The sequence below is a fragment of the Carcharodon carcharias genome, chromosome 14 (assembly GCF_017639515.1).
Source record: "Carcharodon carcharias isolate sCarCar2 chromosome 14, sCarCar2.pri, whole genome shotgun sequence".
NCBI lineage: Eukaryota > Metazoa > Chordata > Chondrichthyes > Lamniformes > Lamnidae > Carcharodon > Carcharodon carcharias.
This window is the reverse complement of record NC_054480.1, coordinates 91475574-91546626: the sequence shown is the minus strand read 5'-3', so window position 1 is coordinate 91546626 and position 71053 is coordinate 91475574.

Here is a 71053-nt window from a genome sequence, read left to right as displayed (position 1 = left end):
TTCTTTGGAATGCTGTATCCAGAAGGGTTATGGGTCCTTGGATTGCTGTATCCTGGAGCACGGTAGGTTTTGCAATGTTGTATCCTGGAGCGCTGTGTCTCTTTGGGATGCTGTTTCCTGGAGCAGTATGGGTCCTTCGAATGCGGTATCCTGGAACGCTGTGGCTCTTTGAAATGCTGTACCCTGGAGTGCTATGGGTCTTGAGAATCCTGTATCCTGGAGTGCTGTAGGTCTTTGGAATGTTGTATCCTGGAATGCTGTGGCTCTTAGGAATTCAGTACCCTGGAGCGCTATGGTTCTTTGCAATGCTGTATACTGGAGAGCAGTGGCCCTTTGGAATGCTGTATCCTGGCATGCTATAGGCCGTTGGAAGGCTGTATCCTGTAGCGCTGTGGGTCATTGGAATGCTGTATACTGGAGCACAATGGGTCGTTGGAATGCTATATCCTGGAAGGCTATGGCTCTATGGAATGCTGTATCCTGGAGTGCTGTGGCTCTTTGGATTGCTGTATCCTGGAGCATTGTGGCTCTTTGGAATGCTGTATCCGGGAGCGCTATGTGTCTTTGTAATGCTGCATCATGCAGCGCTGTGGCTCTTCGGAATGCTGTATCATCATGTGCTTTGGGTCTTTGGAATTCTGTATCCTGGAGTGCTGTGGCTTTTTGGAATGCTGTGACCTGCAGCACTGTAGTCTTTCGAATGCTGTATCATGGAACGCTGTGGCTTTTTGGAATGCTGTATCATGGAGCACTAGGGGTCTTTGGAATGCTGTATCCTGGAGTGCTGTGGCTCCTGGGAATGCTGTATCCTGGAGAGCTGAGTCATTTTTGAATGCTGTATCTTGGAGAGCTATGGGTCTTTTGGAATGCTCTATGCAGGAGCGCTATGGGTCTTTTGAATGCTGTCCCCTGGAGTGCTATGGGTTTTTGGAATGCTGTATCCTGGAGCGCTGTGGGTGTTAGAATGCTGTGTCCTGGAGCACTATGGGACTTTGGAATGCTGTATCCTGGAGGGCTATGGCTCTTTGGAATGCTGTATGCTGGAACACAGTGGCTCTTTCGAATGCTGAATCCTGGAGTGCAATGGGTCTTTGGAATGCTGTATCCTGGAGCTCTAAGGGTCTTTGAAATGTTGTATCCTGGAACATTATGGATCTTTGGAATGCTGTTTCCTGGAGCGCTGTGGCTCTTTGGAATGCTGTATCCTGGAACACAGTGGCTCTTTCGAATGCTGAATCCTGGAGCGCAATGGGTCTTTGGAATGCTGTTTCCTGGAGCTCTAAGGGTCTTTGGAATGTTGTATCCTGGAACATTATGGGTCTTTGGAATGCTGTTTCCTGGAGCGCTGTGGCTCTTTGGAATGCTGTATCCTGGAGTGCTATGGGTCTTTCGAATGATGTGTCCTGGAGCACTATGGGACTTTGGAATGCTGTATCCTGGAGTGCTATGGGTCTTTGGAATGCTGTATCCTGGAACGCTGTGGATCTTTGGAATGCTGTATGCTGCAGCGCTGTGGGTCTTTGGAATGATGAATCCAGGAGCACTGTGGGTCTTTGGAATGATGTGTCCTGGAGCACTATGGAACTTTGGAATGCTGTATCCTGGATCGCTATGGGTCTTGGGAATGCTGTATCCTGGAGCGCTATGGGTCTTTGCAATGCTGTATCCTGGAGCGCAATGTGTCTTTGGAATGCTGTGTCATGCAGGGCTATGCGACATTGGAATGCTGTATCCTGGAGCACTATGTGTCTTTGGAATGCTGTAGCCTGGAAGTCTATGCCTCTTTGGAATGCTGTAGCCTGGAGCGCAATGTGTCTTTGGAATGCTGTGTCATGCACGGCTATGCGACATTGGAATGCTGTATCCTGGAGCGCTATGTGTCTTTGGAATGCTGTAGCCTGGAAGTCTATGCCTCTTTGGAATGCTGTATCCTGAAGCGCAAAGGGTCATTGGAATGTTGTATCCTGGAGCGCTATGTGTCTTTGGAATGCTGTAGCCTGGAAGTCTATGGGTCTTTGGAATGCTATATTCTGGAGCACTATGGGTCTTAGGAATGCTGTGTCCTGGAGCGCTGTGGTTTTTTGCAATGCTGCGTCCTGGAGCACTATGGCTCTTCGGAATGCTTTATCCTGGAATGCTGTGGCTCTTTGGACTGCTGTATCCTGGAGTGCTATGGGTCCTTGAAATGCTGTATCCTGCAGCGCTGTAGGTCTTTGGAATGTTGTATCCTGGAGCGCTGTGGCTCTTTGGGATGCTGTTTCCTGGAGCGCTATGGGTGTTTTGGAATGCTGTATCCTGCAGCGCTATGGGTGTTTTGGAATGCTGTATCCTGCAGCGCTATGGGACTTTGGAATGCTATACCCTGGAGTGCTATGTCTCTTTGTAATGATGTATCCTGGAGTGCTGTGAGTCTTTGGAATGCATTATCCTGGAGCACTATGGGTCTTTGTAATGCTGTGTCCTGGAGCACTATGGGACTTTGGAATGCTGTATCCTGGAGCACAATGGGTCGTTGGAATGCTATATCCTGGAGGGCTGTGGCTCTTTGGAATGCTGTATCCTGGAGTGCTATGGGTCTTTAGAATGCTTTATCCTGGAGTGCCGTGGCTCTTTGGAATGCTGTATTCTTGTGTACTGTAGGTCTTAGGAATGCTGTGTCCTGGAGTGCTGTGGCTCTTAGGAATGCTGTATACTGAAGCGCTATGTTTCTTTGCAATAATTTATACTGGAGTGCTGTGGCTCTTCGGAATGCTGTATCCTGGAATGCTATAGGCCATTGGAATGCTGTATCCTGAAGCGCAGCGGGTCATTGGAATGCTGTATTGTGGAGCACAATGGGTCGTTGGAATGTTATATCCTGGAACGCTGTTGCTCTATGGAATGCTGTATCCTGGAGCGCTGTGGCTCTATTAATTACTGTATCCGGGAGCGTTGTGGCTCTTTGGAATGCTGTATCCGGGAGTGCCATGTGTCTTTGGAATTCTGTATCATGCAGCGCTGAGGCTTTTTGGAATGCTGTATCCTCAAGAGCTGTGGGTCTTTGGAATGCTGTGACCTGGAGAACTGTGGGTCTTTGGAATGCTGTATCATGGAACGCTGTGGCTTTTTGGAATGCTGTATCCTGGAGCACGATGGGTCTTTGGAATGCTGTATCCTGGAGCGCTGTGGCTCTTTGGAATGCTGTATCCTGGTGTGCTATGGGTCTTTAGAATGCAGTATCCTGGAGTGCTGTGGCTCTTTGGAATGCTGTCTCTTGTGCATTGTTGCTCTTTGGAATGCTGTATCTCGGAGCACTATGGTTCTTTTGGAATGCTGTAACGTCTGGCGCTATGGGTCTTTGGAAGGCTGTATCCTGGAGGGCTATGGTTCTTTGGAATGCTGTATCCTGAAGGTCTATGGGTCCTTGGAATGCTGTATCCTGGAGAACTGTAGGTTTTGCAATGTTGTACCCTGGAGCACTGTGGCTCTTTGGGATGCTGTTTCCTGGAGCAGTATGGGTCTTTGGAATGCAGTATCCTGGAACGCAGTGGCTCTTTGAAATGCTGTACCCTGGAGCGCTATGGTTTTTTGCAATGCTGTATCCTGTATGCTGTGGCTCTTTGGAATGCTGTATCCTGGAATGCTATAGGCCATTGGAAGGCTGTATCCTGAAGCGCTGTGGGTCATTGGAATGCTGTATCCTGGAGCACAATGGGTCGTTGGAATGCTATATCCTGGAGGGCAATGGCTCTTTGGAATGCTGTATCCTGTAGTGCTGTGGCTCTTTGGATTGCTGTATCCTGGAGCGTTGTGGCTCTTTGGAATGCTGTATCCGGGAGCACTATGTGTCTTTGTAATGCTGCATCATGCAGCGCTGTGGCTCTTTGGAATGCTGTATCATCAAGTGCTTTGGGTGTTTGGAATGCTGTATCATGGAACGCTGTGGCTTTTTGGAATGCTGTATCATGGAGCACTATGGGTCTTTGGAATGCTGTATACTGGAGTGCTGTGGCTCGTGGGAATGCTGTATCCTGGAGAGCTGAGTCTTTTTTGAATGCTGTATCTTGGAGATCTATGGGTCTTTTGGAATGCTCTATGCTGGAGCGCTATGTGTCTTTTGAATGCTGTCCCCTGGAGTGCTATGGGTTTTTGGAATGCTGTATCCTGGTGTGCTGTGAGTCTTTGGAAAGCTGTATCCTGGAGAGCTGTGGGTGTTAGAATGCTGTGTTCTGGAGCACTATGGTTCTTTGGAATGCTGTAACCTGGTGGGCTATGGCTCTTTGGAATGCTGTATCCTGGAACACAGTGGCTCTTTGGAATGCTGTATCCTGGAGCATTATGGGTCTTTGGAATGCTGTATCCTGGAGCGCTAAGGGTCTTTGGAATGCTGTATCCTGGAACTCTGTTGCTCTTTGGAATGCTGTATCCTGGAGCATTACGGGTCTTTGGAATGCTGTTTCCTGGAGCGCTGTGGCTCTTTGGAATGCTGTATCCTGGAGTGCTAAGGGTCTTCAGAATGCTGTATCCTTGAGTGCTGTGGCTCTTTGGAATGCTGTACCCTTGTGCACTTTGTCTCTTTAGAATGCTGTATCATGGAGCACTATGGGTCATTTGGGTTGCTTTATCGTGGAGCACCATGGGTCTTTGGAATGCAGTAACCTGGAGTGCTGTGGGTCTCTGGAATGCTGTATCCTGGAGCGCTGTGGGTCTTTGGAATGATGTGTCCTGGAGCACATTGGGTCTTTGGAATGATGTGTCCTGGAGCACTATGGGACTTTAGAATGCTGTATCCTGGAGCGCTATGGGTCTTGGGAATGCTGTATCCTGGAGCGCTATGGGTCTTTGGAATGCAGTACCCTGGAGCGCAATGTATCTTTGGAATGCTGTGTCACGCAGGGCTATGCGTCTTTGGAATGCTGTATCCTGAAGTGCTATGGGTCATTAGAATGCTGTATCCTCAAGCGCTATGTGTCTTTGGAATGCTGTATCCTGGAGCGCTATTGGTCTTTGGAATGCTGTATCCTGGCGCGCTATGGGCCTTTGGAATGCTGTAGCCTGGAAGTCTATGGGTCTTTGGAATGCTGTATTCTGGTGCGCTATGGGTCTTTGGAATGCTGTATCCTGGAGCGCTGTGGCTCTTTGCAATGCTGCGTCCTGGAGCACTATGGGTCTTCGGAATGCTTTATCCTGGAATGCTGTGTCTCTTTGGAATGCTGTATCCTGGAGTGCTATGGGTCCTTGAAATGCTGTATCCTGGAGCGATGTAGGTCTCTGGAATGTTCTATCCTGGAGTGATGTGGCTCTTTTCGAGGCTGTTTCCTGGAGCGCTATGGGTCCATGGAATGCTGTATCCTGGAGCGCTATGGGTCTTTTGGAATGCTATCCTGGAGGGCTATGGCTCTTTGGAATGCTGTACCCTGGTGCACAGTGGCTCTTTGAAATGCTGTATCCTGGAGCGCAATGGGTCTTTGGAATGCTGTATCCTGGAGCGCTATGGGTCTTTGGAATGCTGTATCCTGGAACACTGTTGCTCTTTGGAATACTGTATCCTGCAGCACTATGGGTCTTTGGAATTATGTTTCCTGGAGCGCTGTGGCTCTTTGGAATGCTGTATCCTGGAGTGCTATGGGTCTTTAGAATGCTGTATCCTAGAGTGCTGTGGCTCTTTGGAATGCTGTATCATTGTGCACAGTGTTTCTTTGGAATGCTGTATCTTGGAGCGCTATGGGACTTTTGGAATGCTGTATGGTGGAGAACTATGGGTCTTTGGAATGCAGTACCCTGGAGTGCTATGGGTCTTTGGAATGCTGTATCCTGGATTGCTGTGAGTCTTTGGAATGCTGTATCCTGCAGCGCTGAGGGTCATTGGAATGCTGAATCCTGGAGCGCTATGTGTCTTTGGACTGCTGTATCCTGGAGTGCTGTGGCTCTTTGGATTGCTGTAACCTGGAGCATTGTGGCTCTTTGGAATGCTGTATCCGGGAGCGCTATGTTTCTTTGTAATGCTGCATCATGCAGCGCTGTGGCTCTTTTGAATGCTGTATCATCAAGTGCTTTGGGTCTTTGGAATGCTGTATCATGGAACGCTGTGGCTTTTTGGAATGCTGTATCATGGAGCACTATGGGTCTTTGGAATGCTGTATACTGGAATGCTGTGGCTCCTGGGAATGCTGTATCCTGGAGAGCTGTTTCTTTTTTGAATGCTGTTTCTTGGAGAGCTATGGGTCTTTTGGAATGCTCTATGCAGGAGCGCTATGGTTCTTTTGAATGCTGTCCCCTGGAGTGCTATGGGTTTTTGGAATGCTGTATCCTGGAGTGCTGTGAGTATTTGGAAAGCTGTATCCTGGAGCGCTGTGGGTGTTAGAATGCTGTGTCCTGGAGCACTATGGGACTTTGGAATGCTGTATACTGGAGGGCTATGGCTCTTTGCAATGCTGTATCCTGGAACACAGTGGCTCTCTGGAATGCTGTATCCTGGAGCGCAATGGGTCTTTGGAATGCTGTATCCTGGAGCGCTAAGGGTCTTTTTAATGCTGTATCCTGGAACACTGTTGCTCTCTGGAATGCTGTATCCTGGAGCATTATGGGTCTTTGGATGCTGTTTCCTGGAGCGCTGTGGCTCTTTGGAATGCTGTATCCTGAAATGCTACTGGTCTTTAGAATGCTGTATCCTTGTGCACTTTACCTCTTTAGAATGCTGTATCATGGAGCGCTATGGGTCAATTGGGTTGCTTTATCGTGGAGCACCATGGGTCTTTGGAATGCAGTAACCTGGAGTGCTGTGGGCCTTTGGAAAGCTGTATCCTGGAGCGCTGTGGGTCTTTGGAATGATGTGTCCTGGAGCACTATGGGTCTTTGGAATGCAGTATCATGGAGCATATGGGTCTTTGGAATGCTGTATCCTGGAGTGCTGTGGCTCCTGGGAATGCTGTATCCTGGAGAGCTGAGTCTTCTTTGAATGCTGTATCTTGGAGAGCTATGGGTCTTTTGGAATGCTCTATGCTGGCGCGCTATGTGTCTTTTGAATGCTGTCCCCTGGAGTGCTATGGGTTTTTGGAATGCTGTATCCTGGTGTGCTTTGAGTCTTTGGAAAGCTGTATCCTGGAGCGCTGTGGGTGTTAGAATGCTGTGTTCTGGAGCACTATGGTTCTTTGGAATGCTGTATCCTGGTGGGCTATGGCTTTTTGGAATGCTGTATCCTGGAACACAGTGGCTCTTTGGAATTATGGGTCTTTGGAATGCTGTTTCCTGGAGCGCTGTGGCTCTTTGGAATGCTGTTTCCTGGAGTGCTAAGGGTCTTCAGAATGCTGTATCCTTGAGTGCTGTGGCTCTTTAGAATGCTGTATCATGGAGCGCTATTGGTCATTTGGGTTGCTTTATCGTGGAGCACCATGGGTCTTTGGAATGCAGTAACCTGGAGTGTTGTGGGTCTCTGGAATGCTGTATCCTGGAGCGCTGTGGGTCTTTGGAATGATGTGTCCTGGAGCACTATGGGACTTTAGAATGTTGTATCCTGGAGCGCTATGGGTCTTGGGAATGCTGTATCCTGGAGCGCTATGGGTCTTTGGAATGCAGTACCCTGGAGCGCAATGTATCTTTGGAATGCTGTGTCACGCAGGGCTATGCGTCTTTGGAATGCTGTATCCTGAAGTTCTATGGGTCATTAGAATGCTGTATCCTCAAGCGCTATGTGTCTTTGGAATGCTGTATCCTTAGTGCTATTGGTCTTTGGAATGCTGTATCCTGGCGCGCTATGGGCCTTTGGAATGCTGTAGCCTGGAAGTCTATGGGTCTTTGGAATGCTGTATTCTGGTGCGGTATGGGTCTTTGGAATGCTGTATTCTGGAGCGCTGTGGTTCTTTGCAATGCTGAGTCCTGGAGCACTATGGGTCTTCGGAATGCTTTATCTGGAATGCTGTGGCTCTTTGGAATGCTGTATCCTGGAGTGCTATGGGTCCTTGAAATGCTGTATCCTGGAGCGCTGTAGGTCTCTGGAATGTTGTATCCTGGCGCGCTGTGGCTCTTTGGGATGCTGTTTCCTGGAGCGCTATGGGTCCTTGGAATTCTGTATCCTGGAGCACTATGGGTCTTTTGGAATGCTGTATCCTGGAGGGCTATGGCTCTTTGGAATGCAGTACCCTGGTGCACAGTGGCTCTTTGAAATGCTGTATCCTGGAGCGCAATGGGTCTTTGGAATGCTGTATCCTGGAGTGCTATGGGTCTTTGGAATGCTGTATCCTGGAACACTGTTGCTCTTTGGAATGATGTATCCTGCAGCACTATGGGTCTTTGGAATGCTGTTTCCTGGAGCGCTGTGGCTCTTTGGAATGCTGTATCCTGGAGTGCTATGCGTCTTTAGAATGCTGTATCCTAGAGTGCTGTGGCTCTTTGGAATGCTGTATCCTTGTGCACAGTGATTCTTTGGAATGCTGTATCTTGGAGCGCTATGGGACTTTTGGAATGCTGTATGGTGGAGAACTATGGGTCTTTGGAATGCAGTACCCTGGAGTGCTATGGGTCTTTGGAATGCTGTATCCTGGATTGCTGTGAGTCTTTGGAATGCTGTATCCTGCAGCGCTGAGGGTCATTGGAATGCTGAGTCCTGGAGCGCTATGGGTCTTTGGAATGCTGTATCCTGGAGCGCTATGGGTCTTGGGAATTCTGCATCCTGGAGCGCTGTGGTTCTTTGGAATGCTGTATCCTGAAGCGTTAAGGGTCTTTGGAATGCTGTATCCTGGAAAGCTATGAGTCTTTGGCGTGCTGTATCCTGGAGTGCTATGGGTCTTTGAAAAGCCGTATCCTGAAGCGCTATGGGTAATTGGAATGCTGTATCCTGGAGCGCTATGGGTCTTGGGAATGCTGCATCCTGGAGCGCTATGGTTCTTTGTAATGCTGTATCATGGAGCGCTGTGTTTCTTTGGAATGCTGCGTCCTGGAGCACTATGGGTCGTTGCAATGCTGTATCCAGGAAAGCTGTGGCTCTTTGGAATGCTGTATCCTGGAGTGCTATGGGTCCTTGGAATGTTCTATCCTGGAGCGCTATTGGTCTTTGGAATGCTGTATCCTGGCGCGCTATGGGCCTTTGGAATGCTGTAGCCTGGTAGTCTAAGGGTCTTTGGAATGCTGTATTTTGGAGCGCGATGGCTCTTTGGAATGCTGTGTCCTGGAGCGCTGTGGTTCTTTGCAATGCTGCGTCCTGGAGCACTATGGGTCTTCAGAATGCTTTATCCTGGAATGCTGTGGCTCTTTGGAATGCTGTATCCTGGAGTGTTATGGGTCCTTGAAATGCTGTATCCTGGAGCGCTGTAGGTCTTTGGAATGATGTATCCTGGAGCGCTGTGGCTCTTTGGAATGCTGTTTCCTGGAGCGCTCTGGGTCCATGGAATGCTGTATCCTGGAGCGCTATGGGTTTTTTGGAATGCTGTATTCTGCAGCGCTATCGGACTTTGGAATGCTATACCCTGGAGTGCCTTGGGTCTTTGTAATGATGTATCCTGGAGTGCTGTGAGTCTTTGGAATGCATTATCCTGGAGCACTATGGGTCTTTGGAATGCTGTGTCCTGGAGCACTATGGGACTTTGGGATGCTGTATCCTGGAGCACAATGGGTCGTTTGAATGCTATATCCTGGAGGGCTGTGGCTCTTTGGAATGCAGTATCCTGGAGTGCTATGGATCTTTTGAATGCTTTATCCTGGAGTGCTGTGGCTCTTTGGAATGCTGTATGCTTGTGTACTGTAGGTCTTAGGAATGTTGAATCCTGGAGTGCTGTGGCTCTTAGGAATGCTGTATACTGGAGCGCTTTGGTTCTTTGCAATAATGTATACTGGAGTGCTGTGGCTCTTTGGAATGCTGTTTCCTGGAATGCTATAGGCCATTGGAATGCTGTATCCTGAAGCGCTACGGGTCATTGGAATGCTGTATTGTGGAGCACAATGGGTCGTTGGAATGCTATATCCTGGAGCGCTGTGGCTCTTTGGAATGCTGTATCCTGGAGCGCTGTGGCTCTTTTAATTGCTGTATCCTGGAGCGTTGTGGCTCTTTGGAATGCTGTATCCGGGAGTGCTATGTGTCTTTGGAATTCTGTATCATGCAGCGCTGTGGCTTTTTGGAATGCTGTATCCTCAAGTGCTGTGACTCTTTGGAATGCTGTATCCTGGAGCGCTGTGGCTCTTTGGAATGCTGTGACCTGGAGAACTGTGGGTCTTTGGAATGCTGTATCATGGAACGCTGTGGCTTTTTGGAATGCTGTATCCTGGAGCACGATGGGTCTTTGGAATGCTGTGTCCTGGAGTGCAGTGGCTCCTTGGAATGCTGTATCCTGGAGCGCTGTTGCTCTTTGGAATGCTGTATCCTGGAGTGCAATGGGTCTTTTGGAATGCTGTATCCTGGAGCGCTATGGGTCTTTGGATTGCTAAATACTGTAACACTGTTGCTCTTTGGAATGCTGTATCCTGGAGCATTTGGGTCTTTGGAATGCTGTTTCCTGGAGCGCTGTGGCTCTTTTGAATTCTGTATCCTGGCGTGCTACGGGTCTTTAGAATGCTGTATCCTGGAGTGCTGTGGCTCTTTGGAATGCAGTATCTTGTGCATTGTTGCTCTTTGGAATGCTGTATCTTGGAGCACTATGGCTCTTTTGGAATGCTGTAACGTCTGGCGCTATGGGTCTTTGGAAGGCTGTATCCTGAAGGGCTATGGGTTTTTGGAATGCTGTATCCTGGAGCAATGTAAGTTTTCGAATGTTGTATCCTGAAGCACTGTGGCTCTTTGGGATGCTGTTTCCTGGAGCTGTATGGGTCTTTGGAAGGCAGTATCCTGGAATGCTGTGGCTCTTTGAAATGCTGTACCCTGGAGCACTATGGTTCTTTTCAATGCTGTATCCTAGAGTGCTGTGGCTGTTTGGAATGCTGTATCCTGGAATGCGATAGGCCGTTGGAAGGCTGCATCCTGAAGCGCTGTGGGTCATTGGAATGCTGTATCCTGGAGCACAATGCGTCGTTGGAATGCTATATCTTGGAAGGCTATGGCTCTTTGGAATGCTGTATCCTGGAGGGCTATGGCTCTTTGGAATGCTGTATCCTGGAGTGCTATAGGCCCTTGGAAGGCTGTATCCTGAAGCGCTGTGTTTCTTTGGAATGCTGCGTCCTGGAGCACTATGGGTCTTTGCAATGCTGTATCCTGGAAAGCTGTGGCTCTTTGGAATGCTGTATCCTGGAGTGCTATGGCTCCTTGGAATGTTCTATCCTGGAGCGCTATGGGTCTTGGGAATGCTGTATCCTGGAACGCTATGGGTCTTTGGAATGCTGTATCCTGGAGCGCTATGGGTATTTGGAAAGCTGTATCCTGGAGCGCAACGAGTCTTTGGAATGCTGTGTCATGCAGGACTATGCGTCTTTGCAATGCTGTATCCTGAAGCACAATGGGTCATTGGAATGCTGTATCCTTGAGCGCTATGTGTCTTTGGAATGCTGCATCCTGGAGGGCTATGGGTCTTTGGAATGCTGTACCCTTGAGCGCTGTTGATCTTTGGAATGCTGCGTCCTGGAGCACTATGGGTCTTTGGAATGCTTTATCCTGGAACGCTGTGGATCCTTGGAATGCTGTATCCTGGAGTGCTGTGGCTCTTTGGATTGCTGCATCCTGGAGCGTTGTGGCTTTTTGGAATGCTGTATCATGGAGCACTATGGGTCTTTGGAATGTTGTATCCTGGAGTGATTTGGCTCCTGGGAATGCTGTATCCTGGAGAGCTGAGTCTTTTTTGAATGCTGTATCTTGGAGAGCTATGGGTCTTTAGGAATGCTCTATGCTGGAGCGCTATGGGTCTTTTGAATGCTGTCCCCTGGAATGCTATGGGTTTTTGGAATGCTGTATCCTGGAGTGCTGTGAGTCTATGGAAAGCTGTATCCTGGAGCGCTGTGGGTGTTAGAATGCTGTGTACAGGAGCACTATGGGACTTTGGAATGCTGTATTCTGGTGGGCTATGGCTCTTTGGAATGCTGTATCCTGGAACACAGTGGCTATTTGGAATGCTGTATCCTGGAGCACAATGGGTCTTTGGAATGCTGTATCCTGGAGCTCTAAGGGTCTTTGGAATGCAGTATCCTGGAACACTGTTGCTCTTTGGAATGCTGTATCCTGGAGCATTATGGGTCTTTGGAATGCTGTTTCCTGGAGCGCTGTGGGTCTTTGGAATGATGTGTCCTGGAGCACTATGGGTCTTTGGAATGCTGTATCATGGAGCACTATGGGTCTTTGGAATGCTGTATCCTGGAGTGCTCAGGCTCCTGGGAATGCTGTATCCTGGAGAGCTGAGTCTTTTTTGAATGCTGTATCTTGGAGAGCTATGGGTCTTTTCGAATGCTCTATGCTGGAGCGCTACGGGTCTTTTGAATGCTGTCCCCTGGAGTGCTATAGGTTTTTGGAATGCTGTATCCTGGAGTGCTGTGAGTCTTTGGAAAGCTGTATCCTGGAGCGCAGTGGGTGTTAGAATGCTGTGTCCTGGAGCACTATGGGACTTTGGAATGCTGTATCCTGGTGGGCTATGGCTCTTTGGAGTGCTTTATCCTGGAACACAGTGGCTCTTTGGAATGCTGTAACCTGGAGTGCAATGGGTCTTTGGAATGCTGTATCCTGGAGTGCTAAGGGTCTTTGGAATGCTGTATCCTGGAACACTGTTGCTCTTTGGAATGCTGTATCCTGGAGCATTATGGGTCTTTGGAATGCTGTTTCCTGGAGCGCTGTGGCTCTTTGGAATGCTGTATCCTGGAGTGCTATGGGTCTTTAGAATGCTGTATCCTTTTGCACTTTGCCTCTTTAGAATGCTGTATCATGGAGCGCTATGGGTCATTTGGGTTGCCTTATCGTGGAGCACCATGGGTCTTTGGAATGCAGTAACCTGGAGTGCTTTGGGTCTCTGGAATGCTGTATCCTGGAGCGCTGTGGGTCTTTGGAATGATGTGTCCTGGAGCACTGTGGGTCATTGGAATGATGTGTCCTGGAGCACTATGGGACTTTAGAATGCTGTATCCTGGAGCGCTATGGGTCTTGGGAATGCTGTATCCTGGAGCGCTATGGGTCTTTGGAATGCTGTATCCTGGAGCGCAATGTGTCTTTGGAATGCTGTGTCATGCAGTTCTATGCGACTTTGGAATGCTGTATCCTGAAGTGCTATGGGTCATTGGAATGCTTTATCCTCAAGCGCTATGTGTCTTTGGAATGCTGTATCCTGGAGCGCTGTAGGTCTTTGATATTTTGTATCCTGGAGCACTGTGGCTTTTTGTGATGCTGTTTCCTGGAGCGCTATGGGTCCTTGGAAAGCTGTATCCTGTAGCGCTATGGGTGTTTTGGAATGCTGTATCCTGCAGCGCTATGGGACTTTGGAATGCTATACCCTGGAGTGCTATGGGTCTTGGAAACTATGTATCCTGGAGTTCTGTAAGTCTTCGGAATGCTTTAACCTGGAGCACTATGGGCCTTTGGAATGCTGTGTCCTGGAGCACTATGGTACTTTGGAATGCTGTATCCTGGAGCGCTATGGCTCTTTGGAATGCTGTATCCTGGAGCGCTGTGGCTCTTTGGAATGCTGTATCCTGGAGTTCTATGGCTCTTTGGAATGCTGTATCCTGCAGCTCTGTGGGTCTTCGGAATGCTGATTCCTGGAGCGTTATGGGTCTTTGGAATGTTGAATCCTGGAGCACTATGGGTCTGGGAATGCTGTATCCTGGAGCGCTATGGGTCTTTGGAATGCTGTATCCTGGAGTGTTATGGGTCTTTGGAATGCTGTATCCTGGAGCGCTATGGGTCTTTGGAATGCTGCATCCAGGAGCACTTTGGGACTTTGGAATGCTCTATCCGGAAGCACTATGGGACTTTGGAATGCTGTATCCTGGAGGGCTATGGGTTTTTTGGAATGCTGTATCCTGCAGCGCTATGGGACTTTGCAATGCTATACCCTGGAGTGCCTTGGGTCTTTGTAATGATGTATCCTGGAGTGCTGTGAGTCTTTGGAATGCATTATCCTGGAGCACGATGGGTCTTTGGAATGCTGTGTCCTGGAGCACTATGGGACTTTGGGATGCTGTATCCTGGAGGGCTGTGGCTCTTTGGAATGCTGTATCCTGGAGTGCTATGGGTCTTTTGAATGCTTTATCCTGGAGTGCTGTGGCTCTTTGGAATGCTGTATCCTTGTGTACTGTAGGGCTTAGGAATGTTGAATCCTGGAGTGCTGTGGCTCTTAGGAATGCTGTATACTGGAGCGCTATGGTTCTTTGCAATAATGTATACTGGAGTGCTGTGGCTCTTTGGAATGCTGTTTCCTGGAATGCTATAGGCCATTGGAATGCTGTATCCTGAAGCGCTGCGGGTCATTGGAATGCTGTATTGTGGAGCACAATGGGTCGTTGGAATGCTATATCATGGAGCGCTGTGGCTCTTTGGAATGCCGTATCCTCGAGCGCTGTGGCTCTTTTAATTTCTGTATCCTGGAGCGTTGTGGCTCTTTGGAATGCTGTATCCGGGAGTGCTATGTGTCTTTGGAATTCTGTATCATGCAGCGCTGTGGCTTTTTGAAATGCTGTATCCCCAAGTGCTGTGGCTCTTTGGAATGCTGTGACCTGGAGAACTGAGGGGCTTTGGAATGCTGTATCCTGGAGCACGATGGGTCTTTGGAATGCTGTGTCCTGGAATGCTGTGGCTCTTTGGAATGCTTTATCCTGGAGTGCAATGGGTCTTTTGGAATGCTGTATCTTGGAGTGCTAGGGGTCTTTGGATTGCTAAATCCTTTAACACTGTTGCTCTTTGGAATGCTGTATCCTGGAGCATTTGGGTCTTTGGAATGCTGTTTCCTGGAGCGCTGTGGCTCTTTGGAATGCTGTATCTTGTGCATTGTTGCTCTTTGGAATGCTGTATCTTAGAGCACTATTGCTCTTTTGGAATGCTGTAACGTCTGGCGCTATGGGTCTTTGGAACGCTGTATCCTGAAGGGCTATGGGTCCTTGGAATGCTGTATCCTGGAGCAATGTAGGTTTTCGAATGATGTATCCTGGAGCGCTGTGGCTCTTTGGGATGCTGTTTCCTGGAGCTGTATGGGTCTTTGGAAGGCAGTATCCTGGAATGCTGTGGTTCTTTGAAATGCTGTACCCTGGAGCACTATGGTTCTTATCAATGCTGTATCCTGGAGTGCTGTGGCTCTTTGGAATGCTGTATCCTGGAATGCGATAGGCCGTTGGAAGGCTGTATCCTGGAGCGCTGTGTTTCTTTGGAATGCTGCGTCCTGGAGCACTATGGGTCTTTGCAATGCTGTATCCTGGAAAGCTGTGGCTCTTTGGAATGCTGTATCCTGAAGTGCTATGGCTCCTTGGAATGTTTTATCCTGGAGCGCTATGGGTCTTGGGAATGCTGTATCCTGGAACGCTATGGGTCTTTGGAATGCTGTATCCTGGAGCGCTATGGGTGTTTGGAATGCTGTATCCTGGAACGCAACGAGTCTTTTTAATGCTGTGTCATGCAGGGCTATGCGTCTTTGCAATGCTTTATCCTGAAGCGCTATTGGTCATTGGAATGCTGTATCCTTGATCGCTATGTGTCTTTGGAATGCTGTATCCTGGAGCGCTATGGGTCTTTGGAATGCTGTACCATGGAGTGCTGTTGATCTTTGGAATGCTGCGTCCTGGATCACTATGGGTGTTTGGAATGCTTTATCCTGGAACGCTGTGGATCCTTGGAATGCTGTATCCTGGAGTGCTGTGGCTCTTTGGATTGCTGCATCCTGGAGCGTTGTGGCTTATTGGAATGCTGTATCATGGAGCACTATGGGTCTTTGGAATGCTGTATCCTGGAGTGCTGTGGCTCCTGGGAATGCTGTATCCTGGAGAGCTGAGTCTTTTTTGAATGCTGTATCTTGGAGAGCTATGGGTCTTTTGGAATGCTCTAAGCTGGAGCGCTTTAGGTCTTTTGAATGCTGTCCCCCGGAGTGCTATGGGTTTTTGGAATGCTGTATCCTGGAGTGCTGTGATTCTTTGGAAAGCTGTATCCTGGAGCGCTGTGGGTGTTAGAATGCTGTGTCCTGGAGCACTATGGGACTTTGGAATGCTGTATCCTGGTGGGCTATGGCTCTTTGGAAAGCTGTATCCTGGAACACAGTGGCTCTTTGGAATGCTGTATCCTGGAGCGCAATGGGTCTTTGAAATGCTGTATCCTGGAGCGCTAAGGGTCTTTGGAATGCTGTATCCTGGAACACTGTTGCTCTTTGGAATGCTGTATCCTGGAGCATTATGGGTCTTTGGAATGCTGTTTCCAGGAGCGCTGTTGCTCTTTGGAATGCTGTATCCTGAAGTGCTATGGGTCTTTAGAATGCTGTATCCATGAGTGCTGTGGCTATTTGGAATGCTGTATCCTTTTGCACTTTGTCTCTTTAGAATGCTGTATTTTGGAGCGCTATGGGTCATTTGGGTTGCTTTATCGTTGAGCACCATGGGTCTTTGGAATGCAGTAACCTGGAGTGCTGTGGGTCTTTGGAATGCTGTATCCTGGAGTGCTGTGAGTCTTTGGAAAGCTGTAGCCTGGAGCGCAGTGGGAGTTAGAATGCTGTGTCCTGGAGCACTATGGGACTTTGGAATGCTGTATACTGGAGGGCTATGGCTCTTTGGAATGCTGTATCCTGGAACACAGTGGCTCTTTGGAATGCTGTATCCTGGAGCGCAATGGGTCTTTGGAATGCTGTATCCTGGAGCGCTAAGGGTCTTTGGAATGCTGTATCCTGGAACACTGTTGCTCTTTGGAATTCTGTATCCTGGAGCATTATGGGTCTTTGGAATGCTCTTTCCTGGAGCGCTGTTGCTCTTTGGAATGCTGTATCCTGGAGTGCTATGTGTCTTTAGAATGCTGTATCCTTGTTCACTTTGTCTCTTTAGAATGCTGTATCATGGAGCGCTATGGGTCATTTGGGTTGCTTTATCGTGGAGCACCATGGGTCTTTGGAATGCAGTCACCTGGAGTGCTGTGGGTCTCTGGAATACTGTATCCTGGAGTGCTGTGGGTCTTTGGAATGATGTGTCCTGGAGCACTGTGGGTCTTTGGAATGATGTGTCCTGGAGCACTATGGGACTTTAGAATGCTGTATCCTGGAGCGCTATGGGTCTTAGGAATGCTGTATACTGGAGCGCTATGGGTCTTTGGAATGCTGTATCCTGGATCGCTATGGCCCTTTGGAATGCTGTATGCTGGAGCGCTGTGGCTCTTTGGAATGCTGTATCCTGGAGTGCTATGGCTCTTTGGAATGCTGTATGCTGCAGCGCTGTGGGTCTTCAGAATGCTGATTCCTGGAGCGCTATGGGTCTTTGGAATGTTGAATCCTGGAGCACTATGGGTCTGGGAATGCTGTTTCCTGGAGCGCTATGGGTCTTTGGAATGCTGTATCCTGGAGTGCTACGGGTCTTTGGAATGCTGTATCCTGAAGCACTATGGGTCATTGGAATGCTGTATCCTTTTGCACTGTGGCTCTTTGTAATGCTGTATCTTGGAGCGCTATGGGTCTTTTGGAATGCTGTATCCTGGAGTGCTGTGAGTCTTTGGAATGCTGTATCCTGGATCGCTGTGGCTCTTTGGGATGCTGTTTCCTGGAGAGCTATGGGTTTTTGGAATGCTGTATCCTGGAGCGCTATGGGTGTTTTGGAATGCTGTGTCCTGCAGCGCTATGGGTGTTTTGGAATGCTGTATCCTGCAGCGCTATGGGACTTTGGAATGCTATACCCTGGAGTGCTATGTCTCTTTGTAATGATGTATCCTGTAGTGCTGTAAGTCTTTGGAATGCATTATCCTGGAGCACTATGGGTCTTTGTAATGCTGTGTCCTGGAGCACTATGGGACTTTGGAATGCTGTATCCTGGAGCACAATGGGTCGTTGGAATGCTATATCCTGGAGGGCTGTGGCTCTTTGGAATGCTGTATCCTGGAGTGCTATGGGTCTTTAGAATGCTTTATCCTGGAGTGCCGTGGCTCTTTGGAATGCTGTATCCTGGAGTTCTATGGCTCTTTGGAATGCTGTATCCTGCAGCGCTGTGGGTCTTCGGAATGCTGATTCCTGGAGCGTTATGGGTCTTTGGAATGTTGAATCCTGGAGCACTATGGGTCTGGGAATGCTGTATCATGGAGCACTATGGGTCTTTGGAATGCTGTATCCTGGAGTGCTGTGGCTCCTGGGAATGCTGTATCCTGGAGAGCTGAGTCTTTTTTGAATGCTGTATCTTGGAGAGCTATGGGTCTTTTGGAATGCTCTAAGCTGGAGCGCTTTGGGTCTTTTGAATGCTGTCCCCCGGAGTGCTATGGGTTTTTGGAATGCTGTATCCTGGAGTGCTGTGATTCTTTGGAAAGCTGTATCCTGGAGCGCTGTGGGTGTTAGAATGCTGTGTCCTGGAGCACTATGGGACTTTGGAATGCTGTATCCTGGTGGGCTATGGCTCTTTGGAAAGCTGTATCCTGGAACACAGTGGCTCTTTGGAATGCTGTATCCTGGAGCGCAATGGGTCTTTGAAATGCTGTATCCTGGAGCGCTAAGGGTCTTTGGAATGCTGTATCCTGGAACACTGTTGCTCTTTGGAATGCTGTATCCTGGAGCATTATGGGTCTTTGGAATGCTGTTTCCAGGAGCGCTGTTGCTCTTTGGAATGCTGTATCCTGAAGTGCTATGGGTCTTTAGAATGCTGTATCCATGAGTGCTGTGGCTATTTGGAATGCTGTATCCTTTTGCACTTTGTCTCTTTAGAATGCTGTATCTTGGAGCGCTATGGGTCATTTGGGTTGCTTTATCGTTGAGCACCATGGGTCTTTGGAATGCAGTAACCTGGAGTGCTGTGGGTCTTTGGAATGCTGTATCCTGGAGTGCTGTGAGTCTTTGGAAAGCTGTAGCCTGGAGCGCAGTGGGAGTTAGAATGCTGTGTCCTGGAGCACTATGGGACTTTGGAATGCTGTATACTGGAGGGCTATGGCTCTTTGGAATGCTGTATCCTGGAACACAGTGGCTCTTTGGAATGCTGTATCCTGGAGCGCAATGGGTCTTTGGAATGCTGTATCCTGGAGCGCTAAGGGTCTTTGGAATGCTGTATCCTGGAACACTGTTGCTCTTTGGAATTCTGTATCCTGGAGCATTATGGGTCTTTGGAATGCTCTTTCCTGGAGCGCTGTTGCTCTTTGGAATGCTGTATCCTGGAGTGCTATGTGTCTTTAGAATGCTGTATCCTTGTTCACTTTGTCTCTTTAGAATGCTGTTTCATGGAGCGCTATGGGTCATTTGGGTTGCTTTATCGTGGAGCACCATGGGTCTTTGGAATGCAGTCACCTGGAGTGCTGTGGGTCTCTGGAATACTGTATCCTGGAGTGCTGTGGGTCTTTGGAATGATGTGTCCTGGAGCACTGTGGGTCTTTGGAATGATGTTTCCTGGAGCACTATGGGACTTTAGAATGCTGTATCCTGGAGCGCTATGGGTCTTAGGAATGCTGTATACTGGAGCGCTATGGGTCTTTGGAATGCTGTATCCTGGATCGCTATGGCCCTTTGGAATGCTGTATGCTGGAGCGCTGTGGCTCTTTGGAATGCTGTATCCTGGAGTGCTATGGCTCTTTGGAATGCTGTATGCTGCAGCGCTGTGGGTCTTCAGAATGCTGATTCCTGGAGCGCTATGGGTCTTTGGAATGTTGAATCCTGGAGCACTATGGATCTGGGAATGCTGTTTCCTGGAGCGCTATGGGTCTTTGGAATGCTGTATCCTGGAGTGCTACGGGTCTTTGGAATGCTGTATCCTGAAGCACTATGGGTCATTGGAATGCTGTATCCTTTTGCACTGTGGCTCTTTGTAATGCTGTATCTTGGAGCGCTATGGGTCTTTTGGAATGCTGTATCCTGGAGTGCTGTGAGTCTTTGGAATGCTGTATCCTGGAGTGCTGTGGGTCTCTGGAATGCTGTATCCTGGAGTGCTGTGGGTCTTTGGAATGATGTGTCCTGGAGCACTATGGGAATTTAGAATGCTGTATCCTGGAGCGCAATGGGTCTTGGGAATGGTGTATACTGGAGCGCTATGGGTCTTTGGAATGCTGTATCCTGGAGTGCTATGGGTCTTTGGAATGCTGTGTCATGCAGGGCTATGCGACTTTGGAATGCTGTATCCTGAAGTGCTATGGGTCATTGGAATGCTTTATCCTCAAGCGCTATGAGTCTTTGGAATGCTGTATCCTGGAGCGCTATTGGTGTTTGGAATGCTGTATCCTGGAAGTCTATGGGTCTTTGGAATGCTGTATTCTGGAGCGCTATGGGTCTTTGGAATGCTGTGTCCTGGAGCGCTGTGGTTCTTTGCAATGCTGCGTCCTGGAGCACTATGGCTCTTCGGAATGCTTTAACCTGGAATGCTGTGGCTCTTTGGAATGCTGTATCCTGGAGTGCTATGGGTCCTTGAAATGCTGTATCCTGGAGCGCTGTAGGTCTTTGGAATGTTGTATCCTGGAGCGCTGTGGCTCTTTGGAATGCTGTATCCTGGAGTGCTATGGGTCTTTGGAATGATGTGTCCTGGAGCACTATGGGACTTTGGAATGCTGTATCCTGGAGTGCTATGGGTCTTTGGAATGCTGTATCCTGGAACGCTGTGGATCTTTGGAATGCTGTATGCTGCAGCGCTGGGGTCTTTGGAATGATGAATCCAGGAGCACTGTGGGTCTTTGGAATGATGTGTCCTGGAGCACTATGGAACTTTGGAATGCTGTATCCTGGATCGCTATGGGTCTTGGGAATGCTGTATCCTGGAGCGCTATGGGTCCTTGGAATGCTGTATCCTGGAGCGCAATGTGTCTTTGGAATGCTGTGTCATGCAGGGCTATGCGACATTGGAATGCTGTATCCTGGAGCACTATGTGTCTTTGGAATGCTGTAGCCTGGAAGTCTATGCCTCTTTGGAATGCTGTAGCCTGGAGCGCAATGTGTCTTTGGAATGCTGTGTCATGCACGGCTATGCGACATTGGAATGCTGTATCCTGGAGTGCTATGTGTCTTTGGAATGCTGTAGCCTGGAAGTCTATGCCTCTTTGGAATGCTGTATCCTGAAGCGCAAAGGGTCATTGGAATGTTGTATCCTGGAGCGCTATGTGTCTTTGGAATGCTGTAGCCTGGAAGTCTATGGGTCTTTGGAATGCTATATTCTGGAGCACTATGGGTCTAAGGAATGCTGTGTCCTGGAGCGCTGTGGTTCTTTGCAATGCTGCGTCCTGGAGCACTATGGCTCTTCGGAATGCTTTATCCTGGAATGCTGTGGCTCTTTGGAGTGCTGTATCCTGGAGTGCTATGGGTCCTTGAAATGCTGTATCCTGCAGCGCTGTAGGTCTTTGGAATGTTGTATCCTGGAGCGCTGTGGCTCTTTGGGATGCTGTTTCCTGGAGAGCTATGGGTTTTTGGAATGCTGTATCCTGGAGCGCTATGGGTGTTTTGGAATGCTGTGTCCTGCAGCGCTATGAGTGTTTTGGAATGCTGTATCCTGCAGCGCTATGGGACTTTGGAATGCTATACCCTGGAGTGCTATGTCTCTTTGTAATGATGTATCCTGTAGTGCTGTAAGTCTTTGGAATGCATTATCCTGGAGCACTATGGGTCTTTGTAATGCTGTGTCCTGGAGCACTATGGGACTTTGGAATGCTGTATCCTGGAGCACAATGGGTCGTTGGAATGCTATATCCTGGAGGGCTGTGGCTCTTTGGAATGCTGTATCCTGGAGTGCTATGGGTCTTTAGAATGCTTTATCCTGGAGTGCCGTGGCTCTTTGGAATGCTGTATCCTGGAGTTCTATGGCTCTTTGGAATGCTGTATCCTGCAGCGCTGTGGGTCTTCGGAATGCTGATTCCTGGAGCGTTATGGGTCTTTGGAATGTTGAATCCTGGAGCACTATGGGTCTGGGAATGCTGTATCCTGGTGCGCTATGGGTCTTTGGAATGCTGTATCCTGGAGTGTTATGGGTCTTTGGAATGCTGTATCCTGGAGCGCTATGGGTCTTTGGAATGCTGCATCCAGGAGCACTTTGGGACTTTGGAATGCTCTATCTGGAAGCACTATGGGACTTTGGAATGCTGTATCCTGGAGGGCTATGGGTTTTTTGGAATGCTGTATCCTGCAGCGCTATGGGACTTTGCAATGCTATACCCTGGAGTGCCTTGGGTCTTTGTAATGATGTATCCTGGACTGCTATGAGTCTTTGGAATGCATTATCCTGGAGCACGATGGGTCTTTGGAATGCTGTGTCCTGGAGCACTATGGGACTTTGGGATGCTGTATCCTGGAGGGCTGTGGCTCTTTGGAATGCTGTATCCTGGAGTGCTATGGGTCTTTTGAATGCTTTATCCTGGAGTGCTGTGGCTCTTTGGAATGCTGTATCCTTGTGTACTGTAGGGCTTAGGAATGTTGAATCCTGGAGTGCTGTGGCTCTTAGGAATGCTGTATACTGGAGCGCTATGGTTCTTTGCAATAATGTATACTGGAGTGCTGTGGCTCTTTGGAATGCTGTTTCCTGGAATGCTATAGGCCATTGGAATGCTGTATCCTGAAGCGCTGCGGGTCATTGGAATGCTGTATTGTGGAGCACAATGGGTCGTTGGAATGCTATATCATGGAGCGCTGTGGCTCTTTGGAATGCCGTATCCTCGAGCGCTGTGGCTCTTTTAATTTCTGTATCCTGGAGCGTTGTGGCTCTTTGGAATGCTGTATCCGGGAGTGCTATGTGTCTTTGGAATTCTGTAGCATGCAGCGCTGTGGCTTTTTGAAATGCTGTATCCCCAAGTGCTGTGGCTCTTTGGAATGCTGTATACTGGAGCACTGTGGCTCTTTGGAATGCTGTGACCTGGAGAACTGAGGGGCTTTGGAATGCTGTATCCTGGAGCACGATGGGTCTTTGGAATGCTGTGTCCTGGAATGCTGTGGCTCTTTGGAATGCTTTATCCTGGAGTGCAATGGGTCTTTTGGAATGCTGTATCCTGGAGCGCTAGGGGTCTTTGGATAGCAAAATCCTTTAACACTGTTGCTCTTTGGAATGCTGTATCCTGGAGCATTTGGGTCTTTGGAATGCTGTTTCCTGGAGCGCTGTGGCTCTTTGGAATGCTGTATCTTGTGCATTGTTGCTCTTTGGAATGCTGTATCTTAGAGCACTATTGCTCTTTTGGAATGCTGTAACGTCTGGCGCTATGGGTCTTTGGAACGCTGTATCCTGAAGGGCTATGGGTCCTTGGAATGCTGTATCCTGGAGCAATGTAGGTTTTCGAATGATGTATCCTGGAGCGCTGTGGCTCTTTGGGATGCTGTTTCCTGGAGCTGTATGGGTCTTTGGAACGCAGTATCCTGGAATGCTGTGGTTCTTTGAAATGCTGTACCCTGGAGCACTATGGTTCTTATCAATGCTGTATCCTGGAGTGCTGTGGCTCTTTGGAATGCTGTATCCTGGAATGCGATAGACCGTTGGAAGGCTGTATCCTGAAGCGCTGTGGGTCATTGGAATGCTGTATTCTGGAGCACAATGGGTCGTTGGAATGCTATATCTTGGAGGGCTATGGCTCTTTGTAATGCTGTATCCTGGAGGGCTATAGGCCATTGGAAGGCTGTATCCTGGAGCGCTGTGTTTCTTTGGAATGCTGCGTCCTGGAGCACTATGGGTCTTTGCAATGCTGTATCCTGGAAAGCTGTGGCTCTTTGGAATGCTGTATCCTGAAGTGCTATGGCTCCTTGGAATGTTTTATCCTGGAGCGCTATGGGTCTTGGGAATGCTGTATCCTGGAACGCTATGGGTCTTTGGAATGCTGTATCCTGGAGCGCTATGGGTGTTTGGAATGCTGTATCCTGGAACGCAACGAGTCTTTTTAATGCTGTGTCATGCAGGGCTATGCGTCTTTGCAATGCTTTATCCTGAAGCGCTATTGGTCATTGGAATGCTGTATCCTTGATCGCTATGTGTCTTTGGAATGCTGTATCCTGGAGCGCTATGGGTCTTTGGAATGCTGTACCCTGGAGTGCTGTTGATCTTTGGAATGCTGCGTCCTGGAGCACTATGGGTGTTTGGAATGCTTTATCCTGGAACGCTGTGGATCCTTGGAATGCTGTATCCTGGAGTGCTGTGGCTCTTTGGATTGCTGCATCCTGGAGCGTTGTGGCTTTTTGGAATGCTGTATCATGGAGCACTATGGGTCTTTGGAATGCTGTATCCTGGAGTGCTGTGGCTCCTGGGAATGCTGTATCCTGGAGAGCTGAGTCTTTTTTGAATGCTGTATCTTGGAGAGCTATGGGTCTTTTGGAATGCTCTAAGCTGGAGCGCTTTGGGTCTTTTGAATGCTGTCCCCCGGAGTGCTATGGGTTTTTGGAATGCTGTATCCTGGAGTGCTGTGATTCTTTGGAAAGCTGTATCCTGGAGCGCTGTGGGTGTTAGAATGCTGTGTCCTGGAGCACTATGGGACTTTGGAATGCTGTATCCTGGTGGGCTATGGCTCTTTGGAAAGCTGTATCCTGGAACACAGTGGCTCTTTGGAATGCTGTATCCTGGAGCGCAATGGGTCTTTGAAATGCTGTATCCTGGAGCGCTAAGGGTCTTTGGAATGCTGTATCCTGGAACACTGTTGCTCTTTGGAATGCTGTATCCTGGAGCATTATGGGTCTTTGGAATGCTGTTTCCTGGAGCGCTGTTGCTCTTTGGAATGCTGTATCCTGAAGTGCTATGGGTCTTTAGAATGCTGTATCCATGAGTGCTGTGGCTATTTGGAATGCTGTATCCTTGTGCACTTTGTCTCTTTAGAATGCTGTATCTTGGAGCGCTATGGGTCATTTGGGTTGCTTTATCGTGGAGCACCATGGGTCTTTGGAATGCAGTAAACTGGAGTGCTGTGGGTCTTTGGAATTCTGTATCCTGGAGTGCTGTGAGTCTTTGGAAAGCTGTATCCTGGAGCGCAGTGGGAGTTAGAATGCTGTGTCCTGGAGCACTATGGGACTTTGGGATGCTGTATCCTGGAGGGCTGTGGCTCTTTGGAATGCTGTATCCTGGAGTGCTATGGGTCTTTTGAATGCTTTATCCTGGAGTGCTGTGGCTCTTTGGAATGCTGTATCCTTGTGTACTGTAGGGCTTAGGAATGTTGAATCCTGGAGTGCTGTGGCTCTTAGGAATGCTGTATACTGGAGCGCTATGGTTCTTTGCAATAATGTATACTGGAGTGCTGTGGCTCTTTGGAATGCTGTTTCCTGGAATGCTATAGGCCATTGGAATGCTGTATCCTGAAGCGCTGCGGGTCATTGGAATGCTGTATTGTGGAGCACAATGGGTCGTTGGAATGCTATATCATGGAGCGCTGTGGCTCTTTGGAATGCCGTATCCTCGAGCGCTGTGGCTCTTTTAATTTCTGTATCCTGGAGCGTTGTGGCTCTTTGGAATGCTGTATCCGGGAGTGCTATGTGTCTTTGGAATTCTGTATCATGCAGCGCTGTGGCTTTTTGAAATGCTGTATCCCCAAGTGCTGTGGCTCTTTGGAATGCTGTATACTGGAGCACTGTGGCTCTTTGGAATGCTGTGACCTGGAGAACTGAGGGGCTTTGGAATGCTGTATCCTGGAGCACGATGGGTCTTTGGAATGCTGTGTCCTGGAATGCTGTGGCTCTTTGGAATGCTTTATCCTGGAGTGCAATGGGTCTTTTGGAATGCTGTATCCTGGAGCGCTAGGGGTCTTTGGATAGCAAAATCCTTTAACACTGTTGCTCTTTGGAATGCTGTATCCTGGAGCATTTGGGTCTTTGGAATGCTGTTTCCTGGAGCGCTGTGGCTCTTTGGAATGCTGTATCTTGTGCATTGTTGCTCTTTGGAATGCTGTATCTTAGAGCACTATTGCTCTTTTGGAATGCTGTAACGTCTGGCGCTATGGGTCTTTGGAACGCTGTATCCTGAAGGGCTATGGGTCCTTGGAATGCTGTATCCTGGAGCAATGTAGGTTTTCGAATGATGTATCCTGGAGCGCTGTGGCTCTTTGGGATGCTGTTTCCTGGAGCTGTATGGGTCTTTGGAACGCAGTATCCTGGAATGCTGTGGTTCTTTGAAATGCTGTACCCTGGAGCACTATGGTTCTTATCAATGCTGTATCCTGGAGTGCTGTGGCTCTTTGGAATGCTGTATCCTGGAATGCGATAGACCGTTGGAAGGCTGTATCCTGAAGCGCTGTGGGTCATTGGAATGCTGTATTCTGGAGCACAATGGGTCGTTGGAATGCTATATCTTGGAGGGCTATGGCTCTTTGTAATGCTGTATCCTGGAGGGCTATAGGCCATTGGAAGGCTGTATCCTGGAGCGCTGTGTTTCTTTGGAATGCTGCGTCCTGGAGCACTATGGGTCTTTGCAATGCTGTATCCTGGAAAGCTGTGGCTCTTTGGAATGCTGTATCCTGAAGTGCTATGGCTCCTTGGAATGTTTTATCCTGGAGCGCTATGGGTCTTGGGAATGCTGTATCCTGGAACGCTATGGGTCTTTGGAATGCTGTATCCTGGAGCGCTATGGGTGTTTGGAATGCTGTATCCTGGAACGCAACGAGTCTTTTTAATGCTGTGTCATGCAGGGCTATGCGTCTTTGCAATGCTTTATCCTGAAGCGCTATTGGTCATTGGAATGCTGTATCCTTGATCGCTATGTGTCTTTGGAATGCTGTATCCTGGAGCGCTATGGGTCTTTGGAATGCTGTACCCTGGAGTGCTGTTGATCTTTGGAATGCTGCGTCCTGGAGCACTATGGGTGTTTGGAATGCTTTATCCTGGAACGCTGTGGATCCTAGGAATGCTGTATCCTGGAGTGCTGTGGCTCTTTGGATTGCTGCATCCTGGAGCGTTGTGGCTTTTTGGAATGCTGTATCATGGAGCACTATGGGTCTTTGGAATGCTGTATCCTGGAGTGCTGTGGCTCCTGGGAATGCTGTATCCTGGAGAGCTGAGTCTTTTTTGAATGCTGTATCTTGGAGAGCTATGGGTCTTTTGGAATGCTCTAAGCTGGAGTGCTTTGGGTCTTTTGAATGCTGTCCCCCGGAGTGCTATGGGTTTTTGGAATGCTGTATCCTGGAGTGCTGTGATTCTTTGGAAAGCTGTATCCTGGAGCGCTGTGGGTGTTAGAATGCTGTGTCCTGGAGCACTATGGGACTTTGGAATGCTGTATCCTGGTGGGCTATGGCTCTTTGGAAAGCTGTATCCTGGAACACAGTGGCTCTTTGGAATGCTGTATCCTGGAGCGCAATGGGTCTTTGAAATGCTGTATCCTGGAGCGCTAAGGGTCTTTGGAATGCTGTATCCTGGAACACTGTTGCTCTTTGGAATGCTGTATCCTGGAGCATTATGGGTCTTTGGAATGCTGTTTCCTGGAGCGCTGTTGCTCTTTGGAATGCTGTATCCTGAAGTGCTATGGGTCTTTAGAATGCTGTATCCATGAGTGCTGTGGCTATTTGGAATGCTGTATCCTTGTGCACTTTGTCTCTTTAGAATGCTGTATCTTGGAGCGCTATGGGTCATTTGGGTTGCTTTATCGTGGAGCACCATGGGTCTTTGGAATGCAGTAAACTGGAGTGCTGTGGGTCTTTGGAATTCTGTATCCTGGAGTGCTGTGAGTCTTTGGAAAGCTGTATCCTGGAGCGCAGTGGGAGTTAGAATGCTGTGTCCTGGAGCACTATGGGACTTTGGAATGCTGTATACTGGAGGGCTATGGCTCGTTGGAATGCTGTATCCTGGAACACAGTGGCTCTTTGGAATGCTGTATCCTGGAGCGCAATGGGTCTTTGGAATGCTGTATCCTGGAGCGCTAAGGGTCTTTGGAATGCTGTATCCTGGAACACTGTTGCTCTTTGGAATTCTGTATCCTGGAGCATTATGGGTCTTTGGAATGCTCTTTCCTGGAGCGCTGTTGCTCTTTGGAATGCTGTATCCTGGAGTGCTATGTGTCTTTAGAATGCTGTATCCTTGTTCACTTTGTCTCTTTAGAATGCTGTATCATGGAGCGCTATGGGTCATTTGGGTTGCTTTATCGTGGAGCACCATGGGTCTTTGGAATGCAGTAACCTGGAGTGCTGTGGGTCTCTGGAATACTGTATCCTGGAGTGCTGTGGGTCTTTGGAATGATGTGTCCTGGAGCACTGTGGGTCTTTGGAATGATGTGTCCTGGAGCACTATGGGACTTTAGAATGCTGTATCCTGGAGCGCTATGGGTCTTAGGAATGCTGTATACTGGAGCGCTATGGGTCTTTGGAATGCTGTATCCTGGATCGCTATGGCCCTTTGGAATGCTGTATGCTGGAGCGCTGTGGCTCTTTGGAATGCTGTATCCTGGAGTGCTATGGCTCTTTGGAATGCTGTATCCTGCAGCGCTGTGGGTCTTCAGAATGCTGATTCCTGGAGCGCTATGGGTCTTTGGAATGTTGAATCCTGGAGCACTATGGGTCTGGGAATGCTGTTTCCTGGAGCGCTATGGGTCTTTGGAATGCTGTATCCTGGAGTGCTACGGGTCTTTGGAATGCTGTATCCTGGTGTGCTATGGGTCTTTGGAATGCTGCATCCAGGAGCGTTTTGGGTCTTTGGAATGCTGTATCCTGAAGCACTATGGGTCATTGGAATGCTGTATCCTTTTGCACTGTGGCTCTTTGTAATGCTGTATCTTGGAGCGCTATGGGTCTTTTGGAATGCTGTATCCTGGAGTGCTGTGAGTCTTTGGAATGCTGTATCCTGGAGTGCTGTGGGTCTCTGGAATGCTGTATCCTGGAGTGCTGTGGGTCTTTGGAATGATGTGTCCTGGAGCACTATGGGAATTTAGAATGCTGTATCCTGGAGCGCAATGGGTCTTGGGAATGGTGTATACTGGAGCGCTATGGGTCTTTGGAATGCTGTATCCTGGAGTGCTATGGGTCTTTGGAATGCTGTGTCATGCAGGGCTATGCGACTTTGGAATGCTGTATCCTGAAGTGCTATGGGTCATTGGAATGCTTTATCCTCAAGCGCTATGAGTCTTTGGAATGCTGTATCCTGGAGCGCTATTGGTGTTTGGAATGCTGTATCCTGGAAGTCTATGGGTCTTTGGAATGCTGTATTCTGGAGCGCTATGGGTCTTTGGAATGCTGTGTCCTGGAGCGCTGTGGTTCTTTGCAATGCTGCGTCCTGGAGCACTATGGCTCTTCGGAATGCTTTAACCTGGAATGCTGTGGCTCTTTGGAATGCTGTATCCTGGAGTGCTATGGGTCCTTGAAATGCTGTATCCTGGAGCGCTGTAGGTCTTTGGAATGTTGTATCCTGGAGCGCTGTGGCTCTTTGGAATGCTGTATCCTGGAGTGCTATGGGTCTTTGGAATGATGTGTCCTGGAGCACTATGGGACTTTGGAATGCTGTATCCTGGAGTGCTATGGGTCTTTGGAATGCTGTATCCTGGAACGCTGTGGATCTTTGGAATGCTGTATGCTGGAGCGCTGTGGCTCTTTGGAATGCTGTATCCTGGAGTGCTATGGGTCTTTGGAATGCTGTATCCTGGAACGCTGTGGATCTTTGGAATGCTGTATGCTGCAGCGCTGTGGGTCTTTGGAATGATGAATCCAGGAGCACTGTGGGTCTTTGGAATGATGAGTCCTGGAGCACTATGGAACTTTGGAATGCTGTATCCTGGATCGCTATGGGTCTTGGGAATGCTGTATCCTGGAGCGCTATGGGTCTTTGGAATGCTGTATCCTGGAGCGCAATGTGTCTTTGGAATGCTGTTTCATGCAGGGCTATGCGACATTGGAATGCTGTATCCTGGAGCACTATGTGTCTTTGGAATGCTGTAGCCTGGAAGTCTATGCCTCTTTGGAATGCTGTAGCCTGGAGCGCAATGTGTCTTTGGAATGCTGTGTCATGCACGGCTATGCGACATTGGAATGCTGTATCCTGGAGCGCTATGTGTCTTTGGAATGCTGTAGCCTGGAAGTCTATGCCTCTTTGGAATGCTGTATCCTGAAGCGCAAAGGGTCATTGGAATGTTGTATCCTGGAGCGCTATGTGTCTTTGGAATGCTGTAGCCTGGAAGTCTATGGGTCTTTGGAATGCTATATTCTGGAGCACTATGGGTCTTAGGAATGCTGTGTCCTGGAGCGCTGTGGTTCTTTGCAATGCTGCGTCCTGGAGCACTATGGCTCTTCGGAATGCTTTATCCTGGAATGCTGTGGCTCTTTGGAGTGCTGTATCCTGGAGTGCTATGGGTCCTTGAAATGCTGTATCCTGCAGCGCTGTAGGTCTTTGGAATGTTGTATCCTGGAGCGCTGTGGCTCTTTGGGATGCTGTTTCCTGGAGAGCTATGGGTTTTTGGAATGCTGTATCCTGGAGCGCTATGGGTGTTTTGGAATGCTGTGTCCTGCAGCGCTATGGGTGTTTTGGAATGCTGTATCCTGCAGCGCTATGGGACTTTGGAATGCTATACCCTGGAGTGCTATGTCTCTTTGTAATGATGTATCCTGTAGTGCTGTAAGTCTTTGGAATGCATTATCCTGGAGCACTATGGGTCTTTGTAATGCTGTGTCCTGGAGCACTATGGGACTTTGGAATGCTGTATCCTGGAGCACAATGGGTCGTTGGAATGCTATATTCTGGAGGGCTGTGGCTCTTTGGAATGCCTTATCCTGGAGTGCTATGGGTCTATAGAATGCTTTATCCTGGAGTGCCGTGGCTCTTTGGAATGCTGTATTCTTGTGTACTGTAGGTCTTAGGAATGTTGTGTCCTGGAGTGCTGTGGCTCTTAGGAATGCTGTATACTGGAGCGCTATGGTTCTTTGCAATAATTTATACTGGAGTGCTGTGGCTCTTCGGAATGCTGTATCGTGGAATGCTATAGGCCATTGGAATGCTGTATCCTGAAGCGCAGCGGGTCATTGGAATGCTGTATTGTGGAGCACAATGGGTCGTTGGAATGTTATATCCTGGAACGCTGTTGCTCTATGGAATGCTGTATCCTGGAGCGCAGTGGCTCTATTAATTACTGTATCCGGGAGCGTTGTGGCTCTTTGGAATGCTGTATCCGGGAGTGCTATGTGTCTTTGGAATTCTGTATCATGCAGCGCTGAGGCTTTTTGGAATGCTGTATCCTCAAGAGCTGTGGGTCTTTGGAATGCTGTGACCTGGAGAACTGTGGGTCTTTGGAATGCTGTATCATGGAACGCTGTGGCTTTTTGGAATGCTGTATCCTGGAGCACGATGGGTCTTTGGAATGCTGTATCCTGGAGCGCTGTGGCTCTTTGGAATGCTGTATCCTGGTGTGCTATGGGTCTTTAGAATGCAGTATCCTGGAGTGCTGTGGCTCTTTGGAATGCTGTATCTTGTGTATTGTTGCTCTTTGGAATGCTGTATCTCGGAGCACTATGGTTCTTTTGGAATGCTGTAACGTCTGGCGCTATGGGTCTTTGGAAGGCTGTATCCTGGAGGGCTATGGTTCTTTGGAATGCTGTATCCTGAAGGGCTATGGGTCCTTGGAATGCTGTATCCTGGAGAACTGTAGGTTTTGCAATGTTATATCCTGGAGCACTGTGGCTCTTTGGGATGCTGTTTCCTGGAGCAGTATGGGTCTTTGGAATGCAGTATCCTGGAACGCAGTGGCTCTTTGAAATGCTGTACCCTGGAGCGCTATGGTTTTTTGCAATGCTGTATCCTGTATGCTGTGGCTCTTTGGAATGCTGTATCCTGGAATGCTATAGGCCATTGGAAGGCTGTATCCTGAAGCGCTGTGGGTCATTGGAATGCTGTATCCTGGAGCACAATGGGTCGTTGGAATGCTATATCCTGGAGGGCAATGGCTCTTTGGAATGCTGTATCCTGTAGTGCTGTGGCTCTTTGGATTGCTGTATCCTGGAGCGTTGTGGCTCTTTGGAATGCTGTATCCGGGAGCACTATGTGTCTTTGTAATGCTGCATCATGCAGCGCTGTGGCTCTTTGGAATGCTGTATCATCAAGTGCTTTGGGTGTTTGGAATGCTGTATCATGGGACGCTGTGGCTTTTTGGAATGCTGTATCATGGAGCACTATGGGTCTTTGGAATGCTGTATACTGGAGTGCTGTGGCTCCTGGGAATGCTGTATCCTGGAGAGCTGAGTCTTTTTTGAATGCTGTATCTTGGAGATCTATGGGTCTTTTGGAATGCTCTATGCTGGAGCGCTATGTGTCTTTTGAATGCTGTCCCCTGGAGTGCTATGGGTTTTTGGAATGCTTTATCCTGGTGTGCTGTGAGTCTTTGGAAAGCTGTATCCTGGAGAGCTGTGGGTGTTAGAATGCTGTGTTCTGGAGCACTATGGTACTTTGGAATGCTGTATCCTGGTGGGCTATGGCTCTTTGGAATGCTGTATCCTGGAACACAGTGGCTCTTTGGAATGCTGTATCCTGGAGCATTATGGGTCTTTGGAATGCTGTATCCTGGAGCGCTAAGGGTCTTTGGAATGCTGTATCCTGGAACACTGTTGCTCTTTGGAATGCTGTATCCTGGAGCATTACGGGTCTTTGGAATGCTGTTTCCTGGAGCGCTGTGGCTCTTTGGAATGCTGTATCCTGGAGTGCTAAGGGTCTTCAGAATGCTGTATCCTTGAGTGCTGTGGCTCTTTGGAATGCTGTACCCTTGTGCACTTTGTCTCTTTAGAATGCTGTATCATGGAGCACTATGGGTCATTTGGGTTGCTTTATCGTGGAGCACCATGGGTCTTTGGAATGCAGTAACCTGGAGTGCTGTGGGTCTCTGGAATGCTGTATCCTGGAGCGCTGTGGGTCTTTGGAATGATGTGTCCTGGAGCACTGTGGGTCTTTGGAATGATGTGTCCTGGAGCACTATGGGACTTTAGAATGCTGTATCCTGGAGCGCTATGGGTCTTGGGAATGCTGTATCCTGGAGCGCTATGGGTCTTTGGAATGCAGTACCCTGGAGCGCAATGTATCTTTGGAATGCTGTGTCACGCAGGGCTATGCGTCTTTGGAATGCTGTATCCTGAAGTGCTATGGGTCATTAGAATGCTGTATCCTCAATCGCTATGTGTCTTTGGAATGCTGTATCCTGGAGCGCTATTGGTCTTTGGAATGCTGTATCCTGGCGCGCTATGGGCCTTTGGAATGCTGTAGCCTGGAAGTCTATGGGTCTTTGGAATGCTGTATTCTGGTGCGCTATGGGTCTTTGGAATGCTGTATCCTGGAGCGCTGTGGTTCTTTGCAATGCTGCGTCCTGGAGCACTATGGGTCTTCGGAATGCTTTATCCTGGAATGCTGTGGCTCTTTGGAATGCTGTATCCTGGAGTGCTATGGGTCCTTGAAATGCTGTATCCTGGAGCGATGTAGGTCTCTGGAATGTTGTATCCTGGAGTGATGTGGCTCTTTGGGATGCTGTTTCCTGGAGCGCTATGGGTCCTTGGAATGCTGTATCCTGGAGCGCTATGGGTCTTTTGGAATGCTATCCTGGAGGGCTATGGCTCTTTGGAATGCTGTACCCTGGTGCACAGTGGCTCTTTGAAATGCTGTATCCTGGAGCGCAATGGGTCTTTGGAATGCTGTATCCTGGAGCGCTATGGGTCTTTGGAATGCTGTATCCTGGAACACTGTTGCTCTTTGGAATACTGTATCCTGCAGCACTATGGGTCTTTGGAATTATGTTTCCTGGAGCGCTGTGGCTCTTTGGAATGCTGTATCCTGGAGTGCTATGGGTCTTTAGAATGCTGTATCCTAGAGTGCTGTGGCTCTTTGGAATGCTGTATCCTTGTGCACAGTGTTTCTTTGGAATGCTGTATCTTGGAGCGCTATGGGACTTTTGGAATGCTGTATGGTGGAGAACTATGGGTCTTTGGAATGCAGTACCCTGGAGTGCTATGGGTCTTTGGAATGCTGTATCCTGGATTGCTGTGAGTCTTTGGAATGCTGTATCCTGCAGCGCTGAGGGTCATTGGAATGCTGAATCCTGGAGCGCTATGTGTCTTTGGACTGCTGTATCCTGGAGTGCTGTGGCTCTTTGGATTGCTGTATCCTGGAGCATTGTGGCTCTTTGGAATGCTGTATCCGGGAGCGCTATGTTTCTTTGTAATGCTGCATCATGCAGCGCTGTGGCTCTTTTGAATGCTGTATCATCAAGTGCTTTGGGTCTTTGGAATGCTGTATCATGGAACGCTGTGGCTTTTTGGAATGCTGTATCACGGAGCACTATGGGTCTTTGGAATGCTGTATACTGGAATGCTGTGGCTCCTGGGAATGCTGTATCCTGGAGAGCTGTTTCTTTTTTGATTGCTGTTTCTTGGAGATCTATGGGTCTTTTGGAATGCTCTATGCAGGAGCGCTATGGGTCTTTTGAATGCTGTCCCCTGGAGTGCTATGGGTTTTTGGAATGCTGTATCCTGGAGTGCTGTGAGTATTTGGAAAGCTGTATCCTGGAGCGCTGTGGGTGTTAGAATGCTGCGTCCTGGAGCACTATGGGACTTTGGAATGCTGTATACTGGAGGGCTATGGCTCTTTGCAATGCTGTATCCTGGAACACAGTGGCTCTCTGGAATGCTGTATCCTGGAAAGCAATGGGTCTTTGGAATGCTGTATCCTGGAGTGCTAAGGGTCTTTTTAATGCTGTATCCTGGAACACTGTTGCTCTCTGGAATGCTGTATCCTGGAGCATTATGGGTCTTTGGATGCTGTTTCCTGGAGCGCTGTGGCTCTTTGGAATGCTGTATCCTGAAATGCTATTGGTCTTTAGAATGCTGTATCCTTGTGCACTTTACCTCTTTAGAATGCTGTATCATGGAGCGCTATGGGTCAATTGGGTTGCTTTATCGCGGAGCACCATGGGTCTTTGGAATGCAGTAACCTGGAGTGCTGTGGGCCTTTGGAAAGCTGTATCCTGGAGCGCTGTGGGTCTTTGGAATGATGTGTCCTGGAGCACTATGGGTCTTTGGAATGCAGTATCATGGAGCATATGGGTCTTTGGAATGCTGTATCCTGGAGTGCTGTGGCTCCTGGGAATGCTGTATCCTGGAGAGCTGAGTCTTCTTTGAATGCTGTATCTTGGAGAGCTATGGGTCTTTTGGAATGCTCTATGCTGGAGCGCTATGTGTCTTTTGAATGCTGTCCCCTGGAGTGCTATGGGTTTTTGGAATGCTGTATCCTGGTGTGCTTTGAGTCTTTGGAAAGCTGTATCCTGGAGCGCTGTGGGTGTTAGAATGCTGTGTTCTGGAGCACTATGGTTCTTTGGAATGCTGTATCCTGGTTGGCTATGGCTTTTTGGAATGCTGTATCCTGGAACACAGTGGCTCTTTGGAATTATGGGTCTTTGGAATGCTGTTTCCTGGAGCGCTGTGGCTCTTTGGAATGCTGTTTCCTGGAGTGCTAAGGGTCTTCAGAAAGCTGTATCCTTGAGTGCTGTGGCTCTTTGGAATGCTGTACCCTTGTGCACTTTGTCTCTTTAGAATGCTGTATCATGGAGCGCTATGGGTCATTTGGGTTGCTTTATCGTGGAGCACCATGGGTCTTTGGAATGCAGTAACCTGGAGTGTTGTGGGTCTCTGGAATGCTGTATCCTGGAGCGCTGTGGGTCTTTGGAATGATGTGTCCTGGAGCACTATGGGACTTTAGAATGCTGTATCCTGGAGCGCTATGGGTCTTGGGAATGCTGTATCCTGGAGCGCTATGGGTCTTTGGAGTGCAGTACCCTGGAGCGCAATGTATCTTTGGAATGCTGTGTCACGCAGGGCTATGCGTCTTTGGAATGCTGTATCCTGAAGTGCTATGGGCATTAGAATGCTGTATCCTCAAGCGCTATGTGTCTTTGGAATGCTGTATCCTGGAGCGCTATTGGTCTTTGGAATGCTGTATCCTGGCGCGCTATGGGCCTTTGGAATGCTGTAGCCTGGAAGTCTATGGGTCTTTGGAATGCTGTATTCTGGTGCGCTATGGGTCTTTGGAGTGCTGTATCCTGGAGCGCTGTGGTTCTTTGCAATGCTGCGTCCTGGAGCACTATGGGTCTTCGGAATGCTTTATCTGGAATGCTGTGGCTCTTTGGAATGCTGTATCCTGGAGTGCTATGGGTCCTTGAAATGCTGTATCCTGGAGCGTTGTAGGTCTCTGGAATGTTGTATCCTGGCACGCTGTGGCTCTTTGGGATGCTGTTTCCTGGAGCGCTATGGGTCCTTGGAATTCTGTATCCTGGAGCACTATGGGTCTTTTGGAATGCTGTATCCTGGAGGGCTATGGCTCTTTGGAATGCTGTACCCTGGTGCACAGTGGCTCTTTGAAATGCTGTATCCTGGAGCGCAATGGGTCTTTGGAATGCTGTATCCTGGAGTGCTATGGGTCTTTGGAATGCTGTATCCTGGAACACTGTTGCTCTTTGGAATGATGTATCCTGCAGCACTATGGGTCTTTGGAATGCTGTTTCCTGGAGCGCTGTGGCTCTTTGGAATGCTGTATCCTGGAGTGCTATGCGTCTTTAGAATGCTGTATCCTAGAGTGCTGTGGCTCTTTGGAATGCTGTATCCTTGTGCACAGTGATTCTTTGGAATGCTGTATCTTGGAGCGCTATGGGACTTTTGGAATGCTGTATGGTGGAGAACTATGGGTCTTTGGAATGCAGTACCCTGGAGTGCTATGGGTCTTTGGAATGCTGTATCCTGGATTGCTGTGAGTCTTTGGAATGCTGTATCCTGCAGCGCTGTGGGTCATTGGAATGCTGAATCCTGGAGCGCTATGGGTCTTTGGAATGCTGTATAATGGAGCGCTATGGGTCTTGGGAATTCTGCAACCTGGAGCGCTGTGGTTCTTTGGAATGCTGTATCCTGAAGCGTTAAGGGTCTTTGGAATGCTGTATCCTGGAATGCTATGAGTCTTTGGAGTGCTGTATCCTGGAGTACTATGGGTCTTTGAAAAGCCGTATCCTGAAGCGCTATGGGTAATTGGAATGCTGTATCCTGGAGCGCTATGGGTCTTGGGAATGCTGCATCCTGGAGTGCTATGGTTCTTTGTAATGCTGTATCCAGGAAAGCTGTGGCTCTTTGGAATGCTGTATCCTGGAGTGCTATGGGTCCTCGGAATGTTCTATCCTGGAGCGCTATTGGTCTTTGGAATGCTGTATCCTGGCGCGCTATGGGCCTTTGGAATGCTGTAGCCTGGTAGTCTATGGGTCTTTGGAATGCTGTATTCTGGAGCGCGATGGGTCTTTGGAATGCTGTGTCCTGGAGCACTATGGGTCTTCAGAATGCTTTATCCTGGAATGCTGTGGCTCTTTGGAATGCTGTATCCTGGAGTGTTATGGGTCCTTGAAATGCTGTATCCTGGAGCGCTGTAGGTCTTTGGAATGATGTATCCTGGAGCGCTGTGGCTCTTTGGAATGCTGTTTCCTGGAGCGCTCTGGGTCCATGGAATGCTGTATCCTGGAGCGCTATGGGTTTTTTGGGATGTTGTATTCTGCAGCGCTATCGGACTTTGGAATGCTATACCCTGGAGTGCCTTGGGTCTTTGTAATGATGTATCCTGGAGTGCTGTGAGTCTTTGGAATGCATTATCCTGGAGCACTATGGGTCTTTGGAATGCTGTGTCCTGGAGCACTATGGGACTTTGGGATGCTGTATCCTGGAGCACAATGGGTCGTTTGAATGCTATATCCTGGAGGGCTGTGGCTCTTTGGAATGCAGTATCCTGGAGTGCTATGGGTCTTTTGAATGCTTTATCCTGGAGTGCTGTGGCTCTTTGGAATGCTGTATGCTTGTGTCCTGTAGGTCTTAGGAATGTTGAATCCTGGAGTGCTGTGGCTCTTAGGAATGCTGTATACTGGAGCGCTTTGGTTCTTTGCAATAATGTATACTGGAGTGCTGTGGCTCTTTGGAATGCTGTTTCCTGGAATGCTAAAGGCCATTGGAATGCTGTATCCTGAAGCGCTGCTGGTCATTGGAATGCTGTATTGTGGAGCACAATGGGTCGTTGGAATGCTATATCCTGGAGCGCTGTGGCTCTTTGGAATGCTGTATCCTGGAGCGCTGTGGCTCTTTTAATTGCTGTATCCTGGAGCGTTGTGGCTCTTTGGAATGCTGTATCCGGGAGTGCTATGTGTCTTTGGAATTCTGTATCATGCAGCGCTGTGGCTTTTTGGAATGCTGTATCCTCAAGTGCTGTGACTCTTTGGAATGCTGTATCCTGGAGCGCTGTGGCTCTTTGGAATGCTGTGACCTGGAGAACTGTGGGTCTTTGGAATGCTGTATCATGGAACGCTGTGGCTTTTTGGAATGCTGTATCCTGGAGCACGATGGGTCTTTGGAATGCTGTGTCCTGGAGTGCAGTGGCTCCTTGGAATGCTGTATCCTGGAGTGCTGTTGCTCTTTGGAATGCTGTATCCTGGAGTGCAATGGGTCTTTTGGAATGCTGTATCCTGGAGCGCTATGGGTCTTTGGATTGCTAAATACTGTAACACTGTTGCTCTTTGGAATGCTGTATCCTGGAGCATTTGGGTCTTTGGAATGCTGTTTCCTGGAGCGCTGTGGCTCTTTGGAATTCTGTATCCTGGAGTGCTACGGGTCTTTAAAATGCTGTATCCTGGAGTGCTGTGGCTCTTTGGAATGCAGTATCTTGTGCATTGTTGCTCTTTGGAATGCTGTATCTTGGAGAACTATGGCTCTTTTGGAATGCTGTAACGTCTGGCGCTATGGGTCTTTGGAAGGCTGTATCCTGAAGGGCTATGGGTTTTTGGAATGCTGTATCCTGGAGCAATGTAAGTTTTCGAATGTTGTATCCTGGAGCGCTGTGGCTCTTTGGGATGCTGTTTCCTGGAGCAGTATGGGTCTTTGGAAGGCAGTATCCTGGAATGCTGTGGCTCTTTGAAATGCTGTACCCTGGAGCACTATGGTTCTTTTCAATGCTGTATCCTAGAGTGCTGTGGCTGTTTGGAATGCTGTATCCTGGAATGCGATAGGCCGTTGGAAGGCTGCATCCTGAAGCGCTGTGGGTCATTGGAATGCTGTATCCTGGAGCACAATGCGTCGTTGGAATGCTATATCTTGGAAGGCTATGGCTCTTTGGAATGCTGTATCCTGGAGGGCTATGGCTCTTTGGAATGCTGTATCCTGGAGTGCTATAGGCCCTTGGAAGGCTGTATCCTGAAGCGCTGTGTTTCTTTGGAATGCTGCGTCCTGGAGCACTATGGGTCTTTGCAATGCTGTATCCTGGAAAGCTGTGGCTCTTTGGAATGCTGTATCCTGGAGTGCTATGGCTCCTTGGAATGTTCTATCCTGGAGCGCTATGGGTCTTGGGATTGCTGTATCCTGGAACGCTATGGGTCTTTGGAATGCTGTATCCTGGAGCGCTATGGGTATTTGGAAAGCTGTATCCTGGAGCGCAACGAGTCTTTGGAATGCTGTGTCATGCAGGGCTATGCGTCTTTGCAATGCTGTATCCTGAAGCACTATGGGTCATTGGAATGCTGTATCCTTGAGCGCTATGTGTCTTTGGAATGCTGTATCCTGGAGGGCTATGGGTCTTTGGAATGCTGTACCCTGGAGCGCTGTTGATCTTTGGAATGCTGCGTCCTGGAGCACTATGGGTCTTTGGAATGCTTTATCCTGGAACGCTGTGGATCCTTGGAATGCTGTATCCTGGAGTGCTGTGGCTCTTTGGATTGCTGCATCCTGGAGCGTTGTGGCTTTTTGGAATGCTGTATCATGGAGCACTATGGGTCTTTGGAATGTTGTATCCTGGAGTGCTGTGGCTCCTGGGAATGCTGTATCCTGGAGAGCTGAGTCTTTTTTGAATGCTGTATCTTGGAGAGCTATGGGTCTTTAGGAATGCTCTATGCTGGAGCGCTATGGGTCTTTTGAATGCTGTCCCCTGGAATGCTATGGGTTTTTGGAATGCTGTTTCCTGGAGTGCTGTGAGTCTATGGAAAGCTGTATCCTGGAGCGCTGTGGGAGTTAGAATGCTGTGTACAGGAGCACTATGGGACTTTGGAATGCTGTATTCTGGTGGGCTATGGCTCTTTGGAATGCTGTATCCTGGAACACAGTGGCTATTTGGAATGCTGTATCCTGGAGCACAATGGGTCTTTGGAATGCTGTATCCTGGAGCTCTAAGGGTCTTTGGAATGCAGTATCCTGGAACACTGTTGCTCTTTGGAATGCTGTATCCTGGAGCATTATGGGTCTTTGGAATGCTGTTTCCTGGAGCGCTGTTGCTCTTTGGAATGCTGTATCCTGGAGCGCTGTGGGTCTTTGGAATGATGTGTCCTGGAGCACTATGGGTCTTTGGAATGCTGTATCATGGAGCACTATGGGTCTTTGGAATGCTGTATCCTGGAGTGCTCAGGCTCCTGGGAATGCTGTATCCTGGAGAGCTGAGTCTTTTTTGAATGCTGTATCTTGGAGAGCTATGGGTCTTTTCGAATGCTCTATGCTGGAGCGCTACGGGTCTTTTGAATGCTGTCCCCTGGAGTGCTATGGGTTTTTGGAATGCTGTATCCTGGAGTGCTGTGAGTCTTTGGAAAGCTGTATCCTGGAGCGCAGTGGGTGTTAGAATGCTGTGTCCTGGAGCACTATGGGACTTTGGAATGCTGTATCCTGGTGGGCTATGGCTCTTTGGAGTGCTTTATCCTGGAACACAGTGGCTCTTTGGAATGCTGTAACCTGGAGTGCAATGGGTCTTTGGAATGCTGTATCCTGGAGTGCTAAGGGTCTTTGGAATGCTGTATCCTGGAACACTGTTGCTCTTTGGAATGCTGTATCCTGGAGCATTATGGGTCTTTGGAATGCTGTTTCCTGGAGCGCTGTGGCTCTTTGGAATGCTGTATCCTGGAGTGCTATGGGTCTTTAGAATGCTGTATCCTTTTGCACTTTGCCTCTTTAGAATGCTGTATCATGGAGCGCTATGGGTCATTTGGGTTGCCTTATCGTGGAGCACCATGGGTCTTTGGAATGCAGTAACCTGGAGTGCTGTGGGTCTCTGGAATGCTGTATCCTGGAGCGCTGTGGGTCTTTGGAATGATGTGTCCTGGAGCACTGTGGGTCATTGGAATGATGTGTCCTGGAGCACTATGGGACTTTAGAATGCTGTATCCTGGAGCGCTATGGGTCTTGGGAATGCTGTATCCTGGAGCGCTATGGGTCTTTGGAATGCTGTATCCTGGAGCGCAATGTGTCTTTGGAATGCTGTGTCATGCAGGGCTATGCGACTTTGGAATGCTGTATCCTGAAGTGCTATGGGTCATTGGAATGCTTTATCCTCAAGCGCTATGTGTCTTCGGAATGCTGTATCCTGGAGCGCTGTAGGTCTTTGGAATTTTGTATCCTGGAGCACTGTGGCTTTTTGTGATGCTGTTTCCTGGAGCGCTATGGGTCCTTGGAATGCTGTATCCTGTAGCGCTATGGGTGTTTTGGAATGCTGTATCCTGCAGCGCTATGGGACTTTGGAATGCTATACCCTGGAGTGCTATGGGTCTTGGAAACTATGTATCCTGGAGTTCTGTAAGTCTTCGGAATGCTTTAACCTGGAGCACTATGGGCCTTTGGAATGCTGTGTCCTGGAGCACTATGGTACTTTGGAATGCTGTATCCTGGAGCGCTATGGCTCTTTGGAATGCTGTATCCTGGAGCGCTGTGGCTCTTTGGAATGCTGTATCCTGGAGTTCTATGGCTGTTTGGAATGCTGTATCCTGCAGCGCTGTGGGTATTCGGAATGCTGATTCCTGGAGCGTTATGGGTCTTTGGAATGTTGAATCCTGGAGCACTATGGGTCTGGGAATGCTGTATCCTGGAGCGCTATGGGTCTTTGGAATGCTGTATCCTGGAGTGTTATGGGTCTTTCGAATGCTGTATCCTGGAGCGCTATGGGTCTTTGGAATGCTGCATCCAGGAGCACTTTGGGACTTTGGAATGCTCTATCCGGAAGCACTATGGGACTTTGGAATGCTGTATCCTGGAGGGCTATGGGTTTTTTTGGAATGCTGTATCCTGCAGCGCTATGGGACTTTGCAATGCTATACCCTGGAGTGCCTTGGGTCTTTGTAATGATGTATCCTGGAGTGCTGTGTGTCTTTGGAATGCATTATCCTGGAGCACGATGGGTCTTTGGAATGCTGTGTCCTGGAGCACTATGGGACTTTGGGATGCTGTATCCTGGAGGGCTGTGGCTCTTTGGAATGCTGTATCCTGGAGTGCTATGGGTCTTTTGAATGCTTTATCCTGGAGTGCTGTGGCTCTTTGGAATGCTGTATCGTTGTGTACTGTAGGTCTTAGGAATGTTGAATCCTGGAGTGCTGTGGCTCTTAGGAATGCTGTATACTGGAGCGCTATGGTTCTTTGCAATAATGTATACTGGAGTGCTGTGGCTCTTTGGAATGCTGTTTCCTGGAATGCTATAGGCCATTGGAATGCTGTATCCTGAAGCGCTGCGGGTCATTGGAATGCTGTATTGTGGAGCACAATGGGTCATTGGAATGCTATATCATGGAGCGCTGTGGCTCTTTGGAATGCCGTATCCTCGAGCGCTGTGGCTCTTTTAATTTCTGTATCCTGGAGCGTTGTGGCTCTTTGGAATGCTGTATCCGGGAGTGCTATGTGTCTTTGGAATTCTGTATCATGCAGCGCTGTGGCTTTTTGAAATGCTGTATCCCCAAGTGCTGTGGCTCTTTGGAATGCTGTATACTGGAGCACTGTGGCTCTTTGGAATGCTGTGACCTGGAGAACTGAGGGGCTTTGGAATGCTGTATTCTGGAGCACAATGGGTCGTTGGAATGCTATATCTTGGAGGGCTATGGCTCTTTGTAATGCTGTATCCTGGAGGGCTATAGGCCATTGGAAGGCTGTATCCTGGAGCGCTGTGTTTCTTTGGAATGCTGCGTCCTGGAGCACTATGGGTCTTTGCAATGCTGTATCCTGGAAAGCTGTGGCTCTTTGGAATGCTGTATCCTGAAGTGCTATGGCTCCTTGGAATGTTTTATCCTGGAGCGCTATGGGTCTTGGGAATGCTGTATCCTGGAACGCTATGGGTCTTTGGAATGCTGTATCCTGGAGCGCTATGGGTGTTTGGAATGCTGTATCCTGGAACGCAACAAGTCTTTTTAATGCTGTGTCATGCAGGGCTATGCGTCTTTGCAATGCTTTATCCTGAAGCGCTATTGGTCATTGGAATGCTGTATCCTTGATCGCTATGTGTCTTTGGAATGCTGTATCCTGGAGCGCTATGGGTCTTTGGAATGCTGTACCCTGGAGTGCTGTTGATCTTTGGAATGCTGCGTCCTGGAGCACTATGGGTGTTTGGATTGCTTTATCCTGGAACGCTGTGGATCCTTGGATTGCTGCATCCTGGAGCGTTGTGGCTTTTTGGATTGCTGTATCATGGAGCACTATGGGTCTTTGGAATGCTGTATCCTGGAGTGCTGTGGCTCCTGGGAATGCTGTATCCTGGAGAGCTGAGTCTTTTTTGAATGCTGTATCTTGGAGAGCTATGGGTCTTTTGGAATGCTCTAAGCTGGAGCGCTTTGGGTCTTTTGAATGCTGTCCCCCGGAGTGCTATGGGTTTTTGGAATGCTGTATCCTGGAGTGCTGTGATTCTTTGGAAAGCTGTATCCTGGAGCGCTGTGGGTGTTAGAATGCTGTGTCCTGGAACACTATGGGACTTTGGAATGCTGTATCCTGGTGGGCTATGGCTCTTTGGAAAGCTGTATCCTGGAACAGAGTGGCTCTTTGGAATGCTGTATCCTGGAGCGCAATGGGTCTTTGAAATGCTGTATCCTGGAGCGCTAAGGGTCTTTGGAATGCTGTATCCTGGAACACTGTTGCTCTTTGGAATGCTGTATCCTGGAGCATTATGGGTCTTTGGAATGCTGTTTCCTGGAGCGCTGTTGCTCTTTGGAATGCTGTATCCTGAAGTGCTATGGGTCTTTAGAATGCTGTATCCATGAGTGCTGTGGCTATTTGGAATGCTGTATCCTTGTGCACTTTGTCTCTTTAGAATGCTGTATCTTGGAGCGCTATGGGTCATTTGGGTTGCTTTATCGTTGAGCACCATGGGTCTTTGGAATGCAGTAACCTGGAGTGCTGTGGGTCTTTGGAATGCTGTATCCTGGAGTGCTGTGAGTCTTTGGAAAGCTGTATCCTGGAGCGCAGTGGGAGTTAGAATGCTGTGTCCTGGAGCACTATGGGACTTTGGAATGCTGTATACTGGAGGGCTATGGCTCTTTGGAATGCTGTATCCTGGAACACAGTGGCTCTTTGGAATGCTGTATCCTGGAGCACAATGGGTCTTTGGAATGCTGTATCCTGGAGCGCTAAGGGTCTTTGGAATGCTGTATCCTGGAACACTGTTGCTCTTTGGAATTCTGTATCCTGGAGCATTATGGGTCTTTGGAATGCTCTTTCCTGGAGCGCTGTTGCTCTTTGGAATGCTGTATCCTGGAGTGCTATGTGTCTTTAGAATGCTGTATCCTTGTTCACTTTGTCTCTTTAGAATGCTGTATCATGGAGCGCTATGGGTCATTTGGGTTGCTTTATCGTGGAGCACCATGGGTCTTTGGAATGCAGTAACCTGGAGTGCTGTGGGTCTCTGGAATACTGTATCCTGGAGTGCTGTGGGTCTTTGGAATGATGTGTCCTGGAGCACTGTGGGTCTTTGGAATGATGTGTCCTGGAGCACTATGGGACTTTAGAATGCTGTATCCTGGAGCGCTATGGGTCTTAGGAATGCTGTATACTGGAGCGCTATGGGTCTTTGGAATGCTGTATCCTGGATCGCTATGGCCCTTTGGAATGCTGTATGCTGGAGCGCTGTGGCTCTTTGGAATGCTGTATCCTGGAGTGCTATGGCTCTTTGGAATGCTGTATCCTGCAGCGCTGTGGGTCTTCAGAATGCTGATTCCTGGAGCGCTATGGGTCTTTGGAATGTTGAATCCTGGAGCACTATGGGTCTGGGAATGCTGTTTCCTGGAGCGCTATGGGTCTTTGGAATGCTGTATCCTGGAGTGCTACGGGTCTTTGGAATGCTGTATCCTGGATCGCTATGGGTCTTTGGAATGCTGCATCCAGGAGCGTTTTGGGTCTTTGGAATGCTGTATCCTGAAGCACTATGGGTCATTGGAATGCTGTATCCTTTTGCACTGTGGCTCTTTGTAATGCTGTATCTTGGAGCGCTATGGGTCTTTTGGAATGCTGTATCCTGGAGTGCTGTGAGTCTTTGGAATGCTGTATCCTGGAGTGCTCTGGGTCTCTGGAATGCTGTATCCTGGAGTGCTGTGGGTCTTTGGAATGATGTGTCCTGGAGCACTATGGGAATTTAGAATGCTGTATCCTGGAGCGCAATGGGTCTTGGGAATGGTGTATACTGGAGCGCTATGGGTCTTTGGAATGCTGTATCCTGGAGTGCTATGGGTCTTTGGAATGCTGTGTCATGCAGGGCTATGCGACTTTGGAATGCTGTATCCTGAAGTGCTATGGGTCATTGGAATGCTTTATCCTCAAGCGCTATGAGTCTTTGGAATGCTGTATCCTGGAGCGCTATTGGTGTTTGGAATGCTGTATCCTGGAAGTCTATGGGTCTTTGGAATGCTGTATTCTGGAGCGCTATGGGTCTTTGGAATGCTGTGTCCTGGAGCGCTGTGGTTCTTTGCAATGCTGCGTCCTGGAGCACTATGGCTCTTCGGAATGCTTTAACCTGGAATGCTGTGGCTCTTTGGAATGCTGTATCCTGGAGTGCTATGGGTCCTTGAAATGCTGTATCCTGGAGCGCTGTAGGTCTTTGGAATGTTGTATCCTGGAGCACTGTGGGTGTTTTGGAACGCTGTATCCTGCAGCGCTATGGGACTTTGGAATGCTATACCATGTAGTGCTATGGGTCTTGGAAATGATGTATCCTGGAGTGCTGTAAGTCTTCGGAATGCTTTATCCTGGAGCACTGTGGGTCTTTGGAATGCTGTGTCCTGGAGCACTATGGTACTTTGGAATGCTGTATCCTGGAGCTCTATGGCTCCTTGGAATGCTGTATCCTGGAGCGCTGTGGCTCTTTGGAATGCTGTATCCTGGAGCGCTGTGGCTCTTTGGAATGCTGTATCCTGGAGTGCTATGGCTCTTTGGAATGCTGTATCCTGCAGCGCTGTGGGTCTTCAGAATGCTGATTCCTGGAGTGCTATGGGTCTTTGGAATGCTGTATCCTGGAGTGCTATGGGTCTTTGGAATTCTGTATCCTGGAGCGCTATGGGTCTTTGGAATGCTGCATCCAGGAGCGCTTTGGGTCTTTGGAATGCTATATCCTGAAGCACTATGGGTCATTGGAATGCTGTATCCTTGTGCACTGTGGCTCTTTTTAATGCTGTATCTTGGAATGCTATGGGTCTTTTGGAATGCTGTATCCTGGAGTGCTGTGAGTCTTTGGAATGCTGTATCCTGGAGCGCTGTGTGTTTTGGAATGCTGTGTCCTGGAGCACTATGGGACTTTGGAATGCTGTATCCTGGAGGGCTAAGGGTCTTTGGAATGCTGTATCCTGGTGCACAGTGGCTCTTTGAAATGCTGTATCCTGGAGCGCAATTGGTCTTTGGAATGCTGTATCCTGGAGCGCTGTGGCTCTTTGGAATGCTGTATCCTGGAGTGCTATGGGTCTTTAGAATGCTGTATCCTAGAGTGCTATGGCTCTTTGGAATGCTGTATCCTTGTGCACAGTGCCTCTTTGGAATGCTGTATCTTGGAGCGCTATGGGTCTTTTGGAATGCTGTATCGTGGGGCACTATGGGTCTTTGGAATGCAGTACCCTGGAGTGCTATGGGTCTTTGGAATGCTGTGTCCTGGATTGCTGTGAGTCTTTGGAATGCTGATTCCTGCAGCGCTGAGGGTCATTGGAATGCTGAATCCTGGAGTGCTATGGGTCTTGAGAATTCTGCATCCTGGAGCGCTGTTGGTCTTTGGAATGCTGTATCCTGAAGCGTTATGGGTCATCGGAATGCTGTATCCTGGAATGCTATGAGACTTTGGAGTGCTGTATCCTGGAGTGCTATGGGTCTTTAGAATGCTTTATCCTGTAGTGCTGTGGCTCTTTGGAATGCTGTTTCTTGTGCATTGTTGCTCTTTGGAATGCTGTATCTTGGAGCACAATGTATCTTTTGGAATGCTGTAACGTCTGGCGCTATGGGTCTTTGGAAGGCTGTATCCTGGAGGGCTATGGGTCTTTGGAATGCTGTATCCTGAAGGGCTATGGGTCCTTGGAATGCTGTATCCTGGAGCACTGTAGGTTTTGGAATGTTGTATCCTGGAGCACTTTGGCTCTTTGGGATGCTGTTTCTTGGAGCAGTATGGGTCTTTGGAATGCAGTATCCTGCAACGCTGTGGCTCTTTGAAATGCTGTACCCTGGAGCGCTATGGTTCTTTGCAAAGCTGTATCCTGTATGCTGTGGCTCTTTGGAATGCTGTATCCTGGAATGCTATAGGCCGTTGGAAGGCTGTATCCTGAAGCGCTGTGGGTCATTGGAATGCTGTATCCTGGACCACAATGGGTCGCTGGAATGCTATATCCTGGAAAGCTCTGGCTCTTTGGAATGCTGTCTCCTGGAGTGCTGTGGCTCTTTGGAATGCTGTATCCTGGAGCGTTGTGGCTCTTTGGAATGCTGTATCCGGGAGCGCTATGTGTCTTTGTAATACTGCATCATGCAGAGCTGTGGCTCTTTGGAATGCTGTATCATCAAGTGCTTTGGGTCTTTGGATTGCTGTATCCTGGAGTGCTGTGGCTTTTTGGAATGCTGTGACCTGGAGCACTGTGGGTCTTTGGAATGCTGTATCATGGAACGCTGTGGCTTTTTGGAATGCTGTATCATGGAGCACTATGGGTCTTTGGAATGCTGTATACTGGAGTGCTGTGGCTCCTGGGAATGCTGTATCCTGGAGAGCTGAGTCTTTTTTGAATGCTGTATCTTGGAGAGCTATGGGTCTTTTGGAATGCTCTATGCTGGAGCGCTATGGGTCTTTTGACTGCTGTCCCCTGGAGTGCTATGGGTTTTTGGAAAGCTGTATCCTGGAGCGCTGTGGGTGTTAGAATGATGTGTCCTGGAGCACTATGGGACATTGGAATGCTGTATCCTGGTGGGCTATGGCTCTTTGGAATGCTGTATCCTGGAACACAGTGGCTCTTTGGAATGCTGTATCCTGGAGCGCAATGGGTCTTTGGAATGCTGTATCCTGGAGCGCTAAGGGTCTTTGGAATGCTGTATCCTGGAACACTGTTGCTCTTTGGAATGCTGTATCCTGGAGTACTATGGGTCTTTGGAATGCTGTTTCCTGGAGTGTTGTGGCTCTTTGGAATGATGTGTCCAGGAGTGCTATGGGTCTTTAGAATGCTGTATCATGGAGTGCTGTGGCTCTTTGGAATGCTGTATCATTGTGCACTGTGGCTCTTTGGAATGCTGTATCTTGGAGCACTATGGGTCTTTTGGAATGCTGTATCGTGGAGCGCTTTGGGTCTTTGGAATGCTGTATCCTGGTGGGCTATGGCTCTTTGTAATGATGTATCCTGGAGTGCTGTGAGTCTTTGGAATGCATTATCCTGGAGCACTATGGGTCTTTGGAATGCTGTGTCCTGGAGCACTATGGGACTTTGGAATGCTGTATCCTGGTGGGCTATGGCTCTTTGGAATGCTGTATCCTGGAACAGAGTGGCTCTTTGGAATGCTGTATCCTGGAGCGCAATGGGTCTTTGGAATGCTGTATCCTGGAGCGCTAAGGGTCTTTGGAATGCTGTATCCTGGAACACTGTTGCTCTTTGGAATGCTGTATCCTGTAGCATTATGGGTCTTTGGAATGCTGTTTCCTGGAGCGCTGTGGCTCTTTGGAATGCTGTATCCTGGAGTGCTGTGGCTCTTTGGAATGCTGTATCCTTGTGCACTTTGTCTCTTTAGAATGCTGTATCATGGAACGCTATGGGTCATTTGGGTTGCTTTATCGTGGAGCACCATGGGTCTTTGGAATGCAGTAACCTGGAGTGCTGTGGGTCTCTGGAATGCTGTATCCTGGAGCGCTGTGGGTCTTTGGAATGATGTGTCCTGGAGCACTGTGGGTCTTTGGAATGATGTGTCCTGGAGCACTATGGGACTTTAGAATGCTGTATCCTGGAGCGCTATGGGTCTTGGGAATGCTGTATCCTGGAGCGCTATGGGTCTTTGGAATGCAGTATCCTGGAGCGCAATGTGTCTTTGGAATGCTGTGTCCTGGAGCGCTGTGGTTCTTTGCATTGCTGCGTCCTGAGGCACTATGGGTCTTCGGAATGCTTTATCCTGGAATGCTGTGGCTCTTTGGGATGCTGTTTCCTGGAGCGCTATGGGTCCATGGAATGTTGTATCCTGGAGCGCTATGGGTTTTTTTGAATGCTGTAAACTGCAGCGCTGTGGGACTTTGGAATGCTATACCCTGGAGTGCCTTGGGTCTTTGTAATGATGTATCCTGGAGTGCTGTGAGTCTTTGAAATGCATTATCCTGGAGCACTATGTGTCTTTGGAATGCTGTGTCCTGGAGCACTATGGGACTTTGGGATGCTGTATCCTGGAGCACAATGGGTCGTTGGAATGCTATATCCTTAAGGGCTGTGGCTCTTTGGAATGCTGTATCCTGGAGTGCTATGGGTCTTTAGAATGCTTTATCCTGGAGTGCTGTGGCTCTTTGGAATGCTGTATCGTTGTGTACTGTAGGTCTTAGGAATGTTGAATCCTGGAGTGCTGTGGCTCTTAGGAATGCTGTATACTGGAGCGCTATGGTTCTTTGCAATAATGTATACTGGAGTGCTGTGTATCTTTGGAATGCTGTTTCCTGGAATGCTATAGGCCATTGGAATGCTGTATCCTGAAGCGCTGCGGGTCATTGGAATGCTGTATTGTGGAGCACAATGGGTCGTTGGAATGCTATATCCTCGAGCGCTGTGGCTCTTTGGAATGCCTGGAGCGCTGTGGCTCTTTTAATTGCTATATCCTGGAGCGCTGTGGCTCTTTGGAATGCCTGGAGAGCTGTGGCTCTTTTAATTGCTGTATCCTGGAGCGTTGTGGCTCTTTGGAATGCTGTTTCCGGGAGTGCTATGTGTCTTTGGAATTCTGTATCATGCAGCGCTGTGGCTTTTTTGAATGCTGTATCCTCAAGGGCTGTGGCTCTTTGGAATGCTGTATCCTGGTACGCTGTAGCTTTTTGGAATGCTGTATCCTGGAGCACGATGGTTCTTTGGAATGCTGTATCCTGGAGGGCTATGGCTCTTTGGAATGCTGTATCCTGGAACACAGTGGATCTCTGGGATGCTGTATCCTGGAGCGCAATGAGTCTTTGGAATGCTGTATCCTGGAGCGCTAAGGGTCTTTGGAATGCTATATCCTGGAACACTGTTGCTCTTTGGAATACTGTATCCTGGAGCATTATGGGTCTTTGGAATGCTGTTTCCTGGAGCGCTGTGGCTCTTTGGAATGCTGTATCCTGAAGTGCTATGGGTCTTTAGAATGCTGTATCCTTGAGTGCTGTGGCTCTTTGGAATGCTGTATCCTTGTGCACTTTGTCTCCTAAGAATGCTGTATCATGGAGCGCTATGGGTCATTTGGGTTGCTTTATCGTGGAGCACCATGGGTCTTTGGAATGCAGTAACCTGCAGTGCTGTGGGCCTTTGGAAAGCTGTATCCTGGAGCGCTGTGTGTCTTTGGAATGGTTTGTCCTGGAGTGCTATGGGTCTTTGGAATGCTGTATCATGCAGCACTATGGGTCTTTGGAATGCTGTATCCTGGAGAGCTGAGTCTTTTTTGAATGCTGTATCTTGGAGAGCTATGGGTCTTTTGGAATGCTCTATGCTGGAGCGCTATGGGTCTTTTGACTGCTGTCCCCTGGAGTGCTATGGGTTTTTGGAATGCTGTATCCTGGAGTGCTGTGAGTCTTTGGAAAGCTGTATCCTGGAGCGCTGTGCATGTTAGAATGCTGTGTCCTGGAGCACTATGGGACTTTGGAATGCTGTATCCTGGTGGGCTATGGCTCTTTGGAAAGCTGTATCCTGGAACACAGTGGCTCTTTGGAATACTGTATCCTGGAGCGCAATGGGTCTTTGGAATGCTGTATCCTGGAGCGCTAAGGGTCTTTGGAATGCTGTATCCTGGAACACTGCTGCTCTTTGGAATGCTGTATCCTGTAGCATTATGGGTCTTTGGAATGCTGTTTCCTGGAGCGCTGTGGCTCTTTGGAATGCTGTATCCTGTAGTGCTATGGGTCTTCAGAATGCTGTATCCTTGAGTGCTGTGGCTCTTTGGAATGCTGTATCATGGAGCGCTATGGGTCATTTGGAATGATGTGTCCTGGAGCACTGTGGGTCTTTGGAATGATGTGTCCTGGAGCACTATGGGACTTTAGAATGCTGTATCCTGGAGCGCTATGGGTCTTGGGAATGATGTGTCCTGGAGCACTATGGGACTTTAGAATGCTGTATCCTGGAGCGCTATGGGTCTTGGGAATGCTGTATCCTGGAGCGCTATGGGTCTTTGGAATGCAGTATCCTGGAGCGCAATGTGTCTTTGGAATGCTGTGTCATGCAGGGCAATGCGTCTTTGGAATGCTGTATCCTGAAGTGCTATGGGTCATTGGAATGCTGTATCCTCAAGCGCTATGTGTCTTTGGTATGCCGTATCCTGGAGCACTATTGGTCTTTGGAATGCTGTGTCCTGGAGCGCTGTGGTTCTTTGCATTGCTGCGTCCTGGAGCACTATGGGTCTTCGGAATGCTTTATCCTGGAATGCTGTGGCTCTTTGGGATGCTGTTTCCTGGAGCACTATGGGTCCATGGAATGTTGTATCCTCGAGCGCTATGGGTTTTTTGGAATGCTGTAAACTGCAGCGCTATGGGACTTTGGAATGCTATACCCTGGAGTGCCTTGGGTCTTTGTAATGATGTATCCTGGAGTGCTGTGAGTCTTTGGAATGCATTATCCTGGAGCACTATGTGTCTTTGGAATGCTGTGTCCTGGAGCACTATGGGACTTTGGGATGCTTTATCCTGGAGCACAATGGGTCGTTGGAATGCTATATCCTTAAGGGTTGTGGCTCTTTGGAATGCTGTATCCTGGAGTGCTATGGGTCTTTAGAATGCTTTATCCTGGAGTGCTGTGGCTCTTTGGAATGCTGTATCGTTGTGTACTGTAGGTCTTAGGAATGTTGAATCCTGGAGTGCTGTGGCTCTTAGGAATGCTGTATACTGGAGCGCTATGGTTCTTTGCAATAATGTATACTGGAGTGCTGTGGCTCTTTGGAATGCTGTTTCCTGGAATGCTATAGGCCATTGGAATGCTGTATCCTGAAGGGCTATGGGTCCTTGGAATGCTGTATCCTGGAGCACTGTAGGTTTTCGAATGTTGTATCCTGGAGAGCTTTGCCTCTTTGGGATGCTGTTTCCTGGAGCAGTATGGGTCTTTGGAAGGCAGTATCCTGGAATGCTGTGGCTCTTTGAAATGCTGTACCCTGGAGCGCTAAGGTTCTTTTCAATACTGTATCCTGGAGTGCTGTGGCTCTTTGGAATGCTGTATCCTGGAATGCGATAGGCCGTTGGAAGGCTGTATCTTGAAGTGCTGTGGGTCATTGGAATGCTGTATCCTGGAGCACAATGGGTCGTTGGAATGCTATATCTTGGAGGGCTATGGATCTTTGGAATGCTGTATGCTGGAGGGCTATGGCTCTTTGGAATGCTGTATCCTGGAGTGCTGTGGCTCTTTGGATTGCTGTATCCTGGATTGCTGTGGCTCTTTGGAATGCTGTATCCTGGAATGCTATAGGCCGTTGGAAGGCTGTATCCTGAAGCGCTGTGTTTCTTTGGAATGCTGCGTCCTGGAGCACTATGGGTCATTACAATGCTGTATCCTGGAAAGCTGTGGCTCTTTGGAAAGCTGTATCCTGGAGTGCTATGGCTCCTTGGAATGTTCTACCCTGGAACGCTATGGGTCTTGGGAATGCTGTATCCTGGAGCGCTATGGGTCTTTGGAATGCTGTATCCTGGAGCGCTGTGGCTCTTTGGAATGCTGTATCCTGAAGTGCTATGGGTCTTTAGAATGCTGTATCCTTGAGTGCTGTGGCTCTTTGGAATGCTGTATCCTTGTGCACTTTGTCTCTTTAGAATGCTGTATCATGGAGCGCTATGGGTCATTTGGTTTGCTTTATCGTGGAGCACCATGGGTCTTTGGAATGCAGTAACTTGCAGTGCTGTGGGCCTTTGGAAAGCTGTATCCTGGAGCGCTGTGGGTCTTTGGAATGATGTGTCCTGGAGCACTATGGGTCTTTGGAATGCTGTATCATGGAGCACTATGGGTCTTTGGAATGCTGTATCCTGGAGTGCTGTGGCTTTTTGGAATGCTGTGACCTGGAGCACTGTGGGTCTTTGGAATGCTGTATCATGGAACGCTTTGGCTTTTTGGAATGCTGTATCATGGAGCACTATGGGTCTTTGGAATGCTGTATACTGGAGTGCTGCGGCTCCTGGGAATGCTTTATCCTGGAGAGCTGAGTCTTTTTTGAATGCTGTATCTTGGACAGCTATGGGTCTTTTGGAATGCTCTATGCTGGAGCGCTATGGGTCTTTTGACTGCTGTCCCCTGGAGTGCTATGGGTTTTTGGAATGCTGTATCCTGGAGTGCTGTGAGTCTTTGGAAAGCTGTATCCTGGAGCGCTGTGGGAGTTAGAATGCTGTGTCCTGGAGCACTATGGGACTTTGGAATGCTGTATCCTGGTGGGCTATGGCTCTTTGGAATGCTGTATCCTGGAACACAGTGGCTCTTTGGAATGCTGTATCCTGGAGCGCAATGGGTCTTTGGAATGCTGTATCCTGGAGCGCTAAGGGTCTTTGGAATGCTGTATCCTGGAACACTGTTGCTCTTTGGAATGCTGTATCCTGGAGTACTATGGGTATTTGGAATGCTGTTTCCTGGAGTGTTGTGGCTCTTTGGAATGATGTGTCCAGGAGTGCTATGGGTCTTTGGAATGCTGTTTCCTGGAGCGCTGTGGCTCTTTGGAATGCTGTATCCTGGAGTGCTATGGGTCTTCAGAATGCTGTATCCTTGAGTGCTGTGGCTCTTTGGAATGCTGTATCCTTGTGCACTTTGTCTCTTTAGAATGCTGTATCATGGAGCGCTATGGGTCATTTGGGTTGCTTTATCGTGGAGCACCATGGGTCTTTGGAATGCAGTATCTTGGAGTGCTGTGGGTCTCTGGAATGCTGTATCCTGGAGCGCTGTGGGTCTTTGGAATGATGTGTCCTGGAGCACTGTGGGTCTTTGGAATGATGTGTCCTGGAGCACTATGGGACTTTAGAATGCTGTATCCTGGAGCGCTATGGGTCTTGGGAATGCTGTATCCTGGAGCGCTATGGGTCTTTGGAATGCAGTATCCTGGAGCGCAATGTGTCTTTGGAATGCTGTGTCATGCAGGGCTATGCGTCTTTGGAATGCTGTATCCTGAAGTGCTATGGGTCATTGGAATGCTGTATCCTCAAGCGCTGTGTGTCTTTCGTATGCCGTATCCTGGAGCACTATTGGTCTTTGGAATGCTGTATCCTGCAGCGCTGTGGTTCTTTGCATTGCTGCGTCCTGGAGCACTATGGGTCTTCAGAATGCTTTATTTTGGAAAGCTGTGGCTCTTTGGGATGCTGTTTCCTGGAGCACTATGGGTCCATGGAATGTTGTATCCTCGAGCGCTATGGGTTTTTTGGAATGCTGTAAACTGCAGCGCTATGGGACTTTGGAATGCTATACCCTGGAGTGCCTTGGGTCTTTGTAATGATGTATCCTGGAGTGCTGTGAGTCTTTGGAATGCATTATCCTGGAGCACTATGTGTCTTTGGAATGCTGTGTCCTGAAGCACTATGGGACTTTGGGATGCTGTATCCTGGAGCACAATGGGTCGTTGGAATGCTATATCCTTAAGGGCTGTGGCTCTTTGGAATGCTGTATCGTTGTGTACTGTAGGTCTTAGGAATGTTGAATCCTGGAGTGCTGTGGCTCTTAGGAATGCTGTATACTGGAGCGCTATGGTTCTTTGCAATAATGTATACTGGAGTGCTGTGGCTCTTTGGAATGCTGTTTCCTGGAATGCTATAGGCCATTGGAATGCTGTATCCTGAAGCGCTGCGGGTCATTGGAATGCTGTATTGTGGAGCACAATGGGTCGTTGGAATGCTATATCCTGGAGCGCTGTGGCTCTTTGGAATGACTGGAGCGCTGTGGCTCTTTTAATTGCTGTATCCTGGAGCGTTGTGGCTCTTTGGAATGCTGTATCCGGGAGTGCTATGTGTCTTTGGAATTCTGTATCATGCAGCGCTGTGGCTTTTTGGAATGCTGTATCCTCAAGTGCTGTGGCTCTTTGGAATGCTGTATCCTGGTACGCTGTAGCTTTTTGGAATGCTGTATCCTCAAGTGCTGTGGCTCTTTGGAATGCTGTATCCTGGTACGCTGTAGCTTTTTGGAATGCTGTATCCTGGAGCACGATGGGTCTTTGGAAGGCTGTGTCCTGGACTGCTGTGGCTCCTTGGAATGCTTATCCTGGAGCGCTGTGGCTCTTTGGAATGCTGTATCCTGGAGTGCAATGGGTCTTTTGGAATGCTGTATCCTGGAGCGCTATGGGTCTTTGGATTGCTAAATCCTGTAACACTGTTGGTCTTTGGAATGCTGTATCCTGGAGCATTTGGGTCTTTGGAATGCTGTTTCCTGGAGCGCTGTGGCTCTTTGGAATGCTGTATCCTGGAGTGCTATGGGTCTTTAGAATGCTGTATCCTGGAGTGCTGTGGCTCTTTGGAATGCTGTATCTTGTGCATTGTTGCTCTTTGGAATGCTGTATCTGGGAGCACTATGGGTCTTTTGGAATGCTGTAACGTCTGGTGCTATAGGTCTTTGGAATGCTGTATCCTGAAGGGCTATGGGTCCTTGGAATGCTGTATCCTGGAGCACTGTAGGTTTTCGAATGTTGTATCCTGGAGCGCTGTGGCTCTTTGGGATGCTGTTTCCTGGCGCAGTATGGCTCTTTGAAATGCTGTACCCTGGAGCGCTATGGTTCTTTTCAATGCTGTATCCTGGAGTGCTGTGGCTCTTTGGAATGCTGTATCCTGGAATGCGATAGGCCGTTGGAAGGCTGTATCCTGAAGCGCTTTGGGTCATTGGAATGCTGTATCCTGGAGCACAATGGGTCGTTGGAATGCTATATCTTGGAGGGCTATGGCTCTTTGGAATGCTGTATCCTGGAGGGCTATGGCTCTTTGGAATGCTGTATCCTGGAGTGCTGTGGCTCTTTGGAATGCTGTATCCTGGAATGCGATAGGCCGTTGGAAGGCTGTATCCTGAAGCGCTGTGGGTCATTGGAATGCTGTATCCTGGAGCACAATGGGTCGTTGGAATGCTATATCTTGGAGGGCTATGGCTCTTTGGAATGCTGTATCCTGGAGGGCTATGGCTCTTTGGAATGCTGTATCCTGGAGTGCTGTGGCTCTTTGGATTGCTGTATCCTGGAGTGCTGTGGCTCTTTGGAATGCTGTATCCTGGAATGCTATAGGCCGTTGGAAGGCTGTATCCTGAAGCGCTGTGTTTCTGTGGAATGCTGCGTCCTGGAGCACTATGGGTCATTACAATGCTGTATCCTGGAAAGCTGTGGCTCTTTGGAATGCTGTATCCTGGAGTGCTATGGCTCCTTGGAATGTTCTACCCTGGAGCGCTATGGGTCTTGGGAATGCTGTATCCTGTAGCGCTATGGGTCTTTGGAATGCTGTATCCTGGAGAGCTATGGATGTTTGGAATGCTGTATCCTGGAGCGCAACGAGTCTTTGGAATGCTGTGTCATGCAGGGCTATGCGTCTTTGCAATGCTGTATCCTGAAGCGCTATGGGTCATTGGAATACTGTATCCTTGCGCGCTATGTGTCTTTGGAATGCTGTATCCTGGAGCGCTATGGGTCTTTGGAATGCTGTACCCTGGAGTGCTGTTGATCTTTGGAATGCTGCGTCCTGGAGCACTATGGGTCTTTGGAATGCTTTATCCTGGAACGCTGTGGATCCTTGGAATGCTGTATCATGTAGTGCTGTGGCACGTTGGATTGCTGCATCCTGGAGCATTGTGTCTTTTTGGAATGCTGTATCATGGAGCACTTTGGGTCTTTGGAATTCTGTATCCTGGAGTGCTGTGGCTCCTGGGAATGCTGTATCCTGGAGAGCTGAGTCTTTTTTGAATGCTGTATCTTGGAGAGCTATGGGTCTTTTGGAATGCTCTATGCTGGAGCGCTTTGGGTCTTTTGAATGCTGTCCCCCGGAGTGCTATGGGTTTTTGGAATGCTGTATCCTGGAGTGCTTTGAGTCTTTGGAAAGCTGTATCCTGGAGCGCTGTGGGTGTTAGAATGCTGTGTCCTGGAGCACTATGGGAGTTTGGAATGCTGTATCCTGGTGGGCTATGGCTCTTTGGAATGCTGTATCCTGGAACACAGTGGCTCTTTGGAATGCTGTATCCTGGAGCGCAATGGGTCTTTGGAATGCTGTATCCTGGAGCGCTAAGGGTCTTTGGAATGCTGTATCCTGGAACACTGTTGCTCTTTGGAATGCTGTATCCTGGAGCATTATGGGTCTTTGGAATGCTGTTTCCTGGAGCGCTGTTGCTCTTTGGAATGCTGTATCCTGAAGTGCTATGGGTCTTTAGAATGCTGCATCCTTGAGTGCTGTGGCTCTTTGAATGCGGTATCCTTGTTCACTTTGTCTCTTTAGAATGCTGTATCATGGAGCGCTATGGGTCATTTGGGTTGCTTTATCGTGGAGCACCATGGGTCTTTGGAATGCAGTAACCTGGAGTGCTATGGGTCTTTGGAAAGCTGTATCCTGGAGCGCTGTGGGTCTTTGGAATGATGTGTCCTGGAGCACTGTGGGTCTTTGGAATGCTGTATCCTGGAGCACTATGGGTCTTTGGAATGCTGTATCCTGGAGTGCTGTGGCTCCTGGGAATGCTGTATCCTGGAGAGCTGAGTCTTTTTTGAATGCTGTATCTTGGAGAGCTATGGGTCTTTTGGAATGCTCTATGCTGGAGCTCTATGGGTCTTTTGAATGCTGTCCCCTGGAGTGCTATGGGTTTTTGGAATGCTGTATCCTGGAGTGCTGTGAGTCTTTGGAAAGCTGTATCCTGGAGAGCAGTGGGTGTTAGAATGCTGTGTCCTGGAGCACCATGGGACTTTGGAATGCTGTATCCTGGTGGGCTATGGCTCTTTGGAATGCTGTATCCTGGAACACAGTGGCTCTTTGGAATGCTGTATCCTGGAGCATTATGGGTCTTTGGAATGCTCTTTCCTGGAGCGCTGTGGCTCTTTGGAATGCTGTATCCTGGAGTGGTATGGGTCTTTATAAAGCTGTATCCTTGTGCATTTTGTCTCTTTAGAATGCTGTATCATGGAGCGCTATGGGTCATTTGGGTTGCTTTATCATGAAGCACCATGGGTCTTTGCAATGCAGTAACCTGGAGTGCTGTGGGTCTCTGGAATGCTGTATCCTGGAGTGCTGTTGGTCTTTGGAAATATGTGTCCTGGAGCACTGTGGGTCTTTGGAATGATGTGTCCTGGAGCACTATGGGACTTTAGAATGCTGTATCCTGGAGCGCTATGTGTCTTGGGAATGCTGTATACTGAAGCGCTATGGGTCTTTGGACTGCTGTATCCTGGAGCGCAATGTGTATTTGGAATGCGGTGTCATGCAGGGCTATGCGTCTTTGGAATGCTGTATCCTGAAGTGCTATGGGTCATTGGAATGCTGTATTCTCAAGCGCTATGTGTCTTTGGATTGCTGTATCCTGGAGCGCTATTGTTCTTTGGAATGCTGTATCCTGGAAGTCTATGGGTCTTTGGAATGCTGTATTCTGGAGCGCTATGAGTCTTCGGAATGCTTTATCCTGGAATGCTGTGGCTCTTTGGAATGCTGTATCCTGGAGTGTTATGGGTCCTTGAAATGCTTTATCCTGGAGCGCTGTAGATCTTTGGAATGTTGTATCCTGGAGTACTGTGCTTCTTTGGGTTGCTGTTTCCTGGAGCGCTATGGGTCCTTGGAATGCTGTATCCTGGAGCGCTATGGGTCTTTTGGAATGCTGTATCCTGCAGCGCTATGGGACTTTGGAATGCTATACCCTGGAGTGCTATGGGTCTTGGAAATGATGTATCCTGGAGTGCTGTAAGTCTTCAGAATGCATTATCCTGGAGCACTATGGGTCTTTGGAATGCTGTGTCCTGGAGCACTATTGTACTTTGGAATGCTATATCCTGGAGCGCTATGATCTTTGGAATGCTGTATCCTGGAGCACTGTGGCTCTTTGGAATGCTGTATCCTGGAATGCATTGGCTCTTTGGAATGCTGTATCCTGCAGCGCTGTGGGTCTTCGGAATGCTGATTCCTGGAGCGCTATGGGTCTTTGGAATGTTGAATCCTGGAGCACTATGGGTCTGGGAATGCTGTATCCTGGAGCGCTATGGGTCTTTGGAATGCTGTATCCTGGAGTGCTATGGGTCTTTGGAATGCTGTATCCTGGAGCGCTATGGGTCTTTGGAATGCTGCATCCAGGAGCGCTTTGGGTCTTTGGAATGCTGTATCCTGAAGGGCTATGGGTCCTTGGAATGCTGTATCCTGGAGCACTGTAGGTTTTGGAATGTTGTATCCTGGAGCAATGTGGCTCTTTGGGATGCTGTTTCCTGGAGCAGTATGAGTCTTTGGAAGGCAGTATATTGGAACGCAGTGGTTATTTGAAATGCTTTACCCTGGAGCGCTCTGGTTCTTTGCAATGCTGTATCCTGTATGCTGTGGCTCTTTGGAATGCTATATCCAGGAATGCTATAGGCCATTGGAAGGCTGTATCCTGAAGCGCTTGTGGGTCATTGGAATGCTGTATCCTGGACCACAATGGGTCGTTGGAATGCTATATCCTGGAGGGCCCTGGCTCTTTGGAATGCTGTATCCTGGAGTGCTGTTGGTCTTTGGAAAGATGTGTCCTGGAGCACTGTGGGTCTTTGGAATGATGTGTCCTGGAGCACTATGGGACTTTAGAATGCTGTATCCTGGAGCGCTATGGGTCTTGGGAATGCTGTATACTGAAGCGCTATGGGTCTTTGGAATGCTGTATCCTGGAGCGCAATGGGTCTTTGGAATGCGGTGTCTTGCAGGGCTATGCATCTTTGGAATGCTGTATCCTGAAGTGCTATGGGTCAATGGAATGCTGTATTCTCAAGCGCTATGTGTCTTTGGAATGCTGTATCCTGGAGCGCTATTGTTCTTTGGAATGCTGTATCCTGGAAGTCTATGGGTCTTTGGAATGCTGTATTCTGGAGCGCTATGAGTCTTCGGAATGCTGTGTCCTGGAGCGCTGTGGTTCTTTGCAATGCTGCGTCCTGGAGCACTATGGCTCTTCGGAATGCTTTATCCTGGAATGCTGTGGCTCTTTGGAATGCTGTATCCTGGAGTGCTATGGGTCGTTGAAATGCTGTATCCTGGAGCGCTGTAGGTCTTTGGAATGTTGTATCCTGGAGTACTGTGGTTCTTTGGGTTGCTGTTTCCTGGAGCGCTATGGGTCCTTGGAATGCTGTATCCTGGAGCGCTATGGGTCTTTTGGAATGCTGTATCCTGCAGCGCTATGGGACTTTGGAATGCTATACCCTGGAGTGCTATGGGTCTTGGAAATGATGTATCCTGGAGTGCTGTAAGTCTTCAGAATGCATTATCCTGGAGCACTATGGGTCTTTGGAATGCTGTGTCCTGGAGCACTATTGTACTTTGGAATTCTGTATCCTGGAGCGCTATGATCTTTGGAATGCTGTATCCGGGAGCACTGTGGCTCTTTGGAATGCTATATCCTGGAATGCTATAGGCCATTGGAAGGCTGTATCCTGAAGCGCTGTGGGTCATTGGAATGCTGTATCCTGGACCACAATGGGTCGTTGGAATGCTATATCCTGGAGGGCCCTGGCTCTTTGGAATGCTGTATCCTGGAGTGCTGTGGCTCTTTGGATTGCTGTATCCTGGAGCGCTGTGGCTCTTTGGAATGCTGTATCCGGGAGCGCTATGTGTCTTTGTAATGCTGCATCATGCAGCGCTGTGGCTCTTTGGAATGCTGTATCATCAAGTGCTTTGGGTCTTTGGAATGCTGTATCATGGAACGCTGTGGCTTTTTGGAATGCTGTATCATGGAGCACTATGGGTCTTTGGAATGCTGTATCCTGGAGAGCTGTTTCTTTTTTGAATGCTGTTTCTTCGTGAGCTATGGGTCTTTTGGAATGCTCTATGCAGGAGCGCTATGGGTCTTTTGAATGCTGTCCCCTGGATTGCTATGGGTTTTTGGAATGCTGTATCCTGGTGTGCTGTGAGTCTTTGGAAAGCTTTATCCTGGAGCGCTGTGGGTGTTAGAATGCTGTGTTCTGGAGCACTATGGTTCTTTGGAATGCTGTATCCTGGTGGGCTATGACACTTTGGAATGCTGTATCCTGGAACACAGTGGCTCTTTGGAATGCTGTAACCTGGAGCATTATGGGTCTTTGGAATGCTGTATCCTGGAGCGCTAAGGGTCTTTGGAATGCTGTATCCTGGAGTGCTAAGGGTCTTTTGAATGCTTTATCCTGGAGTGCTGTGGCTCTTTGGAATGCTGTATCCTTGTGTACTGTAGGTCTTAGGAATGTTGAATCCTGGAGTGCTGTGGCTCTTAGGAATGCTGTATACTGGAGCGCTATGGTTCTTTGCAATAATGTATACTGGAGTGCTGTGGCTCTTTGGAATGCTGTTTCCTGGAATGCTATAGGCCATTGGAATGCTGTATCCTGAAGCGCTGCGGGTCATTGGAATGCTGTATTGTGGAGCACAATGGGTCGTTGGAATGCTATATCCTGGAGCGCTGTGGCTCTTTGGAATGCTGTATCCTGGAGCGCTGTGGCTCTTTTAATTGCTGTATCCTGGAGCGTTATGGCTCTTTGGAATGCTGTTTCCGGGAGTGCTATGTGTCTTTGGAATTCTGTATCATGCAGCGCTGTGGCTTTTTGGAATGCTGTATCCTCAAGTGCTGTGGCTCTTTGGAATGCTGTATCCTGGAGCGCTGTGGCTCTTTGGAACGCTGTGACCTGGAGAACTGTGGGTCTTTGGAATGCTGTATCATGGAACGCTGTGGCTTTTTGGAATGCTGTATCCTGGAGCACGATGGGTCTTTGGAATGCTGTGTCCTGGAGTGCTGTGGCTCCTTGGAATTCTGTATCCTGGAGCGCTGTGGCTCTTTGGAATGCTGTATCCTGGAGTGCAATGGGTCTTTTGGAATGCTGTATCCTGGAGCGCTATGGGTCTTTGGATTGCTAAATCCTGTAACACTGTTGGTCTTTGGAATGCTTTATCCTGGAGCATTTGGGTATTTGGAATGCTGTTTCCTGGAGCGCTATTGTTCTTATCAATGCTGTATCCTAGAGTGCTGTGGCTCTTTGGGATGCTGTTTCCTGGAGCAGTATGGGTCTTTGGAAGGCAGTATCCTGGAATGCTGTGGCTCTTTGAAATGCTGTAACCTGGAGCACTATGGTTCTTTTCAATGCTGTATCCTAGAGTGCTGTGGCTCTTTGGAATGCTGTATCCTGGAATGCAATAGGCCGTTGGAAGGCTGTATCCTGAAGCGCTGTGGGTCATTGGAATGCTGAATCCTGGAGCACAATGGGTCGTTGGAATGCTATATCTTGGAGGGCTATGGCTCTTTGGAATGCTGTATCCAGGAGGGCTATGGCTCTTTGGAAAGCTGTATCCTGCAGTGCTATAGGCCGTTGTAAGGCTGTATCCTGAAGCGCTGTGTTTCTTTGGAATGCTGCGTCCTGGAGCACTATGGGTCTTTGCAATGCTGTATCCTGGAAAGCTGTGGCTCTTTGGAATGCTGTATCCTGGAGTGCTATGGCTCCTTGGAATGTTCTATCCTGGAGCGCTATGGGTCTTGGGAATGCTGTATCCTGGAACGCTATGGGTCTTTGGAATGCTGTATCCTGGAGCGCTATGGGTGTTTGGAATGCTGTATCCTGGAGCGCAACGAGTCTTTGGAATGCTGTGTCATGCAGGGCTATGCGTCTTTGCAATGCTGTATCCTGAAGCACTATGGGTCATTGGAATGCTGTATCCTTGAGCGCTATGTGTCTTTGGAATGCTGTATCCTGGAGCGCTATGGGTCTTTGGAATGCTGTGCCCTGGAGCGCTGTTGATCTTTGGAATGCTGCGTCCTGGAGCACTATGGGTCTTTGGAATGCTTTATCCTGGAACGCTGTGGATTCTTGGAACGCTGTATCCTGGAGTGCTGTGGCTCTTTGGATTGCTGCATCCTGGAGCGTTGTGGCTTTTTGGAATGCTGTATCATGGAGCACTATGCGTCTTTGGAATGCTGTATCCTGGAGTGCTGTGGGTGTTAGAATGCTGTGTCCTGGAGCACTATGGGTCTTTGGAATGCTTTATCCTGGAGTGCTGTGGCTCCTGGGAATGCTGTATCCTGGAGAGCTGAGTCTTTTTTGAATGCTGTATCTTGGAGAGCTATGGGTCTTTTGGAATGCTCTATGCTGGAGCGCTACGGGTCTTTTGAATGCTGTCCCCTGGAGTGCTGTTGCTTTTTGGAATGCTGTATCCTGGAGTGCTGTGAGACTTTGGAAAGCTGTATCCTGGTGGGCTATTGGTCTTTGGAATGCTGTATCCTGGAACACAGTGGCTCTTTGGAATGCTGTATCCTGGAGTGCAATAGGTCTTTGGAATGCTGTATCCTGGAGCGCTAAGGGTCTTTGGAATGCTGTATCCTGGAACACTGTTGCTCTTTGGAATGCTGTATCCTGGAGCATTATTGGTCTTTGGAATGCTGTTTCCTGGAGCGCTGTGGCTCTTTGGAATGCTGTATCCTGGAGTGTTATGGGTCTTTAGAATGCTGTATCCTTGTGCACTTTGTCTCTTTAGAATGCTGTATCATGGAGCGCTATGGGTCATTTGGGTTGCTTTATCGTGGAGCACCATGGGTCTTTGGAATGCAGTAACCTGGAGTGCTGTGGGTCTCTGGAATGCTGTATCCTGGAGCGCTGTGGGTCTTTGGAATGATGTGTCCTGGAGCACTGTGGGTCTTTGGAATGATGTGTCCTGGAGCACTATGGGACTTTAGAATGCTGTATCCTGGAGCGCTATGGGTCTTGGGAATGCTGTATCCTGGAGCGCAATGTGTCTTTGGAATGCTGTGTCATGCAGGGCTATGCGACTTTGGAATGCTGTATCCTGAGGTGCTGTGGGTCATTGGAATGATTTATCCTCAAGCCCTATGTGTCTGTGGAATGCTGTATCCTGGAGCGCTGTAGGTCTTTGGAATTTTGTATCCTGGAGCACTGTGGCTCTTTGTGATGCTGTTTCCTGGAGCGCGATGGGTCCTTGGAATGCTGTATCCTGCAGCACTATGGGACTTTGGAGTGCTATACCCTGGAGTGCTATGGGTCTTGGAAATGATGTATCCTGGATTGCTGTAAGTCTTCGGAATGCTTTATGCTGGAGCACTAGGGGTCTTTGGAATGCTGTGTCCTGGAGCACTATGGTACTTTGGAATGCTGTATCCTGGAGCGCTATGGCTCTTTGGAATTCTGTATCCTGGAGCGCTGTGGCCCTTTGGAGTGCTGTATCCTGGAGTGCTATGGCTCTTTGGAATGCTGTATCCTGCAGCGCTGTGGGTCTTTGGAATGCTGATTCCTGGAGCGCTATGGGTCTTTGGAATGTTGAATCCTGGAGCACTATGGGTCTTTGGAATGCTGTATACTGGAGCGCTATGGGTCTTTGGAATGCTGTATCCTGGAGTGTTATGGGTCTTTGGAATGCTGTATCCTGGAGCGCTATGGGTCTTTGGAATGCTGCATCCAGGAGCGCTTTGGGTCTTTGGAATGCTGCATCCTGAAGCACTATCGGACTTTGGAATGCTGTATCCTGGAGGGCTATGGGTTTTTTGGAATGCTGTATCCTGCAGCGCTATGGGACTTTGGAATGCTATACCCTGGAGTGCCTTGGGTCTTTGTAATGATGTATCCTGGAGTGCTGTGAGTCTTTGGAATGCATTATCCTGGAGCACTATGGGTCTTTGGAATGCTGTGTCCTGGAGCACTATGGGACTTTGGGATGCTGTATCCTGGCGCACAATGGGTCGTTGGAATGCTATATCCTGGAGGACTGTGGCTCTTTGGAATGCTGTATCCTGGAGTGCTATGGGTCTTTTGAATGCTTTATCCTGGAGTGCTGTGGCTCTTTGGAATTCTGTATCCTTGTGTACAGTAGGTCTTAGGAATGTTGAATCCTGGAGTGCTGTGGCTCTTATGAATGCTGTATACTGGAGCGCTATGGTTCTTTGCAATAATGTATACTGGAGTGCTGTGTATCTTTGGAATGCTGTTTCCTGGAATGCTATAGGCCATTGGAATGCTGTATCCTGAAGCGCTGCGGGTCACTGGAATGCTGTATTGTGGAGCACAATGGGTCGTTGGAATGCTATATCCTGGAGCGCTGTGGCTCTTTTAATTGCTGTATCCTGGAGCGTTGTGGCTCTTTGGAATGCTGTATCCGGGAGTGCTATGTGTCTTTGGAATTCTGTATCATGCAGCGCTGTGGCTTTTTGGAATGCTGTATCCTCAAGTGCTGTGGCTCTTTGGAATGCTGTATCCTGGAGCACTGTGGCTCTTTGGAATGCTGTGACCTGGAGAACTGTGGGTCTTTGGAATGCTGTATCATGGAACGCTGTGGCTTTTTGGAATGCTGTATCCTGGAGCACGATGGCTCTTTGGAATGCTGTATCCTGGAGTGCAATGGGTCTTTTGGAATGCTGTATCCTGGAGCGCTATGGGTCTTTGGATTGCTAAATCCTGTAACACTGTTGCTCTTTGGAATGCTGTATCCCGGAGCATTTGGGTCTTTGGAATGCTGTTTCCTGGAGCGCTGTGGCTCTTTGGAATGCTGTATGCTGGAGTGCTATGGGTCTTTAGAATGCTGTATCCTGGAGTGCTGTGGCTCTTTTGAATGCTGTATCTTGTGCATTGTTGCTCTTTGGAATGCTGTATCTTGGAGCACTATGGTTCTTTTGGAATGCTGTAACGTCTGGCGCTATGGGTCTTTGGAAGGCTGTATCCTGAAGGGCTATGGGTCCCTGGAATGCTGTATCCAAGAGCAATGTAGGTTTTTGAATGTTGTATCCTGGAGCGCTGTGGCTCTTTGGGATGCTGTTTCCTGGAGCTGTATGGGTCTTTGGAAGGCAGTATCCTGGAATGCTGTGGCTCTTTGAAATGCTGTACCCTGGAGCACTATGGTTCTTTTCAATGCTGTATCCTGGAGTGCTGTGGCTCTTTGGAATGCTGTATCCTGGAATGCGATAGGCCGTTGGAAGGCTGTATCCTGAAGCGCTGTGGGTCATTGGAATGCTGTATTCTGGAGCACAATGGGTCGTTGGAATGCTATATCTTGGAGGGCTATGGCTCTTTGTAATGCTGTATCATGGAGGGCTATGGCACTTTGGAATGCTGTATCCTGGAGTGCTGTGGCTCTTTGGATTGCTGTATCCTGGAGTGCTGTGGCTATTTGGAATGCTGTATCCTGGAATGCTATAGGCCGTTGGAAGGCTGTATCCTGAAGTGCTGTGTTTCTTTGAATGCTGCGTCCTGGAGCACTATGGGTCTTTGCAATGCTGTATCCTGGAGTGCTGTGGCTCTTTGGATTGCTGTATCCTGGAGTGCTATGGCTCCTTGGAATGTTTTATCCTGGAGCGCTATGGGTCTTGGGAATGCTGTATCCTGGAACGCTATGGGTCTTTGGAATGCTGTATCCTGGAGCGCTATGGGTGTTTGCAATGCTGTATCCTGGAGCGCAACGAGTCTTTTTAATGCTGTGTCATGCAGGGCTATGCGTCTTTGCAATGCTTTATCCTGAAGCGCTATGGGTCATTGGAATGCTGTATCCTTGAGCGCTATGTGTCTTTGGAATGCTGTATCCTGGAGCGCTATGGGTCTTTGGAATGCTGTACCCTGGAGCGCTGTTGATCTTTGGAATGCTGCGTCCTGGAGCACTATGGGTCTTTGGAATGCTTTATCCTGGAACGCTGTGGATTCTTGGAATGCTGTATCCTGGAGTGCTGTGGCTCTTTGGATTGCTGCATCCTGGAGCGTTGTGGCTTTTTGGAATGCTGTATCATGGAGCTCTATGCGTCTTTGGAATGCTGTATCCTGGAGTGCTGTGGCTCCTGGGAATGCTGTATCCTGGAGAGCTGAGTCTTTTTTGAATGCTGTATCTTGGAGAGCTATGGGTCTTTTGGAATGCTCTATGCTGGAGCGCTAAGGGTCTTTTGAATGCTGTCCCCTGGAGTGCTATGGGTTTTTGGAATGCTGTATCCTGGAGTGCTGTGAGTCTTTGGAAAGCTGTATCCTGGAGCGCTGTGGGTGTTAGAATGCTGTGTCCTGGAGCACTATGGGACTTTGGAATGCTGTATCCTGGTAGGCTATGGCTCTTTGGAATGCTGTATCCTGGAACACAGTGGCTCTTTGGAATGCTATATCCTGGAGCGCAATGGGTCTTTGGAATGCTTTATCCTGGAGCGCTAAGGGTCTTTGGAATGCTGTATCCTGGAACACTGTTGCTCTTTGGAATGCTGTTTCCTGGAGCATTATGGATCTTTGGAATGCTGTATCCTGGAGCATTATGGGTCTTTGGAATGCTGTTTCCTGGAGCGCTGTTGCTCTTTGGAATGCTGTATCCTTGTGCACTTTGTCTCTTTAGAATGCTGTATCATGGAGCGCTATGGGTCATTTGGGTTGCTTTATCGTGGAGCACCATGGGTCTTTGGAATGCAGTAACCTGGAGTGCTGTGGGTCTTTGGAATGCTGTATCCTGGAGCACAGTGGGTGTTAGAATGCTGTGTCCTGGAGCACTATGGGACTTTGGAATGCTGTATACTGGAGGGCTATGGCTCTTTGGAATGCTGTATCCTGGACCACAGTGGCTCTTTGGAATGCTGTATCCTGGAGCACAATGGGTCTTTGGAATGTTGCATCCTGGAGCGCGAAGGGTCTTTGGAATGCTCTATCCTGGAACACTGTTGCTCTTTGGAATGCTGTATGCTGGAGCATTATGGGTCTTTGGAATGCTGTTTCCTGGAGCGCTGTGGCTCTTTGGAATGCTGTATCCTGGAGTGCTATGTGTCTTTAGAATGCTGTATCATGGAGCGCTAAGGGTCATTTGGGTTGCTTTATCGTGGAGCACCATGGGTCTTTGGAATGCAGTAACCTGGAGTGCTGTGGGTCTCTGGAATACTGTATCCTGGAGTGCTGTGGGTCTTTGGAATGATGTGTCCTGGAGCACTGTGGGTCTTTGGAATGATGTGTCCTGGAGCACTATGGGACTTTAGAATGCTGTATCCTGGAGCGTTATGGGTCTTGGGAATGCTGTATACTGGAGCGCTATGGGTCTTTGGAATGCTGTATCCTGGAGCGCAATGTGTCTTTGGAATGCTGTGTCATGCAGGGCTATGCGTCTTTGGAATGCTGTATCCTGAAGTGCTATGGGTCATTGGAATGCTGTATTCTCAAGCGCTATGTGTCTTTGGAATGCTGTATCCTGGAAGTCTATAGGTCTTTGGAATGCTGTATTTTGGAGCGCTATGGGTCTTTGGAATGCTGTGTCCTGGAGCGCTGTGGTTCTTTGCAATGCTGCATCCTGGAGCACTATGGCTCTTCGGAATGCTTTATCCTGGAATGCTGTGGCTCTTTGGAATGCTGTATCCTGGAGTGCTATGGGTCCTTGAAATGCTGTATCCTGGAGCGCTGTAGGTCTTTGGAATGTTGTATCCTGGAGCACTGTGGCTCTTTGGGATGCTGTTTCCTGGAGCGCGATGGGTCCTTGGAATGCTGTATCCTGGAGCGCTATGGGTGTTCTGGAATGCTGTATCCTGCAGCGCTATGGGACTTTGGAATGCTATACCCTGGAGTGCTATGGGTCTTGGAAATGATGTATCCTGGAGTGCTGTAAGTCTTCGGAATGCTTTATCCTGGAGCACTGTGGGTCTTTGGAATGCTGTGTCCTGGAGCACTATGGTATTTTGGAATGCTGTATCCAGGAGTGCTATGGCTCTTTGGAATGCTGTATCCTGCAGCGCTGTGGGTCTTCAGAATGCTGATTCCTGGAGCGCTATGGGTCTTTGGAATGCTGTATCCTGTAGCGCAATGTGTCTTTGGAATGCTGTGTCATGCAGGGCTATGCGTCTTTGGAATGCTGTATCCTGGAGCACTGTAGGTTTTGGAATTTTGTATCCTGGTGCACTGTGGGTCTGGGAAGGCTGTATCCTGGAGTGCTATGGGTCTTTGGAATGCTGTATCCTGGAGTGCTATGGGTCTTTGGAATGCTGTATCCTGGAGCACTGTAGGTTTTGGAATGTTGTATCCTGGTGCACTGTGGGTCTGGGAAGGCTGTATCCTGGAGCGCTATGGGTCTTTGGAATGCTGCATCCAGGAGCGCTTTGGGTCTTTGGAATGCTGTATCCTGAAGCACTATGGGTCTTTGGAATGCTGTATCCTTGTGCACTGTGGCTCTTTGTAATGCTGTATCTTGGAGCGCTATGGGTCTTTTGGAATGCTGTATCCTGGAGCGCTATTGGTCTTTGGAATGCTGTGTCCTGGAGCACTGTGGTTCTTTGCAATGCTGCATCCTGGAGCACTATGGCTCTTCCGAATGCTTTATCCTGGAATGCTGTGGCTCTTTGGAATGCTGTATCCTGGAGTGCTATGGGTCCTTGAAATGCTGTATCCTGGAGCGCTGTAGGTCTTTGGAATGTTGTATCCTGGAGCACTGTGGCTCTTTGGGATGCTGTTCCCTGGAGCGCGATGGGTCCTTGGAATGCTGTATCCTGGAGCGCTATGGGTGTTTTGGAATGCTGTATCCTGCAGCGCTATGGGACTTTGGAATGCTATACCCTGGAGTGCTATGGGTCTTGGAAATGATGTATCCTGGTGTGCTGTAAGTCTTCGGAATGCTTTATCCTGGAGCACTGTGGGTCTTTGGAATGCTGTGTCCTGGAGCACTATGGTACTTTGGAATGCTGTATCCTGGAGTGCTATGGCTCTTTGGAATGCTGTATCCTGCAGCGCTGTGGGTCTTCAGAATGCTGATTCCTGGAGCGCTATGGGTCTTTGGAATGTTGAATCCTGGAGCACTATGGGTCTGGGAAGGCTGTATCCTGGAGCGCTATGGGTCTTTGGAATGCTGTATCCTGGAGTGCTATGGGTCTTTGGAATTCTGTATCCTGGAGCGCTATGGGTCTTTGGAATGCTGCATCCAGGAGCGCTTTGGGTCTTTGGAATGCTGTATCCTGAAGCACTATGGGTCATTGGAATGCTGTATCCTTGTGCACTGTGGCTCTTTGTAATGCTGTATCGTGGAGCGCTATGGGTCTTTTGGAATGCTGTATCCTGGAGTGCTGTGAGTCTTTGGAATGCTGTATCCTGGAGCGCTGTGTGTTTTGGAATGCTGTGTCCTGGAGCACTATGGGACTTTGGAATGCTGTATCCTGGAGGGCTATGGCTCTTTGGAATGCCCTATCCTGGTGCACAGTGGCTCTTTGAAATGCTGTATCCTGGAGCGCAATGGGTCTTTGGAATGCTGTTTCCTGGAGCGCTGTGGCTCTTTGGAATGCAGTATCCTGGAGTGCTTTGGGTCTTTAGAATGCTGTATCCTAGAGTGCTGTGGCTCCTTGGAATGCTGTATCCTTGTGCACAGTGTCTCTTTGGAATGCTGTATCTTGGAGCGCTATGGGTCTTTTGGAATTCTGTATCGTGGGGCACTATGGGTCGTTGGAATGCAGTACCCTGGAGTGCTATGGGTCTTTGGAATGCTGTGTCCTGGATTGCTGTGAGTCTTTGGAATGCCGTATCCTGCAGCGCTGAGGGTCATTGGAATGCTGAATCCTGGAGCGCTATGGGTCTTTGGAATGCTGTATCCTGAAGCGTTATGGGTCATTGGAATGCTGTATCCTGGAATGCTATGAGTCTTTGGAGTGCTGTATCCTGGAGTGCTATGGGTCTTTAGAATGCTTCATCCTGGAGTGCTGTGGCTCTTTGTAA